This window comes from Heptranchias perlo, chromosome 9 (genome assembly GCF_035084215.1).
Source record: "Heptranchias perlo isolate sHepPer1 chromosome 9, sHepPer1.hap1, whole genome shotgun sequence".
Taxonomy (NCBI): domain Eukaryota; kingdom Metazoa; phylum Chordata; class Chondrichthyes; order Hexanchiformes; family Hexanchidae; genus Heptranchias; species Heptranchias perlo.
The window spans coordinates 7,061,648-7,133,736 of record NC_090333.1 but is presented as its reverse complement, the minus strand read 5'-3'; the positions used below and the strand labels follow the sequence as shown (position 1 = coordinate 7,133,736).

The window sequence follows — 72,089 nt, the reverse complement described above, 5'->3', positions numbered from 1 at the left end:
ACTTGAGGGCAGAGAGTTACCTGCCTCTGACACAGGTTTAGAAGAGGTACAGCCTGAGGATAGAAATCCCCAGCCATCAGCAGTGGAGATTCCACAGACAGCACAAGAGGGGACAGTGGCTCGGGTTGAAGACCCACCAGCCAGAAAACCCCCACCAGCCAGAGTCCCTAGAAGGTCCCCACGAACGCCATGGCCAAAGAAACCGTGGTCACCGGCTCCCCAGTTTAACAGGGCAGCCCCTCAAGTAAGGGATCGATCTGAGTACAGAGGTCCCCAGCCAGCAGCCGCAGGCTGCGAGGGTCCAAAGGTAAAGGACAGGGCGGCCACACCGAAGGGAGTAGTGTGCTGTAGCCCGAACACGGATTAGCCTGGCCGTCCGAGGACGGGCGGCGGATGTACATAGCTTCTGTCATTTAATTTTGAGATTGTTAAGTTTGGGTGTTTTAGTTACATTTTAAACAAGGTGGTTGGTAGTTTCAGTATTATTGTTGAAGAGTGTTTGTATTGAGTCGAGGTCGATAAAGTTTTGTGACCGTGTATTATTTTTCTATGTGTGTACCATATTTTCCAAGTGGTGCAGGGGTGTTGGACCCCCTCCGTGCTTGGTGGTGAATGTTAATTCTTACCTGTGCCTGCATCTGAACACAACACCTAAAGGGGAATGAATGTTTTGGGTCTTAGATAGGTAAACTACAGGGGAAGGTTGACTCTCGAGGATCGAGAATTTTGCTCACCCAGTATGATTCTCTAGCAAGTAAAGTATCACAGTGGGGAGTGTAAGATTCTCAAAATTCACAGATCCCCCAAAAACTCGGAGGAAAAAAGAAACCCTAAAGAAAAGGACTTTGGACTCTTTTCTAACCATTTCAGGGTGATGAAATATTGGGACGACTCACACACGCGCCACACCAGGAAGCATCAACAGGGAAAAGTACTTTTTGAGGAATCCACGTCCTTTAAGGGACTCGCTTCCTCGTAGGGGCGACTGTAAGATTTCTGGGAATTCACCTTTTCCCTGAGTATGGAAAACTTTGGCCATTGACTAAAATCCTAAGATGGAAGGATAGGTAAGACGTCACCAGAGGAATCAACAACACATACTGTGGAATGTGAGAGAATTACTACTTTAGACATGTCTCTGTTTTAATGCAAAACCTACAGCAGGTGGTCAACACTCAGCACTAATTCGAAAGGCAGTAGGCCATTGAAAGAGGCAACTGCTCCAGACATGATGGGGCCATGCCTTTGTTTTGAAGCAAAACCGATCAACACCTAGGACGTTGGATACAAATTGAAGCCTGTATACCAGGTGATCAGAAAATCGGAATTAAAACAATGACCCATCGGGAGAAGCAATTGCAACATGATGATGGACCATCAAAAGCCATCAAAGGTTGTTAAGGAATTTGTAAGAACTGTTTAAACAGACATGAAGTGCTTTCTTTTAAGTGACGAGGACCATTGTAAGAGAGGGATATAGAAGTTGAAACTCGAAACCTCTCTCGCTCTCTCTGGCTCTTGCTGGCTCTTGTGTTCTGCTTCTCTTGTTCTGCCTGTCTCTGGAAGGAGAGCAGCTTCCAGTGAAACCAACGAACCCTACGTGAGAGAAACGCTCAGCCAGACCTTCCAGTGCAAAGGATTGTTCAGTTCAGTTCAGCCAGGAGTTTGACAGCTCGGGAGGCGACAGTTCAACAAGGCGAGGGGCAACAGAGAGAAGGTCAGCAGCTCTAGAAGCAGGCCGATACACAAGAAGAAACCAGAGTAACAGCCCCAGTGACCATCAGACACCTCGCGGCAACAAGGGCCTTACGAAACAACCAACCGAATATTACCACCAATCAACCGGGTAATATTGAGCCACCGCGACCAAGACAACCAACTCGAGAGATAATCGAAGATCCGCAAAGTTTCCACTCTACGATCTATTCCTGACTTACATCTGGGTGAATTACTGCCAAGGATTCATTTGGTGAGCATTATCTCTGGTCCTTTAGAAGTCCAACTTAGCTAGTAATGTGGGATTGGGAGGGGTGAGGTATCATTCTACTGTAATTTCCCTCGTGTGTACCGAAGTGTTCCCCATTTTATTAGAGTGTTAAGATTGTTGTGTTGTATTTTCTCTCTTGAATAAAGGTCAAAGTTTCTTGCACCAAAACCAGTTGTCTGCTGCACTTTGTCACAACCCCCAACTAAGTCCAAGGTCTCGAACCCAGGGAGTGGGAGCGATTCGAACCGCTCAGAAGTCAGAGGTGAAGCTGACAAACACCATCTCCTCTTTCAGGTGTCACTTGCAAGGTCAGCATTTATTGCCCATCCCTAATTGCCCTTGAGAAGATGATGGTGAGCCGCCTTCTTGAACCGCTGCAGTCCGTGTGGTGAAGATTCTCCGACAGTGTTGTTAGGTGGGGAGTTCCAGGATTTTGACCCAGCGACGATGAAGGCACGGTGATATATTTCCAAGTCGAGATGGTGCGTGACTTGGAGGGGAACGTGCAGGTGGTGTTGTTCCCATCTGCCTGCAGTCCTTGTCCTTCTAGGTGGTAGAGGTCGCGGGTTGAGGAGCTGCTGTCGAAGAAGCCTTGGCGAGTTGCTGCAGTGCATCCTGTAGATGGTACACACTGCAGCCAAGGTGCACCGGTGATGAAGGGAATGAATGTTTAGGGTGGTGGATGGGGTGCCAATCAAACGGGCTGATTTGTCCTGGATGGTGTCGAGTTTCTTGAGTGTTATTGGAGCTGCACTCATCCAGGCAAGTGGAGAGTATTCCATCACACTCCTGATTCTTGCCTTGTAGATGGTGGAAAGGCTTTGGGGAATCAGGAGGTGAGTCACTCGCCGGAGTGTCTTAATGGAGGAGAGAGAGGGAAAGAGGCAAAAAGGCTGAGGGAGGGAATTCCAGAGCTTAAGGCCGAGGCAGCTGAAGGCACGGCCTCCAGTGGTGGAGCGATTAAAACCGGGGATGCGCAAGAGTCCAGTATTGGAGGAACTCAGAGTTGTCGGAGGGTTGTACAGCTGGAGGAAGTTGCAGAGATAGGGAGGGGCGAGGCCATGGAGGGATTTGAAACAAGGATGATTGTAAAGGTAGGAAACACGGCAGCCAATTTGCGCTCAGAAAGCTCCCGCAACCAGCAATAAAATAAATGACCAGATAATCTGATTTACATTTAGTTGTTGGTTCAGGGATATATTTTAAATTTGAGGTGTTGGTGGACTGGGAGCCAATGTAGGTCAACGAGCACAGGTGTGATTGGTGAATGGGACTTGGTGTGAGTTAGGATACGGGCAGCAGAGTTCTGGATGAGCTCAAGGTTTTGGAGGGTGGAAGATGAGAGGCCGGTGGGGCAGCATTGGAATAGTCAATTCTTGAGGTATCAAAGGCATGGATGAGGATTTCAGCAGCAGATGAGCTGAGGCAGGGTCAGAGAAGGCAACGTTATGGAGGTGGATGTAGGCAGTCTTGGTGATGGAGAGGATTTGTGGTCAGAAGCTCATATCAGGGTCAAATAGGACTCCAAGTTTGCAAACGGTCTGGTTCATCCTCAAACAGTGGTCATGGAGAGGGATGAAGCACTTTGAGACATTCTGAGGTCATGAAAGGCGCTATACAAAAGCAAGTTCTTTCTTTTTCCTTTATTAGTTTCTCTGTTTGCTGTTGGCCAAGATTTGGAGGAAGGGGGAGAAGAGAACGTCCCTTTAAATGTTGCATTTCAGAGTATGAAGATTGTTTCAACATTTCACTATTGCCACATCCACCAACACAGAGAGAGAGAGAGAGAGAGACTCAGGAGGTGTCATCATCAGTCACATCCGGGTGGATGTAAATAAATGATCTTGCTGCATCTGGTGGATCTTCATATCGGGCAGAGCTCAGGCGGAGAGGATGCGCTGGAGTTTGGAATTGGCGCAGGCCCTGGTCGTGCTCGTGCTGTGGGTCTGCTGCGGCTCCGGGACCGGCTGCCCGTGTTCGGATCGGGCTCTGTGCGAACCCGTGACCGTGGAGCATGAGTTCGAGGTGGGTGTTCGGGGGCCGGGGGTGGGTGTTCGGGGGCCGGGGGTGGGTGTTCGGGGGCCGGGGGTGGGTGTTCGGGGGCCGGGGGTGGGTGTTCGGGGGCTGGGGGATGGTGTTTGGGGGCCGAGGGTGGGTGTTCGTGGGTCGTGGGTGGATGTTCTGAACAGTCTGAGGGGTGTGGGTCGGGGTGAGGGACAGGTGGAGCTATTGGGATGGGGGTAGTGGGGGGGGGGGGAAATGTCCGATTATTGTTGAAATGCAAAGTGTATCATATTATAATCCGTATGTTAAAGTGTTAATATTGGTATAGTTACAGTTTGTATAAAATAGGACAAACAGTAGTATTGAGCAGTGCAAAGATATTTTAACAAGTGCAGCTTCCATAAAATGTGTTTTTAAATATATTTCTGCAATGTGCAGAGTCTTAAATGATGTGTGATCTAACTCCTGCAGTGTGTCTGTCTAATACCATGGTTAAGGTCACCGGTTTGTGGTTTTCACAGAATATTGAAAATCCTGGAATCTCATGCAATAAAAATGACATTTTTCACTCATTGTAAAACTGGGACCTTGGCCACGATTAAATTGAATACAACGTAACAGATCTTTAAAAAATAAATTGGTTGCAAAATGACTCTGTAACTGCTGACTGTATTGATGAGGTCAGTATTTACTTCAGAGCAATGTTACTAAGTGGGCAGTGTGGCAGCAACAAGAGCACCACCAATATAACCTGCAGGCTCGATGTGTTCATTCTGCTTTTATCCCACTTCCCCCACCTTCCCACAAACAAAACATTCTTCTGACAGATGGGTGGGATAAAAGTTTCCTCTGCCTGTTGGTTCCAAGAATGAATAAACTTGAATTTATGGAGCACCTCATGTCCTCAGGATGTCCCAAAGAACTTCACATGAAATGAATTACTTTTTGAAGTGTTGTCGGCAAACTCAACAGCAATTTTTAAAAATTAGTTCATGGGATGTGGGCGTCGCTGGCAAGGCCAGCATTTATTGCCCATCCCTAATTGCCCTTGAGAAGGTGGTGGTGAGCCGCCTTTTTGAACCGCTGCAGTCCGTGTGGTGAAGGTTCTCCCACAGTGCTGTTAGGTAAGGAGTTCCATGATTTTGACAAGCGACGATGAAGGAACGTTGATATATTTCCAAGTTGAGATGGTGTGTGACTTGGAGGGGAACGTGCATATGGTGTTGTTCCGATGTGCCTGCTGCCCTTGTCCTTCGAGTTGGTAGAGTTTGCGGGTTTGTGTGGCGCTGTCGAAGAAGCCTTGGTGAGTTGCGACAATGCATCCCATGGATGGGACACACTGCAGCCACTGTGCTCCGGTGGTGAAGGGATTGAATGTTTCAGGTGGTGGATGGGGTAGCAATCAAGCGGGCTGCTTTGTCCTGGATGGTGTGGATTTCTTGAGTCTTGTTGGAGCTGCACTCATCCAGGCAAGTGGAGAGTATTCCATCACACTCTCCTGACTCGTGCCTTGTAGATGGTGGAAAGGCTTTGGGGAGTCAGGAGGTGAGTCAGTCGCCACAGAATACCCAGCCTCTGACTTGCTCTTGTAGCCACAGAATTTATATGGCTGGTCCAGTTAAGTTTCTGGTCAATGGTGACCTCCAGGATGTTGATGATAATGTCGTTGAATATCAAGGGGAGGTGGTTAGACTCTCTCACATTGGAAATGGACATTGCCTGGCACTTGGCGTGAATGTTACTTGCCACTTATCAGCCCAAACCTGGATGTTGTCCAGGTCATGTTACATACGGGCACGGACTGCTTCATTATTTGAGGGGTTGCGAATGGAACTGAATACTGTGCAATATTCAGTGAAAATCCCCATTTCTGACCTTATGATGGAGGGAAGGTCATTGATGAAGCAGCTGAAGATGGTTGGGCCTTGGACACTGCCCTGAGGAACTCCTGCAGCAATGTCTTGGGGCTGAGATGATTGGCCTCCAACAAGCACTACCATCTTCCTTTGTGCTAGGTATGACTCCAGCCACTGGAGAGTTTTTCCCCTGATTCCCATTGACTTCAATTTTACTCGGGCTCCTTGGTGCAACACTCGGTCAAATACTGCCTTGATTTCAAGGGCTGTCACTCTCACCTCACCTCTGGAATTCAGCTCTTTTGTCCATGTTTGGACCTAGGCTGTAATGAGGTCTGGAGGCGGGAACCAAACTGAGCATCGGTGAGCAGGTTATTGGTGAGTAAGTGTCGTTTGATAGCATTGTCGATGTCACCTTCCATCACTTTGCTAATGATTGAGAGTAGACTGCTGGGGCAGTAATTGGCCGGATTGGATTTGTCCTGCTTTTTGTAGACAGGACATACCTGAGCAATTTTCCACATTGTTGGATAGATGCCAGTGTTGTTGCTGCACTGGAACAGTTTGGCTGGAGGCATTGCTAGTCCTGGAGCACGAATCAGCACTACAGTCGGGATGTTGTCGGGGCCCATAACTTGGCACTTCTTGCTGAAGATGGTTGCAAACACATCAGCCTTGTTTAGCACTTACGTGCTGGACTCTGCCATCATTGAGGATGAGCATCTATACAGAGCCTCCTCCACACCGTTAGTTGTTTCATTGTCCACCACCATTCACGACTGGGTGTGGCAAGACTGCAGAGCTTTGATCTGATCCGTTGGTTGTGGAATCATTTTGCTCTGTGTATAGCATGTTGCTTCCGCTGTTTAGCATGCATGTCGTCCTGTGTTGTAGCTTCACCTGGTTGGCACCTCATTTTTTGGTACGCCTGGTGCTGCTCCTGGCATGCTCTTCTGCACTCCTCAATCAACCAGGGTTGATCCCCTGGCATGTTGGTAATGGTAGAGAGAGGAATATGCCGGGCTATGAGGTTACAGATTGTGCTGGAAAACAATTCTGCTGATATGTGCAGAGCAAGGTCCCACAAACAGCAAGTTGCATGAATGAACAGTTAATGTGTTTCTGCTGATGTTGGTTGAGAGAAAAGTGTTGGCCAGGACACCAAGAGAACTCCCTGCTCTTCAATATTGCCAGCGGTCTATTAGATCCCCTTTAACATCTCATCCAAAAGACAACCCCTCCAACAATGCAGCACTCTCTCATTACTGCACAAAACTGCCAGCTTGGATGATGCATGTTTGACAGTCTCAGTCCAAATCAAAGGGCCCAAATCACAAAACTGTGATGAACTAAACTGCAGCACTAAACAGGCAGTCTCATTTGAGAACACAGGATGGTTGGTGTGAGAAACGGAAAAATGTCACACTGGTGCAGTATGGGCTGTTTCTCTTTCGAGGGAACTATATTCTGATCTCGTCTTGCTGGTCTCATGGTAGAAATGCTTGATTTGACACCAGGTACCTTAAATGGAAAAGTTTTAAAACTGTAACTCTAAAGTTGCTTGTAATATGAGTTTATTTAGTTTAAGTTGTCCTTTTGAAGTGTATTGAGCACCAACACTTGGAATGGAGTATTGGGATGTGAGCTCCTTTTCCTCATGTTGTTCAGTTCCTCTCACCTGCACTATTGTGGAGATGGAAGTTCTGAGAGGTTGTTTCTCTTTAGCATATTCTTTTCTCTGGTGGCTGCATTTAGATCGACAATGGTGGTAACCTGAGAATCAGTTCACCAGCCGTTCCTTACCCCGTAACCTGGGGAAATGATAATGGGCCAAATTTTACTCTAACAGGGCATCTCACGGTGCTTGCCGTTACTTGGACCTGCCCTTGCACGTTTTTGAGTGGCAAGTTGCTGAAAGTGCGAACTGATAACGGGGCAGCGAGTGAAACAGGGCATTTGGGAGCTGAGTGAACAGGGCAAGAAACAGGGTATCTCCTTAACCAATGAGATTGAAGGATTGTGAAATTAACAGCGCAAGGATTGAGAAGGAAGTGTAAATTAGAGTGGGCGAATTCAATGTCAAATCAGGTACAGAAAGAGAAATAAAGAGAGGAAAAGAAAGATTGGATTAAAAGAGAGAGAAAAAAGTGAGTGAAAGGGGAAGTAAAAAAAAGTTTGAATTTTAAATTTCCATTTTTAAATCTCCAACAGCAATTAAATCCTGAAGGAATGAGACTCCACTCTTGTAATAGTTAATTGTCAGTGCCAGAGATTTTGATTGCCGATAATGAACACATTCACCGTCGTTAAAAAGGTACTTAGACTGGAATGGAAAAGACGTAACTTTCCATGGCGAGTTCAGTTTGAATCTCCTGCGCAAATACATGAACTTTACGTCGTTCAATGAATTTTAACGGTGAGCAAGATAGCGAGATGCTGTTTTCATGAAGCTAACAGCGGAGCAGCCCAACTCGGTCAGCAACTTGTGGATGTTTGAGTTTAACTGCGTATCTGCCCCTCGCCTGAAGTTGCTGTACCATTTACACATAAATAAAACGAGCGCCATTAGCCTCACCGTTATTTTGTCAACAAAATCTGGGCCATTGATTGTGAAAATATATATTTTTAAATGGCAGTTTTCTGCCCTTCATTACTGCAATTGACTGCTTTATTTTGTACTAGGTCTTTGTCTTTGATGTTGGAGGAAAAGATTGGAAGTATTATGACTGGTCTAAGGTTACGACTATTGCAGCCTTTGGACCTTACGATCCTGACCTTTTGTGTTATGCTCATGCGAATCAAGTTCGAGTTGTCCTGAGAGGTAAATAATTTTATCACAGAAAAAACAAATGTCCTTCTGTCTTCCAATGCAAGCTGTATTATTGAAAACCACATAAAAGGACATTCAGTGCACAGCCTTGAATTGCGACCTTACAGTGCTGAAATTCCTCTACAGCTCCTGCACAACTCGAGCTAATAATTCCACATTCCATCTATAATATATTAAAATCTTACATCCACACACACACCTCCTGTCTACAAAACCTTACTTTCTATTGTCAAGTTTTTCACACTTTTGTGGCAACTTTTTCCATTTATAAATTCCTCTGTCCACATTTATAATGATGTGGAGATGCCGGTGATGGACTGGGGTTGACAATTGTAAACAATTTTACAACACCAAGTTATAGTCCAGCAATTTTATTTGAAATTACACATTTATAATGGGAACTGTCTCCGTAAACTTGATGCGCTGTAATTACATCCTCCCCACCAGTGGTGGCACTGTAGCACCTCTGTTTTGCATCTTTCAGCTCAAAATGCTATTTGAATAAAAATTATAATTGATCAAAGTATTATATTAAAAATTAGGACAAAATTCATGATTTCACAATGGGGACTGAGTTACATCTGAACACCCTGGTGGAATTATCCCCCACACTCCAATCCTGCTTCGTCTGAATACTACACAAGTCTGGACTCTCTTTGTCCATTGCCATGGGAGATTGACTGGTGATGTATTTTTATTCTACTTTTCACCTCCCAAACTTGCTGGATTCGTGAGCACTGAGCGGGAGTCTTCTGATCTAGGAGTAGGGGAGGGGAAGAATTCTGAGGAGGGAGATTGTGGGATCCAGCAAGGACTCAGGAGATGGTCAGGGATTGCTGGGATCTGGCAGTATTGGGGAGATGAGGGAATGGAGGGTCTAACATGTCTTGTTGGGGAGGAGTGGGTTCTAATGGAATGGGACCCAAACTGCTATTGACATCTTTGGAAGCATCAGTCCCTCACCCCTCACATGTTCCTGCAAGTTAGGTGCCCGAACCACCGCTTCCCTCATCGTCGCCCTATTCCGATCTTCTGTACTTGCCTTGAGCATTTAAGCAGAAATGCTTGGTTAAGAAAGCCTTAAAAAGCGCAAGCAAATCACTGGGGTTCATTTCTAGAGGAAAATAATTCACAGCAGAGAAGTTATGTTAATCTTGTATAGGTCCTTGGTTAGAAAACACTGAGAGGACTGTGCACAGTTCTGGACTCCATATTACAAAAAGATACAGAAGTACTGGAGAAAGTGCAAAAAGGATTTACAAGGATGATATCAGAACTGAGAGAGTATAACTATCAGGAAAGACTGAACAGGCTGGGGCTCTTTTCTCTGGAAAAGAGAAGGCTGGGACGTGATCTGATAGAGGTATTTAAAATTATGAATGGGTTCGATCGGGCATATGGAGAGAAGAATTGGCAAGATGTAACGAGTGCCACAGGAATCAGTGTCCTAGTACATGAATCACAAAAAGTTAGTATGCAGGTACAGCAAGTGATTAGGAAGGCAAATGGAATATTGTCATTTATTGCAAGGGGAATGGAATCTTAAAGTAGAGATGTTTTGCTCCAGTTGTGCAGGGCATTGGTGAGACCACATCTGGAATACTGTGTGCAGTTTTGGTCTTCTTATTTAAGAAAGGACATAATTGCTTTGGAGGTAGTTCAGAGAAGGTTCACTCAACTGATTCCTCAGAAGAGGGGGTATCTTGAGAGAAAAGGTTGAACAAGTTGGGCCTGTATGCACTGGAGTTTAGAAGAACGAGAGGTTATCATATTGAAACATACAAGGTCCTGAGGGGACGAGAAGGGGTAGATGATGAGAGGATGTTTCCCTTTGTGGGAGAAACTAGAACTAGTGGCCACCAGTTAAAAAATTATGGGTCTCCCATTTAAGACGGAAATGAGGAGGAATTCTTTCTCTCACAGGGTCGTGAGTCTGTGGAACTCCCTTGCCAGAGAACGGTGGAGGCAGGGTCATTGAATATTTCTAAGGCTGAGTGCGATAGATTCCTGATTAACAAGGGAGTCAAAGGTTGTAGTAGGTAGACAGGTAAGTAGGGTTGAGGTCACAATCAGATCAATCATCACCTTACCAAATAGCAGAGCAGGCTCGAGGGGCTGAATGGCCGACTCCAGCTCTCGTATGTTCATATGTTCGTATTTTTCCATTTGTGGGCGAGTCCAAAACTAGAGGTAATCCAAATCAATAAGATAGTCACAAATAAATCCAAAAGGGAATTCAGGAAAAACTTCTTTCGTAAGTGAGTGGAAAGAATGTGGAACTTGCTACCACATGGAGTGGCTGATGCAAATGACATAGATGCATTTAAGGGGAAGCTGCAGAAGTATATGAGGGAGAAGGATATGTCCAGGCTTTGGAGACAGGCTGAGGCCTTCAAATAAAAACTTCACTTGTCTTTAAAGTCTTTGCTTCAAGCAAAGACACGAAAAGACACAAAAGAAAATTAGTTGGATAAATTTAAACATGTTATTGTGAAATGTCATTTTTTGAATTTGTATTTTATTTTAGAAACTCTTATTTTATAAATTAAATATTGCAGTTACTGAGGAAAAACATGGTCCATGAAAAACAGTTTCAGCTGCAGGCAGAGAAATCTGTTCCACACCATCACTTGGTAGCCGTAGTGTGGAACTGCATAACCACAGGCCACATTATGGGCAAAATCCTATTATAAAGGAGACAGGACGGGCGTCACTGGATGGGAACACAATTAAAATAGAAAAACAAAAGACACTGTTGACACAGAACTTTTGAATAGAAAGATGACAGGACATACTGTTTTTAACAACCTATAAATAGATAGGTGGAACTTTTATTCCCTGGCACAGCAGCAGTCTGCCACTGATGCCAGGATTTAGAATGAAGAATGCAGTTTAATGAAAGCCCGACCCAATTGTGTCCAGAGCCCAGCACACACGCTCCATTCTTCCGACTCTGGGCTAATGAGATTTCTCCTCTTCCACCATCAATGGCAGAACCTTCAGCTGTTACTGTCTTGAACTCCAGATTCTTCTTCTTCAACCTCTTTGTCTTGCTATTTCTCTTCCTATCTTCGAAAGCCTCATCAAAACCTACCTGTTTGATTGTGCCTTTGGTCACTTCCCTCAAGTGTCAGCTTAGCTCAGTGGTAGCACTGTGTCTCTCCTCCTGGGTCAGAAGGTTTTGGGTTTACTCCAGGACTTGACACATAAGTGCAGTACTGAGGGAATGCTGCATTGCCAGAGGTGCTGTGTTTCAGATGAGACCTTAAACAAAGGCTCCACCTGCCTGTTCAAGTGGATGTAAAAGACCCCATTGGCACAATTCAAAGAACAGGGAGTTCTCCTGGTGTCCTGGACAACATTCATCCCTCAACCGACATCACCAAAACAGATTAACTGGCCATTTATCTAATTTCCTGTTTGTGGGGCCTTTCTGGGCACAAATTAACTATCACATCTGCTTGCAAAGCAACAGTGATTACGCTTCAAAAATAATTAATTGGCTATGAAGCATTTAAGGAGATCCTGAGGATGTGTCAGGCACTATGTCAATGCAAATTCGAGCTAAATCTCCCTCTACTACTTCCGACTTGATGTTGGCAGTTCTGTCCTGCAAAGTTTCTTGGGACACAATGTTGTACGAAACATGCTCTATAATTGGAAGTTGTTTCTTCACCCTTCACCAGGAGTTTTTATACTATGGAACATTGTATTCAGACAACGCCGAGCAAATTGGATCGATGAGCAATTGCAGTTGGCAAAAAGGCAATTTATGGATGGAATCAATTTGGATGTGAACATTGCTGCTGGAAATCCATCTGTCGGCTATTTCTTCATGCCTCAACTGGTTTCTGAAACCATGGGTGTGTTCCACCGTGAAATACCTGGGTCTCAGGTGAAGGAGCCATTTTTTTCATTAAATGGGGATAAGCAATTTACTTTCTACTTAATTATGAAGGAAGATTGATATTTTTCTGGATAAGTGAATTGAAATCATGATTTTTCGCTGCTGTTTATCAGTGCATCATCTTGTTACAAAGCTGCTTTGACAATTGCTGAGGTTAGAAATTTGAGATTGAATCAGTTTAAGCTGGATATGCAGCAAACTTGATGCTGCATCACTTGTAGCCCAGAATGATACAAGTGACTTGAGTTCCAGCTTCCATGCATGGGATGGTTCGAACTGTAATTTTCACATAGGTTCTCAGAAGGTTACAGCACAGTAGGAGGCCATTTGGCCCAGCGTGCCTGTTCTGGCTCTTTGAAAGAGCTAACTAATTAATCCCACTCCCCTGTTCTTTCCCAACGGCCCTGGAATTTTTTGCCCTTCAATTATTTATCCAATTCCATTTTGAAAGTTACTATTGAATCTGCTTCCACCACCCTTTCTGGTTTTGCATTCCAGATCATAACAACTCTCTGTGTAAAAAAAATTCTCCTCATCTCCCCTCTCATTCTTTTGCCAATCTCCTTAAACCTGTGTCCTCTGGCTATCAACCCTCCTGCCACTGGGAACATTTTCTCCTTATTTACTCCATCAAAACCCTTCTTCAAAGGAAGAAAAACTTGTCCCACAGTTCATATCCAATGAGTTACTTTGAAATAAAGGGACTATTAAGGAGGCAAAAAAAGAAATCACTCGCTGCATTTTTATTGGGTAAAGTTTGAAGCAGACTTTTACTGCTGAGAAGTTTGCACATAACGGACTTTGATAACTCAGATTACAGTGATATAATTCTTGACCTGAGGCTCCCGAATGCCTTCTTGTTCAGGCAGTGACTACATGAGCCATGCAAATCCTGGTTCGTGCTGAGTTATCTGATTTCAGCTGGGATGTTGGAGGGCACAATTTACGCCGAGTGCCACTGGGTCGGGGAAGGTCAAATGAACCATCTGATCATTATCTGGAAACCTCCCACTGGAAGTGTGACCGTGCAGATGGCCACCAATTGGGTTAGTCCCCCCACCCATGTTAAAATTGCCTGCCAGCACTCAATGTCTGGCCTCACATAAAAGAACTTTGGCCAATTTGACTCGGTATTGGAGTGTGGCTGGCCCTTTTGGGACTACAATTTGGTCACAACTTAATGCCTTTTGGAGAGGAGGAGAGAAAATTGATGGAAAATTGGAGGAAGAAGGTGAGTGAGCAGTGGGGAATTGAACCTGATTAATATTTGATAACCGAGGATCCTATTAATTCTAACTCACTATTTGCCCCAACTTTATCCTGTTCCTTTTTATACAGTCATGAACACTGTCGAACTCCTAACCTGTTAAATTCACAGTTCCCATGGACCATGTGCGAGTGCATATAAAAACCATATAACTACTAGTGATATCCAACATAAGGTATGAGATGAAACTAACTTCTTCTTGTTACTCTTTGGCCCTTAGGTCACATTTAACGTGCCTTGGTCTCCAGACTGCATTGATGGCCGATGCTATGACTTTTTGAGAATTGCAAATTCCTGTGACTTTTTATTTGTGATGTCCTATGATATGCAGAGTCAAATGTGGGACAATTGCTTTGCAAAGGCAAATGCTCCCTATTACCAGACTTTATCAGGTATGTACAATAAGACCATCTGGTTCAGGGTCTACCTGCCCGATATCAATGTGAATCTAAGACCCTCATTATTATTTTCCCCATTTAGGTTACTCCGCTTATATCAATCTGGGAATTGATTCCAGAAAGCTCGTGCTGGGAGTTCCATGGTATGGTTATGACTATCCTTGCACACAGTTTTTTGAGGTAAGGTTTTGTCATTATCTGGCTTTCAGTAATCCGAATTATTTAGAATAGACTATTGTAAACCATTCCAAAAGAGCCAGAGGTGATCTGGGGAAACATTTTTTTTACGCAGCGAGTTGTTATGATCTGGAATGCACTGCCTGAAAGGGTGGTGGAAGCAGATTTAATATTCACTTTCAAAAGGGAATTGGATAAATACTTGAGGGGAAAAATTTACAGGGCGATGGGGAAAGAGCAGAGGAATGGGACTGATTGGATAGTTCTTGTGACGAGCCAGCACAGGCATCATGGGCCGAATGACCTCCTCCCTTGCTGTACTTACTATGATACTATGATGTTATGATTGTCTTGTTGCTGTGCAATATATCCCATTGATTCACTGTTCTGGAGAAATTATTTGTTTGCAGTGCTTGCTCTCTGGGCTTACCTTATCTGTGCTATTTAACATTTTATTCCACTGAGGCCTCCCCTTAACTGCATTCTTCTAGGTTGTAAATCTTAAGCTTCTCGAATCTTTTCTCAAAGCTCATCCTTTTAACACAAGGAATCATAAGAACATAGGAACAGGAGGAGGCCATTCAGCCTCTCAAGCTGTTCCGCCATTCAATTAGATCATGTCTGATCTGTATCTTCATTCCATCTACACACCTTGGTTCCATAACCCTTAATACCCTTCCCGAACAAAAATCTATCAATTTCAGTTTTGAAGTTTTCAATTGACCGAGCCTCAACAGCTTTTTGGGGGAGAGAATTCCAGATTTCCACGGCCCTTTTCGTGAAGAAGTGCTTCCTGACATCACCCCTGAACAGCCTTGCTCTAATTTTCAGGTTATGTCCCCTTGTTCTGGACTCTCCCACCAGAGGAAATACTTTCTCTCTATCTACCCTATCAACTGCTTTGATCATCTTAAACACGTCAATTACATCACTCCGTAATTTTCTATATTCAGTCTTGTTGCTGTCTATTTGAAATTACAACCTTGTCCTTGTCTATAAATGTACTATTTAATTTTATATATTTCAGTGAGAGACCCTCCTGTCCAAATTGTAAAACTTATTTTTCTCTAATTGTTCCTCTTTACACTTAGAGATCAGTCATGTTGTTACTGCATTTTTGAAGTTACCAAAGTAACTATATTTTCATCCTTTTGTATTTTCAGACTGGTAGGTGTGTATTGGAAAAGATTCCTTTCCGAGGTGCCCCTTGCAGTAATGCAGCTGGACGTCAGGTCCCATACAAAGAGATCGCAGAGCATGTGCACAAATCAATTACTGGCAGATATTGGGATGATGAGCAGAAAGTCCCGTCTTATATCTACATGGTAAGACTGTCAATCAAAACACAATGGAGAGTTGTGCATTGTCCATTCTTTGCAGAATGCAAACCTTGCAGTATTTCATGATTCAATATTCCAAGAAAATGGGAGTTGACAGACAAAGCACCAAACCCAGTTCCGTTTGTTAAGACATTGTGTATGACCAGTTGCAAAAAATGAGATGAGCTGTGGTCTTTTCAAATCGATCACTTTACACAACCCATATTGACCCTCCTGTGAAAATTAGCGATTGTTTGGTTTGTGAAATGTGTGCCCCTGTCTCCCATTTGATGATCAATTTAGCACAAAAGATTGACGGGAGCGTACCCTGTACATAAGAAAACTGCACAGTAGCAAATACCACACACTCTTGATCTACTGCATTCTAATGTCCTTCAGGGAAGGAAACCTGCCGTCCTTACCCGGTCTGGCCTATATGTGACTCCAGACCCACAGCAATGTGGTTGATTCTTAATTGCCCTCTGAAATGGCCTAGCAAACCACTCAGTTGTAAAATCCAGATACGAAAAGTCATAATAAGAATAAAACCGGATGGACCACCCGGCATCGGACCACTAGGCACCGGACACGACAACGGCAAACCAAGCCCAGTCGACCCTGCAAAGTCCTCCTCACTCACATCTGGGGACTTGTGCCAAAATTGGGAGCGCTGTCCCTCAGACTAGTCAAGCAACAGCCTGACACAGCCATACTCACAGATCTTTCAACCAACTTCCCAGACTCTTCCATCACCATCCCTGGGTATGTCCTGTCTTCATCAATGACCTTCCCTCCATCATAAGGTCAGAAATGGGGATGTTCGCTGATGATTGCACAGTGTTCAGTTCCATTCGCAACCCCTCAAATAATGAAGCAGTCTGATCCCGCACGCAGCAAGACCTGGACAACATCCAGGCTTGGGCTCATAAGTGGCAAGTAACATTCGCGCCAGATAAGTGACAGGCAATGCCCATCTCCAACAAGAGAGGGTCCAACCACCTCCCCTTGACATTCAACGGCATTACCATCACCAAATCCCCCACCATCAACATCCTGGGGGTCACCATTGACCAGAAACTTAACTGGACCAGCCATATAAATACTGTGGCTACGAGAGCAGGTCAGAGGCTGGGTATTCTGTGGCGAGTGACTCACCTCCTGACTCTCCAAAGCCTTTCCACCATCTACAAGGCACAAGTCAGGAGTGTGATGGAATACTCTCCACTTGCTTGGATGAGTGCAGCTCCAACAACGCTCAGGAAGCTCGACACCATCCAAGATAAAGCAGCCGCTTGATTGGTTCCACCACCCTAAACATTCACTCCCTTCACCACCGGCGCACAGTGGCTGCAGTGCGTATTATCCACAGGATGCACTGCAGCAACTCGCCAAGGCTTCTTCGACAGCACCTCCCAAACCCGCGACCTCTACCATCTCGAAGGACAAGAGCAGCAGGCACATGGAAACAACACCACCTGTATGTTCCCTTCCAAGTCACATACCATCCCAACTTGGAAATATATCGCCGTTCCTTCATCGTCGCTGGGTCAAAATCCTGGAACTCCCTTCCTAACAACACTGTGGGAGAACCGTCACCACACGGACTGCAGCAGTTCAAGAAGGCGGCTCACCACCACCTTCTCAAGGGCAATGAGGGATGGGCAATAAATGCCGGCCTCGCCAGCGACGCCCACATCCCATGAACGAATAAAAAAAAATACCTAGTCACATGTCTAATTGACATTGGCCAAGTCTTGCTGAGATACTTGATGCACTGCAGTCAAACGCTGTGATGCTTGAGCTTTCAGCAGTAACATTGAAATCATGTTTTCCACCTTTCGATTGCAATATTTTGTTACTTTGAGCAATTTGAAAAGATTATTTTGAAATGATAGAATGTTCCACATTGAGTTAAATCAGACCTTGGATAATTCGATTTATTTTTTTAAATCATTTTCTCTGGAGGCCCATGCTAACTCTGACTTGCAAGTCATCTATCTCTTTCTATTTCCCCCAAATCATTTTTTTCCCAATCAAACACCATAATCTTTTGACTTGTTGCATCCGAATTGACATCTGGGCTGTTCATGTGGATTTTTCTAAGTTGCTGTACTGAGGGAGTGCTGCACTGTCGGAGGTGCCGTCCTTCAGATGACACGTTAAACTGAGGTCCCGTCTGTGCTTTCAATGTGTGCCTTATGTTCATATGTTGCACAGCATCCAGATGAGTTAATTGGTTTGGGTGTTAAAAAAGATAGACTTGGAGCTGCTCCTGCTCCGTTCCCGTTACTTGTGTGGACGTGCAGCGGAAAACCGCGTTTGTGCACGGAAATGGAGTTTCTGCCGACGGTCAGGGGACGGAGTGGGAGAAGCCCTGAGGAAATTGCCGGCCGTTGCCGTAAGTCCCTAATTTTTGAGTTTGTTTTGCTCATTTGTCATTGTGCATTTTCTCATCGTACATTTCAGTCCATTCTGTCTTCTGCTGATGAAGATTTTCAGCATAGTGTCTCGAACTGAGCATTGACCCAAACCCCTCGCTCCTATCTGTGTAACTCTTCATTTTTTTATGGCAGGTTAATAATACATTTCATGAGGTCTGGTATGACGATCCACAGAGCATTTCAATTAAGTCAGCGATCATGAAGAAATTGAGACTCCGTGGCATAGGCATGTGGAATGGAAATATGCTGAACTACAGTGATGATCATTTCATAGTAAAGCAAACTGAAGACATGTGGAATGCTCTTTGCCCTTTGTGAGGAAAACGGCGACGTTGAACCATCTCATCTTAACAGAATGTAATCATTTAATTTTGCAAGTAAACTCAGCAAAAAGTGAGCTAGCTTCCAACATGAGAAATTAAAGATAACGCAGATCTAGGGAACAGATTTAACATTTTGTCGAGCTAACGAATTTCTATTCAATGAAAAGAAAATGTACGAATACAATTTGTACTACAAGATCTGGTCACTTCAGGCATCTCAAGTTGTTTACAAAATGCATCAAATCTGTATTGACTTTCATAATGCTTAATGATAGTGCAGGTTAAAACATCTTGCCGCTAATTATTTACAATTCAGAAAACAAGTCAGCTTTCCCGTTGGGTAATAATCCAATTCTGATATGCACACGCGTGTTGTCTGTTTTATGCACATCTTAATTCTTGACAATGATTTTGATGATTTTATTTTGATTGGTTATCATTTTGAACCGAGATAACTTTAATTTTCAACTTTCCTCCATTAAGGGGGGGTGAACGGACCAGATAATAGTATCCTGTGTACTGCTAGTATTTTTATTTAATTGTAATATTACAAGACAATGTAACTATTTGAATTTTATTCCACCTGAGTGCTTTACAATTGTCTATTCTTGAAAAGCAATTTAAATTTTTACGGGAACACGTATTTCACAAAATAAAATGTGATATTTCCAAAGTAAGTGTTTCAGTTGTGTTGCTCCAGGAAAGTGGGGATTGTGTAAATATAAAACAGTTGTGGTACCGGTTAAAAAAATTCCCCTCAAGTCTAATCTTGGCACATATATTTAGTAGTCCTTAGTTAATCACTTGCCCTCCCCGTTGCCAACATGTGAAACTCAGTGTTGGGGGGAGGGAGGTCTGTGTCCCATTTTATCTTTATTTACTTTGTAATATTACCCAGCAAGAATTGTCCTGCTCTTTATTCCTGACACAGTTTTCTTCTTTCACAATATTGTTTGACGAACTCTGTGCGTGAGATTATGGTCTAACCATCTCATAGATGAAAATGATGAGACAAAGAAGGCAATAAAATTGGTGCTGCATTGAATAATACGTAAGTAAGACCATACTTGATCTTCAATATCTTTAACTGATTTCTCGAGGTAAAGTGATCGTTTCGTCGAACAGGAAGCAAAGTTGTCAGAATGGGGGACGGCGAATCAGTCCACTGATCTAATCTTTCCATGTTAGCAGACTGGAGCCCGCTGGCAATTGTACCAATGGGCACAGGAACCAGTTTAGAGCAGGCACTGAATTGACAATGCAGAGAGCTGTCAGGGATATCACACTGCTCAATAGGACCCGTGAGCATCATTAAAGCTGAAAGAGCTGGAAACATTACTTCATCTTATCAAGTTAATCATGGGCTGGGTGAGAAAAGGACACTTTTTTTCTTTTCCCTTTTTTTCTTGAGAATGATAAGGCAAGTTCTTTCCTTTCTTTGCTTTCCTCTTTTTTCTTTTTCGATCTTTTCTCTTTTTCTTTTCTGTTCTCCTTTTTCTTTTCTTTCTTCTAGTTTCCGTTATCCTGTGCTCTCGAGCATTTCCAGCTCTTTCAATAGGATTTGTACGTTTGCTATCAAACAAAAGCATTGAAGCAATTCCGACCCAAAATGGAATAAGACTCTTAGTTAATGGTGTAGAAAGACCTCTGAACCAGCAAGTTCCAAGTCCAAGTGATGAGTGGCCTTTCCACTCCTAAAGGGATATTGGTGACAGATTTACATTTCAGTAACCTCTTCACATTCCTGCAAACCTGTTAACTTGCCTATTCTGCATTACTTATCAGGTAACAAGCAATAAAGACTTCAGATCCTGAATTTCTTCTTTTACTTACTTTAGGATAAATGTTCGTATCATTTTAGAGTGGTGAATTGCACAAATAGAGTCATTTCTTTTCTACAAATGTATTTATTTGAGAAAATAGCGCAATATATATATGTGAGAATACTGAGAAAATCCGACTTCTGAGAAAGAGGAAAGGATATCACACCACGGTTTCCCGAATTTCCCTCTGTCGACGAGGGTTGGGCAGGTTGCTGAGGCCTAAGCAAGGTACATTCTTGGGGTCTGGGCAGAGGGAGAGTTGCCCACTACCGGGGCCCTGACCCTCCAAAAGAGGCTTCATCAGGTCTTCAGCTGCTGCCCAGGGATAACCACCACCCCTCTCCTGGTGACCTCTGTGGTCAGCAGTGCTAGGTGGGTTGCATTACCAGTGGCAGTGCGGCCAAGGATCTGCTGGAGGCCTTCCCTGATGTGATGGGAGGTGGAGAGGGTGGGAATATCCAGGTCGCTGGGAATGCTGCAGTCGGCATCATCGCAAGATATTCCTTGATTCATTATTGTGCAACTCACTGCAGGCAGACTTTGAAAGTTGCTGCAACAAAATATAGTTCAGAATTTGTTAATATGTGACAGTGGAATACCCTAATATAGAATCATAGAAATTTACGGTACAGAAGGAGGCCATTCGGCCCATCATGTCTGTGCCGACCAATAAAGAGCCATCTCGCCTGATCCCACTTTCCAGTTCCTGGTCCATAGCCCTGTAGGTTGTGGCATTTCAAGTGCATATCCAAGTACCCTTTAAATGCAATGAGGGTTTCTGCCTCTACCACCCTTTCAGGCAGTGAGTTCCAGACCCTCACCACCCTCTGGATGAAAACATTTTTCTTCAACTCCCCTCTACCAATTACTTTCAATCTATGCCACCTGGTCATTGATCCCTCTGCTGAGGGAACGAGGTCCTTCCTATCCACTCTCGCTCGGCCCCTCATGATTTTATACACCTCATTTAAATCTTCCCTCAGCCTCCTCTGTTCCAAAGAAAACAACCCCAGCCGAACTAATTTTTCCTCTTAGCTAAAATTCTCCTGTCCTGGCAACATCCTCATAAATCTCCTCTGTACCCTCTCTAGTGCAATTACATCTTTCCTGTAATGTGATGACCAGAAATGTATGCAATACTCCAGCTGTGGCCTAACTAGTGTTTTATACAGTTCAAGCATAACCACCTTGCTCTTAAATTCTATGCCTCGGCCAATAAAGGAAAGTATCCCATTTGCCTTCTTAGCGAGAACCAGGCTGAATATAGAAAGTTCAGAGGGAAAGTGAGAAAGGAAATAAGAGGGGCAAAGAGAGAATATGAGAATAGATGGGCGGCCAACATAAATGGGAATGCAAAAGTCTTCTATAGGCATGTGAACAGTAAAGGGGTAGTAAGAGGAGGGGTGGGGCCATTAAGGACCATGAAGGAGAACCACTCATGGAGGTAGAGGGCATGGCTGAGGTACTAAATGAATACTGTGCATCTGCCTTTACCGAGGAAGAAGATGCTGCCAGGGTCTCAGTAATGGAAGACATAGTTGAGATACCAGATGGATTAAAAATTGTTGAAGAAGAGGTACCAGAGAGGCTAGTTATACTTAAAGTAAATAAGTCACCCGGTCTGGATGGGATGCACCCTACGTTGCTGAGGGAAGTAAGGGTGGAAATTGCGGAGGTACTGGCCATAATCTTCCAAACATCGTTAGATACGGTGGCGGTGCCAGAGGACTGGAGAATTGTAAATGTTCACCCTTGTTCAAAAAAGGGTGGAAGGATAAACCCAGCAACTTTCGGCCAGTCAGTTTAACCTCGGTGGGGGGAAACTTTTAGAAATGATAATCTGGGACAGAATTAGCAGTCACTTGGACAAATGTGGATTGATGAGGGGAAGCCAGCACAGATTTGTTCAAGGCAAATCGTGTTTAACTAACTTGATCGAGTTTTTTGATGAGGTAATAGAGAGGATAGATGAGGGCAATGCAGTTGATGTGGTGTATATGGACTTTCAAAAGGCGTTTGATAAAGTGCCACATAATAGGCTCGTCATCAAAATTGAAGCCCATGGAATAAAAGGGGCAGTAGCAGCATGGATACAGAATTGGCTAAGTGACAGGAAACAGAGGATAGTGGTGAACGTTTATTTTTTCGGATGGGAGGGAGGTATACAGTGGTGTTCCCCAGGGGTTGGTATGAGGACCACTGCTTTTCTTGATTATATTAATGACTTGGACTTGGGTATAGAGGGCACAGTTAAAAAATTTGCAGATGACACAAAACTTGGAAATGTAGTGAACAGTGAGGAGGATAGTTATAGACATCAAGAGGATATAGACAGGCTGGTGGAATGGGCGGACACGTGGCAGATGAAATTTAATGCAGAAAAATGCAAGGTGATACATTTTGGTAAGAAGAACGAGGAGCGGCAATATAAACTAAAGGACACAATTGTAAAAGGGGTGCATGAACAGAGAGATCTGGGGGTGTTTCCACACAAATCTTTGAAGGTGGCAGGGCAGGTTGAGAAAGTGGTTAAAAACCATATGGAATCCTGGGCTTTATAAATAGAGGCATGGAGTACAAAAGCAAGGAAGTCATGATGAACCTTTATAAAACCCTGGTTCGGCCACAGCTGGAGTATTGTGTCCAGTTCTGGGCACCGCACTTTTGGAAAGATGTGAAAGCCTTCGAGAGGGAGCAGAAGAGATTTACTGGAATGATTCCAGGGATGAGGGACTTTAGTTACGTGGATAGACTGGAGAAGCTGGGGTTGTTCTCTTTGGAACAAAGAAGGTTGAGAGGAAATTTGATAGAGGTATTCAAAATCATGAAGGGTCTCGACAGAGTAGATAGGGTTGGCAGAAGGGTCAAGAACCAGAGGACATATATTTAAGGTGATTGGAAAAGAACCAAAGGTGACATGAGGAAAAGCTTTTTCACACAGCGAGTGGTTAGGATCGGGAATGAACTGCCCGAGGGGGTGGTGGAGGCAGATTCAATTATGGTCTTCGAAAGGGAATTGGAAAAGTACTTGAAAGGAAAATGTTTGCAGGGCTACGGGGATAAGGCGTGGGAGAGGGACGAACTGGATTGTTCTGATGCAGAGCCGGCACGGACTCAATGGGCTGAATGGCATCTTCCATGCTATAATCTTTCTATGATGCTGTGATTCTCTGATTCTAACCACCTTATCTACCTGACCTACCTTCAGGGATCTGTAGACATACACTCCAAGGCCCCTCTGTTCCTCTACACTTCTCAGTATCCTCCCATTTATTGTGTACTCCCTTGCCTTGTTTGCCCTCCACAAATGCATTACCTCACACTTCTCCGGATTGAATGCCATTTGACACTTTTTTGTCCACCTGACTGGTCCATTGATATCTTCCTGCAGTCTACAGCTTTCTTCCTCACCATCAACCACACGGCCAACGTTTGTGTCATCTGCAAACTTCTCAATCATACCCCCTACATTTCAGTCAAAATCATTGATATATACCAGAAAAAGCAATGGTCCTAGTGCTGAGTCCTACGGAACCCCACTGGAAACAGTCTTCCAGTCATAAAAACACCCGTCGACCATTACCCTTTGCTTCGATGCACTGCAGCAACTCACCAAGGCTTCTTCGACAGCACCTCCCAAACCCGCGATCTCTACTACCGAGAAGGACAAGGGCAGCAGGCACATGGGAACAACACCACCTGCACGTTCCCTTCCAAGTCACACACCATCTCGGCTTGGAAATATATCGCCGTTCCATCATCGTCGCTGGGTCAAAATCCTGGAACTCCCGACCTAACACCACTGTGGGAGAAACTTCACCCCTCGGACTGCAGCGGTTAAAGAAGGTGGCTCACCACCACCTTCTCAAGGGCAATTAGGGATGGGCAATAAATGCTGGCTTTGCCAGCGATGCCCACATCCCATGAACGAATAAAAAAAAAGCCAATTCTGGATCCAACTTGCCACTGTCCCTTGGATCCCATGGGCTTTTACTTTTCTGACCAGTTTGCCATGTGAGATCTTGTCAAAAGCCTTGATAAAATCCATGTAGACGATATCAAACATGCTACCCTCATAGACCCTCCTTGTTACCTCCTCAAAAAATTCGATCAAGTTGGTCTGACACGACCTTCCCTGAACAAATCCATGCTGACTGTCCTCGATTAATCCGTGCCTTTCTAAATGAGGTTAGGCTGACTGGCCTGTAATTACTCGGTCTATCCCTTTCTCCCGTTTTAAACAATGTTACAACGTTAGCAGTCCTCCAATCCTCCAGCACCAGGCCTGGAACCAGACAGGATTGGAAAATGATGGTCAGAGTCTCCGCTATTTCCTCCCTTGCTTCACGTAACAGCCTGGGATACATTTCATGCTGGCCTTGTGATTTATCTACTTTCAAGGATGCTAAACCCCTTAATATTTCCTCTCTCACTATGCTTATCCCGTCCAATATTTCACACTCCTCCTCAACTACAATGTCTGCATCGTCCCCCTCTTTTGTGAAGACAGACGCAAAGCATTCAGGAAGAGCCATGGCAGATGTCTTTGAGCCTCTCTCCTTGCATTTCTTTCAAGTCAATGCCAAAGTAAACAACTGTCCACTTTGACTGTGGAAAGTTTTCTGAACAAACATTTTTTTAAAAGCACAGCATAATAGACAGTCATCACCTGCTGACACATCACTGCAATCTGTGAGTCTGAGTTTTTTCCTCCATACATCACTCAATGTACAGATCTGTCCAGATACTTTTGAGGTTACAATCATAACAATGGTATTGAAATGCAGAGGGGAAAATCATCACTTTTAAAAATATCTCCATTTTCTATCGTGGTTCTGTCATTAATCCCATATTTTTCTATTTACAGATTTCACCGTGCCTGACGTTACGATCTTCAATAAGAATTCTGTGGACCTCAGTCGCTCAGTAGATTCCCAGAGTGATTGTTTGTGCAGGTGTACTGAAGCAGAAAGACACACGGCTACCTTGTCTTGAAGGAGGATGCAGAGTGTACACATTAACTTGATATTCATTTGTGAATTTAGAATAATGTGAAAATTCTGAACTACAGTGTTCATAACAAGATGGACTAACTGTCCAGGAAATTCAACATTCTGAAATGTTCTTTCAAATCGGCCAACAAGTTTTTATTTCTTAGCAACAAATTGTTTGTGAATCATTTATGTCGATAGGAATAAACAATTACTGAAAGTATTCTGTCAGCAACTGAATATGACCCCGGATCTTTTTCTAGTTTCTCCCTTGTCTTCCCTCAAGCCCTTTCTGAGCCCATCTTGTCAACGAGACCTACCTCCTGCTCCATTTACCCCTAAACTGCTGACCACCCAATTTTCCTTCATGGCCCCCATGCTAGCTGACATTGGAAATGGTTCCCTCTCCTCAGGTTACTGCCCCCACCCCGCTCCCTATCAAAACCAACATCATCACTCCTCCTTCTCAAAAACTCACCCTCGACCCCTCCGTCCTTGCAAACTACCACCCCATCTCCAACCCCTGTTTGATCTCCAAACTCCTTGAGCGTGTTGTTGCCTCTCAAATCTCAATTCACCTTTCACGCAACTCCATGGTTTAATCCCTTCAATCAGGTTTCCACTCCTGCCACAGCACAGAATCTGCTCTAATCAAAGTCACAAATAACACATAAATGCCGTGGCTACAAGAGCAGGTCAGATGGTGGGTAATTCAATTGAGGGATCTGTGTATTCTACTTTTTAAACTCTAGAAATGACCAGATGGTCCAAAATAGGCTTTTTCTCTCCTGTACATTCCTGTGTTTCTACAAGTAGAATCCCACAAAGGTTGAATCCCTGTGTCCTGCCTCTGTACCATAATTGGTGAGCTTCATACAGTCTGTTGTGTCAGTGTGAGTAGAGCACTGTTCTTTATTGGTGGTTGTCATGGAACTTTCTGGGAGTCCTGCAGGGAAAGGAGAGGGTGGATCCGATCGGGTAGTCCCTGACCAGATGGTCGATACCATTTGGCAGAACCCCTTGTCACCAGAACTGACCAACATGCACCAAGATGTAGCCTGGATGGTGGTGAGAAGGGGCCTCCGAGTGCGGTCCTTCCAACACGCACGAAATCTCCGTGCCACCGCGAGCTGCCCTCGAGGATGCAGCGGGGACAAGACCGTCGTCAACCTCCTGATGGACTGCCCCTTCGCGCAGAAGGTATGGAGAGAGATGCGTTGGTATCTGTCTCGATTCATCCCCAACAGCTGGGTAATACAGGACGCTGTGCTCTATGGCCTGTTCCCAGGGACACACACCGAGACAGATATCAACTGCTGCTGGAAAACGAGCAACTCGGTGAAGGAGGCCCTTTGGTTGGCCCGAAATCTGTTGGTCTTCCAGCTGAAGGAGCTGTCCACGACCGAGTGTTTCTGACAGGCACATTCCAAGGTCCAGGAGTAGATGCTGCGGGATGCACTGAAGCAAGTGCAGCCCAAGCAAAGGCTCTATGGGGAAAGGCCACCGAGTAAGGCCATCCCACTTTGTATTGTACAAAATGTATTCGATGATATGTACTGTGTTTTGAATTGTAATAATGAGATCATAGTGTGTACGATCTGCATTGTATTGGTTCGAACTACATTGATTGAAATTGTGTCTTTTTACGTTGAACTGTGTGTATCTTTAAATATGATGAAATAAAGTGTATTTTGAAATAGAAAAAAAATTATCGAGTTTCTTAAAGTCTGTTGTGTCAGTGTGAGTGGAGCACTGTTCTTTATTGGTTTGATGGTTGATGAGGTCACTAAGGGAGTGAAGCTCTTCTCTGCTGCCGTCATTGGAGTTTTTCACAAACATTTCATTCATTATGCTCGATACAAAATTTCCCCGTAAACTGTGGATTCAGTATCTGTTGCCATTTTGTAACAATGTGAACCACTTTCAGTTGCATATCAACAAGGTTTTACATAGAATTACACACATAGAATGGACAGCACCAAAACAGGCCATTCGGCCCAAATGATCGATGCCTCCTCCCACCCCTCTTCATCTAACCCTATCAGTACATCCTTCTAGCGCTTTCCCCCATGCGTTTATCCAGCTTCCCATTAAATGCATCTATGCTATTTGAACATAAGAACATAAGAAATAGGAGCAGGACGAGGCCATACAGCCCCTCGATCCTGCTCCACCATTCAATAAGATCATGGCTGATCTTCGACCTCAACTGCACTTTCCGGCCCGATCCCCATATCCCTTGATTCCCCTCGATTCAAAAATCTATCCATCTCAGCCTTGAATGTACTCAACGACTGAGCATCCACAGTCCTCTGGGGTAGAGAATTCCAAAGATTCACAACCCTCGGAGCGAAGAAATTGCTCCTCATCTCGGTCCTTAATGGCTGACCCCTTATCCCGATATTGTGCCCTCAAGCTCTTGACTCGTCAGCCAGGGGAAGCAGCCTCTTAGCATCTACCTTGTCAAGCCCTCTCTGCATCTTATATGTTTCAATGAGATCATCTCTCATTCCTCTAAACTCCAGAGAGTATAGGCCCATTGTACTCAATCTCTCATAAGAACATAAGAACATAAGAAATTGGAGCAGGAGTAGGCCAATCGGCCCCTCGAGCCTGCTCCGCCATTCAATAAGATCATGGCTGATCTGATCCCAACCACAAATCTAAAGAACACAAGAAGTCGGAGCAGGACCCGGCCACATAGCCCCTGGGCCCTCTCCGCCACCCACAGGGTATTGACCAACCCTCATCATTGGACAACCCTCTCATCCCAGGGATCAATCTAGTGAACCTTCGCTGCACCGTCCCCAGGGGTCAAGTATATCCTTCCTCAGGTAAGGAGGCCAAAACTGCACACAGTATTCCAGGTGTGGTCTCCATAAGCCCCTGTACAATTTGTAGGGGGTGGTGGTGTGTGTCAGCTTCGCCTCTGACTTCTGAGTGGTTTGAATCGCTCCCACTCCCTGGGTTCTCAACCTTGGACTTAGTTGTGACAAAGTGCAGCAGACAACTGGTTTTGGTGCAAGAAACTTTGACCTTTATTCAAGAGAGAAAATACAACACAACAATCTTAACACTCTAATAAAATGGGGAACACTTCGGTACACACGAGGGAAATTACAGTGGAATGATACCTCACCCCTCCAAATCCCACTATATTAGCTAAGTTGGACTCTAAAGGGCCAGAGTTAATGGTTGGTGGCAATATTCGGTTGGTTGTTTCGTAAGGCCCTTGTTGCCGCAAGGTGTCTGATGGTCACTGGGGCTGTTGCTCTGGTTTCTTCCTGTGTGTCAGCCTGCTTCTGGAGCTACTGACCTTCCCTGTTGAACTGCTTTCCTGTTGCCCCCTCGCCTTGTTGTTCGCTGAAGCTGCTCTTCCTTCCAGAGACAGCCAGAACAAGACAAGCAGCACACAAGCGCCAGCAAGAACCAGAGAGAGAGCGAGAGAGGTTTTGAGTTTCCACTTCTATATCCCTCTCTTACAACGGTCTTCGTCACTTTAAAAAAAACACTTCATGCCTGTTTAAACAGTTCTTACAACGTCCTTAAGAATCTTTGATGGCTTTTTGATGGTCCCTCATCATGTTGCAATTGCTTCTCCCGATGGGTCATTGTTAATTCCAATTTTTCGAGCTTGTCACTCAAGGCTTCCTTTTGTATCCAACGTCCAAGGTGTTGATCGGTTTTGCTTTCAAACAAAGATGTGGTCCCATCATGTCTGGAGCAGTTGTCTCTTTCAATGGCAGTGAGTGTTGACCACCTGCTGTAGGGTTTGCATTAAAACAGAGACATGTCTGAAGCAGTAATTCTCCCACATTCCACAGTGTGTATTGTGGATTCGTCTGGTGACCTCTCACCTATCCTTCCATCTTAGGATTTCAGTCATTGGTCAAAGTTTTCCATACTCAGGGAAAAGGTAAATTCCAAAGTCCTTTTCTTTAGGGTTTTTCTCCGAGTTTTGGGAGATCTGTGAATTTTGAGAATCTTACAATTGTAGCAAGACTTCCTTACTCTTGGACTCCAACCCCCTTGCAACAAAGGCCAACAGACCATTTGCCTTCCTAATTGCTTTCTGTACCTGCATGTTGACTTCCTGTGTTTTGTGTACCAGGACACCCAATTATCTCTGAAAACCAACATTTTATAGTTTCTCTCCATTTCAAAAATATTCTGTTTTTCTATTCTTCTGATCAAAGTGAATAACCTCACATTTCTCCACATTATAATCCATCTGCCACCTTCTTGCCCACTCACTTAACCTCTCTCTATCCCTTTTTGTGCCCTCCTCACAGCTTACTTTGCCCCAACTATTCCTTGTAGGAGCAAATTCCACAGAAGTAACAGATGTCAGGGCAGCAATCTGACTCCCAACGGTACTAAAATCAAGCAAAGCAATGACCCTCCGTTCCCCTCTCCCTCTGTCCAGGAGTCTGTCCTGCACCAGCTTAAGTTCGTACCAGTAAAGTGAGACCCTCTCCGTTCCCCTGTCCCTCAGTCCAGGAATCTGTTCCGCACCAGCTTGAGTTTGTACCGGCTGCTATCATTTCCACCTGATGCAAAACAGCATTTTAAAACATCCGAGATCTTTTTAAACTTTCTGTGGAATCTTTTTAATTTTAGGAGGAAGCAAACACTCCCATTCATTCCCTCCCTATCATTAAAAATTAACTGGGAGAAAGTGGAGCTCTGCACCAGCATCCATCCAGACATGCACAGTACTCCTTTACAGCTGATATCAGTATAACTTTGGTCTGGCGACTCTGTACCGCACTCGGCAGAGACTGGTAGCTGCAGCATATCTGCAGTCTTAGTGATGAAAGGTAAAGTAAAAGGCAAATTTGCCACTGATATCAGGGAGTTCAAAGAGTGATCAACAGATGGAATAAATTCCCAGATCCGGAAGATGGGACGAAAATCCGAGGAATCATTTAAATAGCAACTGAATGCAACAATGGGGTGGAGATTTGGGAGTTTTCTGGATGGGCCGAGTGGCCTCCCTCATCTGTAATTATTTTGTGTGTACATTAAATTTGATAACATTGTACGACTGCGTCACATTTGTCTTGAATTCCTCTGAGCATCAGTCAACTGTGATATTAACCCACTTATTTTGTGCCTGAGTTAAAATAGAGCGAAATACCTTCAAGAAAGAACTTGCATTTATATAGCACCTTTCATGCCCTCAGGACATCTCAAGTCAATTTGCAGCCAATGAATAACTTTTTGAAGTGGAGTCACTGTCTTTTTGTCGGCAAAATGCAGCCACCTATTTTGTTCACCGCCGAGGTCCAACAAACAGCAAATGAGATAAATAACCAGTTATAAATGAGTCCTGGTCAAATTCTATCCCTCAACCAACACCGAAACAAAAACCAGATTATCTGGTCATTTATTTTATTGCTGTTTGCGTGAGCTGACCGTGTGCAAATTGGCTGTCGCTTTTCCAACCTTCACATCAGTGATTAAGCTTCATGAGCACTTCATTGGCTGTGAACAACAATAACAACTTGCATTGAAATAGCGCCTTTAATGTAGTAAAACGACCCAGGATGCTTCACAAGAGCGATTATCAAACAAAATTTGACATTGAGCCACATAAGGAGATATTAGGACAGGTAACTAAAAGCTCGGTCAAAGACGTCGTTTTTTTTTATTCGTTCATTCGATGTGGGCATCGCTGGCAAGGTCAGCATTTATTGCCCATCCCTAATTGCCCTTGAGAAGGTGGTGGTGAGCCGCCTTCTTGAACCTCTGCAGTCCGTGTGGTGACGGTTCTCCCACAGTGCTGTTAGGTGGGGAGTTCCATGATTTTGACCCAGCGACGATGAAGTCATGGTGATATATTTCCAAGTCGGGATGGTGTGTGACTTGAAGGGGAACGTGCAGGTGGTGTTGTTCCCATGTGCCTGATGCCCTTTTCCTTCCAGATGGTAGAGTTCGGGGGTTTGGGAGGTGCTGTCGAAGAAGCCTTGGTGAGTTGCTGCAGTGCATCCAGCAGATGGTGCACACTGCAGCCACAGTGATGAAGGGAGTGAATGTTTAGGGTGGTGGATGGGGTGGCAATCAAACGGGTTGCTTTGTCCAGGATGGTGTCGAGCTTCTTGAGTGTTGTTGGAGCTACACTCATCCAGGCAAGTGGAGATTATTCCATCACACTCCTGACTCGTGTCTTGTAGATGGTGGAAAGGCTTTGGGGAGTCAGAAGGTGAGTCACTCGCTGGAGTGTCTTCAAGGAGGAGAGAGAGGTAGAGAGGCAAAAAGGCTGAGGGAAGGAATTCCACAGCTTCAGGCCGAGGCAGCTGAAGGCATGGCCGCCAGTGGTGGAGCGATTAAAATCGGGGATGCGCAAGAGTCCAGAATTGGAGGAACTCAGAGTTATCGGAGGGTTGTACAGCTGGAGGCAGTTACAGAGATAGGGAGGGGAGAGGCCATGGTGGGATTTGAAACAAGGATGATTGTAAAGGTAGGAAACGCGGCAGCCAATTTGCGCACAGTAAGCTCCCGCAAACAGCAATAAAATAAATGACCAAATAATCTGTTTACATTTCGTTGTTGGTTGAGAGATAGATTTTAAATTCGAGGTGTTGGTGGACTGGGAGCCAATGTAGGTCAGCGAGCACAGGTGTGATTGGTGAATGGAACTTGGTGTGAGTTAGGATACGGGCAGCAGAGTTCTGGATGAGCTCAAGGTTTTGGAGGGTGGAAGATGAGAGGCCGGTGGGGGAGCATTGGAATAGTCAAGTCTTGAGGTATCAAAGGCATGGATGAGGATTTCAGCAGCAGATGAGCTGAGGCAGGGTCGGAGAAGGCAATGTTATGGAGGTAGATGTAGGCAGTCTTGGTGATGGAGAGGATTTGTGGTCAGAAGCTCATATCAGTGTCAAATAGGACTCCAAGTTTGCAAACGGTCTGGTTCAGCCTCAAACTGTGGTCATGGAGAGGGATGAAGCACTTTGAGACATTCTGAGGTCATGAAAGGCGGTATACAAATGCAAGTTCTTTCTTTTTCCTTTATCAGTTTCTCTGTTTGCTGTTGGCCAAGATTTGGAGGAAGGGGGAGAAGAGAACGTCCCTTTAAAAGTTGCATTTCAGAGTATGACGATTGTTTCAAAATGTCACTGTTGCCACATCCACCAACACACAGAGAGAGAGAGAGAGACTCAGGAGGTGTCATCATCAGTCACATCCGGGTGGATATAAATGAATGATCTTGCTGGGTCTGGTGGATCTTCATATTGGTCGGAGCTCAGGCGGAGAGGATGCGCTGGAGTTTGGAATTGGCGCAGGCCCTGGTCGTGCTCGTGCTGTGGGTCTGCTGCGGCTCCGGGACTGGCTGTCCATGTTCGGATCGGGCTCTGTGCGAACCCGTGACCGTGGAGCATGAGTTCCAGGTGGGTGTTCGGGGGCCGGGGGTGGGTGTTTGGGGGCCGGGGGTGGGGGCCCCCTGCTCATGGGCTTGTTTACCACGGTGGGTGGGTGTTTGTTGAAATATTGGAGCCAAAGGCGCCTGGGGAGTGAGGTGAATTTAAAGGTCACGGATTGGGCTGAGTTGGGTTGGGGGACACGGGCTGGGCTGAGTTGGGTTGAGGGGCACAGCCTTTGTTGGAATTGGGGCACGGGCTGGGCTGGGGGCCGGCGGTGGAACAGAGAGCTCCAGCCTGGAGCATGGGTGAGAGATGGGCTGCAGAGGGGTCGTTGATATGGTCCAAATGTCAGGAACAGTCTGAGGGGTGTGGGTCAGGGTGAGGGACATGTGGAGCTATTGGGATGGGGGTAGTGGGGGGGGGAATGTCCGATTATTGTTGAAATGCAAAGTGTGTCATATTATAATCCGTATGTTAAAGTGTTAATATTGGTATAGTTACAGTTTGTATAAAATAGGACCAACCGTAGTATTGAGCAGTGCAAAGATATTGTAACAAGTGCAGCATCCATAAAATGTGTTTCTTAAAATATTTCTCCAATGTGCAGAGTCTGAAATGATGTGTGATCTAACTCCTGCAGTGTGTCTGTCTAATACCATGGTTGAGGTCACCAGTTTGTGGTTTTCACAGAATATTGATCCCCAAAACACCAGTTAAAAATCCTGGAATCTCATGTCATAAAAATGACATTTGACTTTTTCACTTATTGTTAAACTGGGACCTTGGCCACGATTAAATTGAATACAACGTAACAGATCTTTAAAAAATACATTGGTTGCAAAATGACTCTGTAACTGCTGACTGTATTGATGAGGTCAGTATTTACTTCAGAGCAATGTTACTAAGTGGGCAGTGTGGCAGCAACAAGAGCACCACCAATATAACCTGCAGGCTCGATGTGTTCATTCTGCTTTTAACCCACTTCCCCCACCTTCCCACTCACAAAACATTCTTCTGACAGATGGGTGGGATAAAAGTTTCCTCTGTCTGTTGGTTCCAAGAATGAATAAACATGAATTTATGTCGCACCTCATGTCCTCAGGATGTCCCAAAGAACTTCACATGAAATGAATTACTTTTTGAAGTGTTGTCGGCAAACTCAGCGGCAATTTTTAAAAATTTGTTCATGGGATGTGGGCATCGCTGGCAAGGCCAGCATTTATTGCCCATCCCGAATTGCCCTTGAGAAGGTGGTGGTGAGCTGCCTTCTTGAACCGCTGCCGTCCGTGTGGTGAAGGTTCTCCCACAGTGCTGTAAGGTAAGGAGTTCCATGATTTTGACCCAGCGACGATGAAGGAATGGCGATATATTTCCAAGTTGGGATGGTGTGTGACATGGAAGGGAACATGCATGTGGTGTTGTTCCCATGTGACTGCTGCCCTTGTCCTTCCAGGTGGTAGAGGTCGTGGGTTTGGGAAGTGCTGTCGAAGAAGCCTTGGAGAGTTGCGACAATGCATCCCGTGGATGGGACACACTGTGTGCCGGTGGGGAAGGGAGTGAATGTTTAGGGTGATGGATGGGGTACCAATGAAGCGGGCTGCTTTGTCCTGGATGGTGTGGAGTTCTTGAGTGTTGTTGGAGCTGCACTCATCCAGGCAAGTGGAGAGTATTCCATCAAACTCCTGACTCGTGCCTGGTAGATGGTGGAAAGGCTTTGGGGAGTCAGGAGGTGAGTCACTTGCCACAGAATACCCAGCCTCTGACTTGCTCTTGCAGCCACAGAAATTATGTCGCTGGTCCAGTTAAGTTTCTGGTCAATGGTGACCCCCAGGATGTTGATGGTGGTGGATTCGGCGATGGTAATGCAGTTGAATATCAAGGGGAGGTGGTTAGACACTCTCTTGTTGGAGATGGTCATTGCCTGGCACTTACCTGGCACAAATATTACTTGCCACTTATGATTCCAAACCCGGATGTTGTCCAGGTCTTGCTGCATGCGGGCACGGACTGCTTCATTATCTGAAGGGTTGCGAATGGAACTGAACACTGTGCAATCATCAGTGAACATCCCCATTTCTGACATTATGATGCAGGGAAGGTCATTGATGAAGCAGCTGAAGATGGCTGGGCCTTGGACACTGCCCTGAGGAACTCCTGCAGCAATGTCTTGGGGCTGAGATGATTGGCCTCCAACAACCACTGCAACCTTCCTTTGTGCTAGGTGTGACTCCAGCCACTGGATAGTTTTCCCCCTGATTCCCATTGACTTCAAATTTACTCGGGATCCTTGGTGCCACACTCGGTCAAATGCTGCCTTGATGTCAAGGGCAGTCACTCTCACCTCACCTCTGGAATTCAGCTCTTTTGTCCATGTTTGGACCAAGGCTGTAATGAGGTCTGGAGCTGAGTAGTCCTGGCGGGAACCAAACTGAGCATCGGTGAGCAAGTTTTGATGAGTAATGTCGTTTGAGAGCATTGTCGACGACACCTTCCATCACTTTGCGAATGATTGAGAGCAGACTGATGGGGCAGTAATTGGCCGGATTGGATTTGTCCTGCTTTTTATGGACAGGACATACCTGAGCAATTTTCCACATTGTTGGATAGTTGCCAGGGTTGCAGCTGTACTGGAACAGTTTGGCTGGATGTTGTCGGGGTCCATAACCTTTGATGCATCCAATGCACTCAGCTGTTTCTTGATATCACTTGGAGTGAATCGAATTAGCTGAAGACTGACTTCTGTGATGGTGGGGATGTCAGGAGGAGGCCGAGATGGATCATCTACTCGGCACTTCTGGCTGAAGATGGTTGCAAACGCTTCATGTCTTGTCTTTTGCACTCACGTGCTGGTCTCTGCCATTATTGAGGATGGGGATGTTTACAGAGCCTCCTCCTCCCGTTAGTTGTTTAATTGTCCACCACCATTCACGACTGGATGTGGCAAGACTGCAGAGCTTTGATCTGATCCGTTGGTTGTTGTGGAATCACTTAGCTCTGTGTATAGCATGTTGCTTCTGCTGTTTAGCATACATGTAGTCCTGTGTTGTAGCTTCACCCGGTTGGCACCTCATTATTAGGTACGCCTGGTGCTGCTCCTGACAAGCTCTTCTGCACTCCTCAATGAACCAGGGTTGATCCCCTGGCTTGTTGGTAATTGTAGAGAGTGGAATATGCCGGGCTATGAGGTTACAGATTGTGCTGGAATACAATTCTGTTGATATGTGCAGAGCCATGTCCCACAAACAGCAAGTTGCATGAATGAACAGTTAATGTGTTTCTGCTGATGTTGGTTGAGAGAAAAGTGTTGGCCAGGACACCAAGAGAACTCCCTGCTCTTCAATATTGCCAGCAGTCTATTAGATCCACTTTAACATCTCATCCAAAATACAACCCCTCCAACAATGCAGCACTCTCTCATTACTGCACAAAAGTGCCAGCTGAGATGATGCATGTTTGATCGTCTCAGTCCAAAGCAAAGGGCCCAAATCACAAAACTGTGATGAACTAAACTGCAGCACTAAATAGGCAGTCTCATTTGAGAACACAGGATGGTTGGTGTGGGAAATGGAAAAATGTCACACTGGTGCAGTGTGGGCTGTTTCTCTTTATAGGGAACTATATTCTGATCTAGTCTTGCTGGTCTCATGGTAGAAATGCTTGATTTGACACCAGGTACCTTGAATGGAAAATTTTTTAAACTGTAACTCCAAAGTCCCTTGTAAAATGAATTTATTGAGTTTAAGTTGTCCTTTTGAAGTGTATTGAGCACCAACACTTGGAATGGAGTATTGGGATGTGAGCTCCTTTTCCTCATGTTGTTCAGTTCCTCTCACCTGCACTATTGTCGAGATGGAAGTTCTGAGAGGTTGTTCCTCTTTAGCATATTCTTTTTTTCTGGTGGCTGCGTTTAGATCGACAATGGTGGCCACCTGAGAATCAGTTCACCAGCCATTCCATACCCTACAACCTGGGGAAATGATAATGGGCCAAATTTTGCTCTAACAGGGCATCTAACGGTGCTTGCCGTTACTTGGACCTGCCCTTGCACGTTTTTGAGTGGCAAGTTGCTGAAAGTGTGAACTGATAACGGGGCAGTGAGTGAAACAGGGCATTTGGGAGCTGAGTGAACAGGGCAAGAAACAGGGTATCTCCTTAACCAATGAGATTGAAGGTAGTGAAATTAACAGCGCAAGGATTGAGAAGGAAGTGTAAATTAGAGTGGGCGAATTCAATGTCAAATCAGGTACAGAAAGAGAAATAAAGAGAGGAAAAGAAAGATTGGATTAAAAGAGGGGAAAAAAAGCGAGTGAAAGGGGAAGAAAAAAAAGTTTTAATTTTAAAATTGCCATTTTTAAAAGCTCCAACAACAATTAAATCCTGAAGGAATGAGACTCCACTCTTGTAATAGTTAATTTTCAGTGCCAGAGATCTTGATTGCCGATAATGAACACATTCACCGTCGTTAAAAAGGTACTTAGACTGGAGTGGAAAAGACGTAACTTTCCATGGCGAGTTCAGTTTGAATCTCCTGCGCAAATACATGAACTTTACGTCGTTCAATGCATTTTAAGGTTGAGCAAGATAGCTGGATGCTGTTTTCGTGAAGCTAACAGCGGAGCAGCCCAACTCGGTCAGCAACTTGTGGATGTTTGAGTTTAACTGCGTATCTGCCCCTCGCCTGAAGTTGCTGTACCATTTACACATAAATAAAACGAGCCCCATTCGCCTCACCGTTATTTTGTCAACAAAATCTGGGCCATTGATTGTGAAAATATATATTTTTAAATGGCAGTTTTCTGCCCTTCATTACTGCAATTGACTGCTTTATTTTGTACTAGGTCTTTGTCTTTGATGTTGGAGGAAAGGATTGGAAGTATTATGACTGGTCTGAGGTTACGACTATTGCAGCCTTTGGACCTTACGATCCTGAGCTTTTGTGTTATGCTCATGCGAATCAAGTTCGAGTTGTCCTGAGAGGTAAGTAATTTTATCACAGAAAAAACAAATGTCCTTCTGTCTTCCAATGCAAGCTGTATTATTGAGAACCACATAAAAGGACATTCAGTGCACAGCCTTGAATTGCGACCTTACAGTGCTGAAATTCCTCTACAGCTCCTGCACAACTCGAGCTAATAATTCCACATTCCATCTATAATATATTAAAATCTTACATCCACACGCACACCTCCTGTCTACAAAACCTTACTTTCTGTAGTCAAGTTTTTCACACTTTTGTTGCAACTTTTTCCATTTATAAATTCCTCTGTCCACATTTATAATGGGAACTGTCTCCGTAAACTTGATGCACTGTAATTACATCCTCCCCACCAGTGGTGGCACTGTAGCACCTCTGTTTTGCATCTTTCAGCTCAAATTGCTATTAAAATAAAAATTACAATTGATCAAAGTATTATATTAAAAATTAGGACAAAATTTATGATTTCACAATGGGGACTGAGTTACATCTGAACACCCTGGTGGAATTATCCCCCACACTCCAATCCTGCTTCGTCTGAATACTACACAAGTCTGGACTCTCTTTGTCCATTGCCATGGGAGATTGACTGGTGATGTATTTTTATTCTACTTTTCACCTCCCAAACTTGCTGGGTTCGTGAGCACTGAGCGGGAGTCTTCTGATCTAGGAGTAGGGGAGGGGAAGAATTCTGAGGAGGGAGATTGTGGGATCCAGCAAGGACTCAGGAGATGGTCAGGGATTGCTGGGATCTGGCAGTATTGGGGAGATCGGGGAATGGAGGGTCTAACATGTCTTGTTGGGGAGGAGGGTGGTCTAATGGAATGCGACCCAAACTGTTATTGACATCTTTGGAAGCATCAGTCCCTCACCCCTCACATGTTCCTGCAAGTTAGGTGCCCGAACCACCGCTTCCCTCATCGTCGCCCTATTCCGATCTTCTGTACTTGCCTTGAGCATTTGAGCAGAAATGCTTGGTTAAGAAAGCCTTAAAAAGCGCAAACAAATCACTGGGGTTCATTTCTAGAGGAAAATAATTCACAGCAGAGAAGTTATGTTAATCTTGTACAGGTCCTTGGTTAGAAAACACTGAGAGGACTGTGCACAGTTCTGGACTCCATACTACAAAAAGATACAGAAGTATTGGAGAAAGTGCAAAAAGGATTTACAAGGATGATATCAGAACTGAGAGAGCATGATTATCAGGAAAGACTGAACAGGCTGGGGCTCTTTTCTCTAGAAAAGAGAAGGCTGAGAGGTGATCTGATAAAGGTATTTAAAATTATGAATGGTTTCGATCGGGCACGTGGAGTTCCTCAGGGCAGTGTCCTCGGCCCAACCATCTTCAGCTGCTTCATCAATGACCTTCCCTCCATCATAAGGTCAGAAATGGGGATGTTCACTGATGACTGCACAGTGTTTACTTCCATTCGCAACCCCTCAGATAATGAAGCAGTCCGAGCCTGCATGCAGCAAGACCTGGACAACATCCAGGCTTGGGCTCATAAGTGGCAAGTAACATTCGCGCCAGATAAGTGCCAGGCAATGACCATCTCCAACAAGAGAGAGTCTAACCACCTCCCCTTGACATTCAACGGCATTACCATCGCCGAATCCCCCACCATCAACATCCAGGGGGTCACCATTGACCAGAAACTTAACTGGACCAGCCATCTAAATACTGTGGCTACGAGAGCAGTTCAGAGGCTGGGTATTCTGCGACGAGTGACTCACCTCCTGATTCCCCAAAGCCTTTCCACCATCTACAAGGCACAAGTCAGGAGTGTGATGGAATACTCTCCACTTGCCTGGATGAGTGCAGCTCCAACAACACTCAAGAAGCTCGACACCATCCAAGATAAAGCAGCCCGCTTGATTGGCACCCCATCCACCACCCTAAACATTCACTCCCTTCACCACTGGCGCACTGTGGCTGCAGTGTGCACCATCCACAGGATGCACTGCAGCAACTCGCCAAGGCTTCTTCGACAGCACCTCCCAAACCCGCGACCTCTACCACCTAGAAGGACAAGGGCAGCAGGCGCATGGGAACAACACCACCTGCACGTTCCCCTCCAAGTCACACACCATCCCGACTTTCAAATATATCGCCGTTCCTTCATTGTCGCTGGGTCAAAATCCTGGAACTCCCTTCCTCACAGCACTGTGGGAGAACCGTCACCACACGGACTGCAGCGGTTCAAGAACGCGGCTCACCACCACCTTCTCGAGGGCAATTAGGGATGGGCAATAAATGCCGGCCTTGCCAGCGACGCCCACATCCCGTGAACGAATAAAAAAAAAAAAAATTGGCAAGATGTAACCAGTGCCACAGGAATCAGTGTCCTAGTACATGAATCACAAAGAGTTAGTATGCAGGTCCAGCAAGTGATAAGAAAGGCAAATGGAATATTGTCATTTATTGCAAGGGGAATGGAATATAAAAGTAGAGATGTTTTGCTACAGTTGTACAGGGCATTGGTGAGACCACATCTAGAATACTGTATGCAGTTGTGGTCTTCTTATTTAAGAAAGGACATAATTGCTTTGGAGGCAGTTCAGAGAAGGTTCACTCGACTGATTCCTCAGATGAGGGGGTTATCTTTTGAGGAAAGGTTGGATAAGTTGGGCCTGCATACACTGGAGTTTAGAAGAACGAGAGGTTATCTTATTGAAACATATGAGATCCTGAAGGGACGAGAAGGGGTAGATGATGAGAGGAGGTTTCCCTTTGTGGGAGATACTAGAACTCGGGGCCACCAGTTTAAAAATAACGGGTCTCCCATTTAAGACGGAGATGAGGAGGAATTTTTTCTCTCATAGGGTCATGAGTCTGTGGAACTCCCTTCCCAGAGAACGGTGGAGGCAGGGTCATTGAATATTTCTAAGGCTGAGTTAGACAGACTCCTGATTAACAAGGGAGTCAAAGGTTGTAGTCGGGAGACAGGTAAGTAGGGTTGAGGTCACAATCAGATCAATCATGACCTTACCAAATAGCAGAGCAGGCTCGAGGGGCTGAATGGCCTACTCCTACTCTCGTATGTTGATATGTTTGTAATTTTCCGCTTGTGGGCGAGTCGAAAACTAGAGGTAATCCAAAACTATAAGATAGTCACAAATAAATCCAATAGGGAATTCAGGAAAAACTTCTTTCGTCAGTGAGTGGTGAGAATGTGGAACTTGCTACCACATGGAGTGGCTGATGCAAATGGCATAGATGCATTTAAGGGGAGGCTGCAGAAGTGTATGAGGGAGAAGGATATGTCCAGGCTTTGGAGACAGGCTGAGGCCTTCAAATAAAAACTTCACTTGTCTTTAATGTCTTCACTTCAAGCAAAGACACTAAAAGACACAAATGAAAATTAGGTGAATAAATATAAACATGTTATTGTGAAATGTCATTTTTTGAATTTGTATTTTATTTTAGAAACTCTTATTTTATAAATTAAATATTGCAGTTACTGAGGAAAAACATGGTCCATGAAAAACAGTTTCAGCTGCAGGTTGAGAAATCTGTACCACACCATCACTTGGTGGCCGTAGTGTGGAACTGCATCACCACAGGCCACATTATGGGCAAAATCCTATTATAAAGGAGACAGGACGGGCGTCACTGGATGTGAACACAATTAAAATAGAAAAACAAAAGACACTGTTGACACAGAACTTTTGAATAAAAAGATGACAGGACACAATGTTTTTAATAACCTATAAATAGATAGGTGGAACTTTTATTCCCTGGCACAGCAGCAGTCTGCCACTGATGCCAGGATTTAGAATGAAGAATGCAGTTTAATGAAAGCTCGACCCAATTGTGTCCAGAGCCCAGCACACACGCTCCATTCTTCCGACTCTGGGCGACTGAGATTTCTCCTCTTCCACCATCAATGGCAGAACCTTCAGCTGTTACTGCCTTGAACTCCAGATTCTTCTTCTTCAACTTCTTTGTCTTGCTATTTCTCTTCCTATCTTCGAATGCCTCATCAAAACCTACCTGTTTGACTGTGCCTTTGGTCACTTCCCTCAAGTGTCAGCTTGGCTCAGTGGCAGCACTGTGTCTCTCCTCCTGGGTCAGAAGATTTTGGGTTTACTCCAGGACGTGACACATAAGTGCAGTCCTGAGGGAATGCTGCATTGCCAGAGGTGCTGTGTTTCAGATGAGACATTAAACAAAGGCTCCACCTGCCTGTTCAGGTGGATGTAAAAGACCCCATTGGCACAATTCAAAGAACAGGGAGTTCTCCTGGTGTCCTGGACAACATTCATCCCTCAACCTACATTACCAAAACAGATTAACTGGCCATTTATCTAATTTCCTATTTGTGGGACCTTGCTGGGCACAAATTAGCGACCACATCTGCTTACAAGACAACAGTGATTACGCTTCCAAAATAATTTATTGGCTATGAAGCATTTAAGGACATCCTGAGGATGTGAAAGGCACTATGTAAATGTAAATTCTAGCTAAATCTTCCTCTACTACTTCCTACTTGATGTTGGCAGTTCTGTCCTGTAAAGTGTCTTTGGACACAATGTTCTGTGAATGATGCTCTGTAAATGCTCTGTAAATCGACCTCCATCTGAACTTGCAGCACTCCGTTCTCTCAGTTCCAACTTTGACATTGTCATTAAACCTGCTGACAAGGGCGGCTCTATTGTAGTTTGGTGAACAGACCTCTACCTCGCAGAGGCTGAATGGCAACTCTCCAACACCTCCTCCTATCTCCCCCTGGACCATGACCCCACCGCTGAACATCAAGTCATACTTTCCCAGACTATGACTAACCTCATCTCCTCTGGGGATCTTCCCCCCATGGCCTCCAACCTCATAGTCCCCCAACTCTACACAACCCGCTTCTACCTACTCCCCAAGATCCACAAACTGGACTGCCCCGGTAGACCAATTGTTTCAGCCTGTTCTTGCCCCATGGAATTTATTTCTTCCTCTTCCAATGTCCTCCGTAACTTTAACAGTTTCCAGTTTCCCGGCCCTATCCATCTCCTTTTCACCCTGGACGTCCAGTCCCTCTGCACCTCCATCCCTCACCACGACGGCCTGCGGGCCCTCCGCTGCTTCCTTGAACGGAGACCCAATCAGTCCCCATCCACCACCACCCTCCTCAGCCTGGCTGAACTTGTTCTTATGTTGAACAACTTCTCCTTTGACTCCACTCACTTCCTCTAAATAAAAGGTGTTGCTATGGGAACCCATACGGGGGCGAGCTATGCCTGCCTTTTTGTCGGATATGTGGAATACTTTTGTTCCAGTCCCACTCAGGACCCCTCCCTCACCTCTTTTTCCGGTACATTGATGACTGTATCGGTGTTGTTTCCTGCTCCCGCCCTGAACTGGAATATTTGATCAACTTTGCTTCCAATTTCCAACCTCCTCCTGCCTTCACATGGTCCATCTCTTTCCCTTCCTCGACTTCTCTATCTCCATTTCTGGGGATAGGCTGTCAACCAACATCTATTTTAAGCCCACTGACTCCCACAGCTACCTTGATTACCTCTCACCACACTTCCTGTAAGAACTCTATTCATTCTCCTGGTTTCTCCGTCTCTGTTGCATCTGTTCTGACGATGCCACCTTCCACATCAGTGCTTCCGATAAGTCTTCCTTTTTCCTCAACCGAGGATTCCCCTCCACTGTAGTTAATGGCCCTCGACCATGTCCATCCCATTTCCCGTACTTCTGCCCTCACCCTTTCCCCTCCCTCCCAGAACCATGATAGGGTCCCCCTTGTCCTTACCTTGCACCCCTACTAGCCTCCACATTCAATGTATCATCCTCTGCCATTTCCACCACCTCCAGCGCGATCCCACCAACAAACGCATCTTCAACTCCCCCCTGTTTCAGCATTCTGAAGGGACCATTCCCTCTGCGACACCCTGGTCCCCTCTTCCATCATCCCCAAAACCCACTCCCCTTCGTTCAAAATCCTGAAGAGTTTAGATGAAGTAAATAAGCAGAAAATGTTGCCATTGGCAAAAGGGTCAAGAACCAGAGGACACAGATTTAAGATGATTGGCAAAAGAACCGAAGGCGACATGAGGAAAAGCTTTTTTACGCAGCGAGTAGTTATGATCTGGAATGCTCTGCCTGAAAGGATGGTGGAAGCAGATTCAATCATGGCTTTCAAAAAGGAATTGGATAAATACTTGAACGGAAACTTTTGCAGGGCTACGAGAAAAAAGCAGGGAAATAGGACGAACTGGATTGCTCTTTCAATGAGCCGGCAGAGGCTCGATGGGCTGAATGGCCTCCTTCTGTGCTGTAACCATTCTATGATTCCATGATTGTATAGTGTACTGTATTTGCTGCTCACAATGCAGTCTCCTCTACACTGGGGAGACCAAACGCATGTTGGGTGACCGCTTTGCTGAACACTTCCGCTCAGTCCGCAAACGTGACCCTGACCTTCCGGTCGCTTTCCTCTTTAATTCTCTGTCCCACTCCCACTCTGACCTCTCTGTCCTCGGCCTCTTACACTGTTCCAATGAAGTTGATAGAATGATAAGGGACAGGAGGAGGCCCTTCAGCCCATCGTGTCTTTACCTTTCCCATTCCCACCCTCCTTGACTTGCACCATCATCCCTTTTGTCATTTGATCTCTCTTGCCCTCCACCCATCACAGACCTTCCCTTTTGTTCTTTTGTCCCCTCCCCTTCCTTCCCCACCCCCCCTTTCTCTGCCTCTGCACTTGCTTAAAAACTGTTCAATCTCGAACTTCTTCCAGTTCTGAGGAAAGGTCATCGACCTGAAACATTAACTCTGTTTCTCTCTCCACAGATGTTGCCCGGATTGCTGAGTATTTTCAGCATTTTCTGTTTTTATTTCTGTATAAATGGACATTGTTTGTTCACCAGGAGTTCCAACATACAAAGACATTATGGACAGAAATCACCAAAGAAAATGGATCAATCACAGAGTCAACTCTGTAAAAAGACAATTTATGGATGGAATCAATTTGGACCTGAAGTTTTCTGCTGAAAATAATTCTGCCATCAAATTGTTGATAACTGACCTGGTTGCCGAAACCACGAAGAAATTCCACATTTTAATACCTGGGTCTCAGGTAAAGGAGCCGTTATTTATTAAATGGGGATAAGCAATTTAGTTTCTACTTAATTGTAAAGACCATTGATATTTTTCTGGATAAGTGAATTGAAATCCTGATTTTTAGCTGCTGTTTATCAGTGCATCATCTTGTTCCAAAGCTGCTTTAACCATTGCTGAGGTTAGAAATTTTAGATTGAATGGATATACAGATTGAATGGATATACAGCAAACTTGATGCTGCACCGCTTGTAGCCCAGAATGATACAAGTGACTTGAGGCCCGGCTTCCCGGACCAGCATTGTTCGAACTGTAATTTTCACATCGGTTCTTAGAATGTTACAGCACAGAAGGAGGCCATTCGGCCCATCATGCCTGTGCCAGCTCTTTGAAAGAGCGATCTAATTCGTCCCACTCCCCTGCTCTTTCTCCATTGACCTGCAATTTTTTCCCTTCAATTATTTATCCAATTCCCTTTTGAAAGTTACTATTGAATCTGCTTCCACCGCCCTTTCAGGCAGTGCATTCCAGATCATAACAATTCACTGTGTACGAGGACACCCAAGTCTCTCTGAACACCAACATTTAATAGTTTCTCACCATTTAAAAATATTCTGTTTTTCTATTCTTCCTACCAAAGTGAATAACCTTACATTTCCCCACACTGTACGCCACCTTGGATCACTATTATACTCTCTGGAGTTTAGAAGAGTGAGAGATGATCTCATTGAAACATATAAGATTATGAGGGGGCTTATGAGGTTGTTTCCCATGGCTGGAGAGTCTAGAACGAGGGGCATCGTCGCAGGATAAGGGGTCGGCCATTTCAGACTGAGATGAGTTGGAATTTTTTCATTCAGAGGGTTGTGAATCTTTGGAATTCTCTTCCCCAGAAGGCTGTGGATGCTGAGTTGTTGATTACATTCAAGGCTGAGATAAATAGATTTTTGGACTCTTGGCAGAATCAAGGGATATGGGGATTGGGCAGTAAAGTGGATTTGAGGTCAAAGATCAGCCACAATCTGTTTGAATGGCGGAGCAGGCTCAAGGTGCAATGTGGCCTACTCCTGCTTCTGTTTCTTATGTTCTTCTGTTCTTAGACCTTGTTAACTCAGATTGCAGTGATTTAATTCTTGACCTTAAGCCCTACACTCAAATAGCCTGCCAGCACTCAATGTCTGGCCTCGTGTAAACAAACTTTGGCCAATTTGACTAGGTATTGGAGTGTGGCTGGCCCTTTTGGGACTGCAGTTTGGTCACAACTTAATGCCTTTTGAAGAGGAGGAGAGAAAACTGACAGAAAATTGGAGGAAGAAGGTGAGTGAGCAGTGGGGAATCGAACCTGATTAATATTTGATAACCGAGGATCCTATTAATTCTAACTCACTATTTGCCCCAACTTTATCCTGTTCCTTTTTATACAGTCATGAACACTGTCGAACTCCTAACCTGTTAAATTCACAGCTCCCATGGAGCATGTGCGAGTGCATGTAAAAACCATATATCTACTAGTGATATCCAACATAAGGTATGAGATGAAACTAACTTCTTCTTGTTACTCTTTGGCCCTTAGGTCACATTTAACGTGCCTTGGTCTCCAGACTGCATTGATGGCCGATGCTATGACTTTTTGAGAATTGCAAATTCCTGTGACTTTTTATTTGTGATGTCCTATGATATGCAGAGTCAAATGTGGGACATTTGCTTTTCAAAGCCAAATGCTCCCTATTACCAGACTTTATCAGGTATGTACAATAAGACCATCTGGTTCAGGGTCTACCTGCCCGATATCAATGTGAATCTAGGACCCTCATTATTATTTTCCCCATTTAGGTTACTCCGCTTATATCAATCTGGGTATTGATTCCAGAAAGCTCGTGCTGGGAGTTCCATGGTATGGTTATGACTATACTTGCAGGCAGTTGTTTGAGGTCAGGTGTTGTCATTATCTGGCTTTCAGATATCCTAATTATTTAGAATTAACTTTAGTAAACCGTTGTCTTGTTGCTGTGCAAACTATCCCATTGATTCCCTTTTCTGAGGAAATTAATTGTTTGCATTGCACAAGAAATGAGAGTGAAGTCAGTTCACCTGAAACTCATCCCTCTGGTACATTATCTGTCCGAACAGGGCATCAAATTATATTTTGGAACAGTCCAGTATTTTTGCCTCTGTTCACTTGCTTGTAGACTATTTCAAAAACTTCTCTTTACATAAAGAAGATTTTTGATATCTGTTCTATGTTTACTTTTCACTAATTTCCACATGCATCCATTGGCTGGGCTTACCTTACCCGTGCTATTCAACATTTTATTCCACTGAGGCCTCCCCTTAATTGCATTCTTCTGAGCTACAAATCTTAAGCTTCTGCTAATCTTTTCTCAAAACTCATTCCTTTACAATTTTTTTTATTTGTTCATGGGATGTGGGCATCACTGGTAAGGCCAGCATTTTTTGCCCATCCTTCACTGCCCTTGAGAAGGTGGTGGTAAGCCACCTTCTTGAACCGCTGCAGTCCGTAGCAAAGATTGTACAACTGAGTGGCTTGCTTGGCCAATTCAGAGGGTGATTAAAAATCAACTATATTGCTGTGGGTCTGGAGTCACATATCGGCCAGAGTGGATGAATTCGTGAACAGATGAAATACAACAATCCCATAGTCTCATGGCCACCATTACTGAAAATAGTTTTTTTAAATTTCAGATTTTATTTAGTTGAAATTAAATTTCCCAGCTGCTGTAGCAGAATTTGAACTCATGATTCCAGATTATTCGTCCAGGTATCTGGTTCATTCGTCCAGTAACATAACCACAATGCTACCATACCCAGTGGGAGACATTGGAATATAGGAACAGGAGTAGTCCATTCTGCCCCTCGAGCCTGTTCCACCAATCGATCATGGCTAATCTGGATCTTAACTCCATTTACCCACCTTGGTTCTGTAACCCTTAATACCCTTACCGAACAAAAATCTATCAGTCTCAGCTTTGAAATTTTCAATTGACCGAGCCTCAACAGCTTTTTGAGGTCCAGAGTTCCAGATTTCCACCACCCTTTGTGTGAAGAAGTGCTTCCTGACAACACCCCTGAATGGCCAAGCTCTAATTTTAAGGTTATGTCCCCTTGTTCTGGACTCTCCCACCACAGGAAATACTTTCTCTCTATCTACCCTATCAACTGCTTTGATCAATTCAAACACATCAATTAGATCACCCCTTAATCTTCGACATTCAGTCTTGTTGCTGTCTATTTCAAGTTACAACCTTGTCCTTATCTATAAATGTACTATTTAATTTATATATTTCTGTGAGAGACCCTCCTCTCTATATTGTAAAGCTTATGTTTCTCTAATTGTCCCTCATAGCCTTTACACTTAGAGACCAGTCATGCTGTTACTGCATTTTTGAAATGACCAAAGTAACTCTATTCACAAGTGTTATTTTTTCATCCTTTCGTACTTTTCAGACTGGTAGGTGTGTATTGGAAAAGATTGCTTCCCGAGGTGCCCCTTGCAGTGGTGCAGCTGGACGTCAGGTCCCATACAAAGAGATCGTACAGCACGTGCACAAATCAATTACTGGCAGATATTGGGATGATGAGCAGAAAGCCCCATATTATATCTATATGGTAAGACTATCAATCAAAACACAATGGAGAGTTGTGCATTGTCCATTCTTTGTAGAATGCAAACATTGCAGTGTTTCATGATTCAATATTCTCTGTGTACAGGATTCAGCAAAGTTCAGAATGTACAGTTTCTACAGTACAAAATGTGTGTAGTTGGAGAATAGCCAAGAAAATGGGAGTTGACATACAAAGCACCAAACCAATTCCGAGCTGTGGACTTTTCAAATCGATCACTTTACACAACCCATATTGACCCTCCTGTGAAAATCATCATAGTTTAGTTCGTGAAATGTGTGCCCCTGTCTCCCATTTGATGATCAATTTAACACAAAAGATTGACGGTAGCGTGCCCTGTACATAAGAAAACTGCACAGTAGCAAATACCACACACTCTCGACCTACTGCAATCTACCTAGTCACATGTCTAATTGACATTGGCCAAATCTTGCTGAGATACTTGACGCACTGCAGTCAAAGGCTGTGATGCTTGAGCTTTCAGCAGTAACATTTAAATCATGTTTTCCACCTTTCGATTGCAATATTTTGTTACTTTGAGCAATTTGAAAAGATTATTTTGAGATGATAGAATGTTCCACATTGAGTTAAATCAGACCTTGGTTTATCCTATTGTTTTAAATTGTTTTCTCTGGAGGCCAATGCTAACTCTGACTTGCAAGTCATCTATCTCTTTCTATTTTCCCCCAAATCATTTTTTTCCCCAATCGAACACCATAATCTTTTGCCTTGTTGCATCTGAATTGACATCTGGGCTGTGCATTGGATTTTTCTAAGTTGCTGTACTGAGGGAGCGCTGAACTGTCGGAGGTGCCATCTTTCAGATGACACGCTAAACTGAGGTCCCATCTGCGCTTTAAATGTGTGTCTTATGTTCATATGTTGCACAGCATCCAGATGAGTTAATTGATTTGAGTGTTAAAAATGATAGATTGGGATTTCCTTGGAGCTGCAGGGGCACAATTTCAAAATTTGCAGATGGCCCAAAACTTGGAAGTGTAATGAACAGTGAGGAGGTTAGTGATAGACTTCAAGAGGACATAGACAGGCTGGTGGAATGGGCGGACACGTGGCAGCTGAAATTCAATGCAGAAAAGTGTGAAGTCACACATTTCAGTCGGAAGAAAGGTGAGGCAATGTAAACTATGGGATGCAGGAAAGGAGAGATCTGGGGGTTGATGAGCACAAATCGTTAAAGGTGGCAGGGCAGGTTGAGAAAGCATACAGGATGCTGGGCTTTATAAATAGAGGCATAGATTACAAAAGCATGGAGGTTATGATGAATACTTATAAAATGCTGGTTCGGCCACAACTGGAGCATTGTGCCAGTTCTGGGCACCGCACTTTTGGAAGGATGTGAAGGCCTTAGAGGGGGTGCAGAAGAGATTTATGTGAATGATTCGAGGGATGAGGGACTTCAGTTACGTGCATAGACTGGAGAAGCTGGGGTTGTTCTCCTTCGAGCAGAGAAGGTTGAGAGGAGATTTGATAGAGGTGTTCAAAATCATGAAGGGTCTGGAGAGAGCAGATAGAGAGAAACTGTTCCCATTGGTGGAGGAGTCAAGAATGAGGACATAGATTTCAGGTGATTGGCAAAAGAACCAAAGGTGATATGAGAAAAAACTTTTTTACAAAGCGAGTGGTCGTGGTCTGGAATGCACTGCCTGAAGATGTGGTGGAGCAGATTCAATAGTGGCTTTCAAAAGTGAATTCGATATAATATCGCCGTTCCTTCATCGTCGCTGGGTCAAAATCCTGGAACTCCCTAGCTACAGCACTGTGGGAGAACATTCACCACACGGACTGCAGCGGTTCAAGAAGGCGGCTCACCACCACCTTCTCAAGGGTAATTAGGGATGGACAATAAAGCTGGCCTTGCCAGCGATGCCTACATCCCATGAACGAATAAAAAAAAACTTTCAAAAGGGAATTCGATAAGTACTTGAAAGGAAAAGCTTTCCAGAGCTAAGGGGCGAGGGCGGGGGAATGGGACTAGCTGGATTGCTCTTGCAGGGAGCTGGCATGGATGTGACGGGCCGTATGGCCTCCTTCCGTGTTGTAACCATTCTATGATTCTATGATTCTGCATCTTCAGCAAAGCTAATCCACTGTAATCAGAAATGTGTGCTTGAGTGTGAAGCATTGTTTCCGACATAGACTGTTGGATTTCATATTAAAAATTAAGCTGACAGTTTGGGCAATTTGGCTTGAATCTAAGACGGAGATCCTCTTTTTGATGCTTTCCTGTCAGGACACCTGTATTTAAATGTCAAGCCCATGGAGGAACTTCGGCTCATTTTCAAAGCTTCGTTGTTTGAACAGAGAGTTAGTCCACAATGACAAAACGTTGGAATTTTAAAAACAAAATCTCTACACTACAGGTAGGAAATAAAAAGCCGGTATCAGTAAAAGTTAAAGAATGGCATTTATATTGTGCTTTATCGATTGTCTCTCTGAATCGTCCCAAAGTGCTTCTCACAATAAGTTACTTTGAAGTGCAGTAACATCGTTATATCACTGACTTGAAATTAAGCTGTGGGATGTTAACGGATGAACGCTTAATTCAATCAGTGAACAGTCTCGCGATATTTTAATGATGACATTAACCTATTAAATCATTTGTACTCTATCCCACGCTGTCATTTTTAGAACAACATTTTCATTGATTTTTCCAATTTTAGTAATTTAAAGAATTCAAAAAGTTGACATTTATTCAGATTCGATGTTCTGTTATCATAGTGAAGGCTCAGTGGTCAGATTCTTTCTAAAATTAGTTTCTATTTTGATTCCTAATCAGGTGTGATGTGTAAATGTACTCAGACACTTTACAGATTACTTACAGTTCATGTAATGTTACAGTGCTTTTCACAATCCGTTTCAACTAAGGTTTGGAACAATCCACCTCTTTACCTTTCTTCTCCTCAGCCCACCTGAGCTTGTCTTTTAATGCAAGCATTTTAAATCGAGCTGCTGAAGATTTTCAGCACTGTGTCTCGAACTGTGCATTGACCTAAACCGCTCGCTCCTATCTGTGTAACTCTCTTTTGTTTTCTTATGGCAGGTTAACAATACTTATCATCTGGTCTGGTATGACGATCCGCAGAGCATTTCAATTAAGTCTGCGATCATGAAGAAATTGAGACTTCGTGGCATAGGCATGTGGAATGGAAATATGCTGAACTACAGTGATGATCATTTCATAGTAAAGCAAACTGAAGACATGTGGAATGCTCTTTGCCCTTTGTGAGGAAAATGGCAACCTTGAACCATCTAACCTTAACATAATGTAATCATTTCATTTTGCAAATAAACTCAGCGAAAAGTGAGCTAGCTTCCAACATTAGAAATTAAAGATAACGCAGATCGAGGGAACAGATTTAAAATTTTATCTAGCTAACGATTTCCAATTCAATGAGAAACAAATGTACTAATGTGATTTGTACCACAAGATCTGGTCGCTTCAGGCATCTTAAGTTGCTAACAAAGTGCGCCAAACCTGTATTGACTATCATAATGCTTAATGATAGTGCAGGCTAAAACTTCTTGCCACTAAATACTTAATATTCAGGGAACAATTCAGCTTTCCCGTTGGGTAATTATGCAGTTCTGACATGCACATGTGTGCTGTCTGTTTTATGCACATTTTAATTCCTGAATGTTCATTTTTATGATTTTTTTGTCTTGGGTTCTCATTTTTAAGAAAGGAGAGAGAGGGAAACCAGGGAATTATAGACCAGTTAGCCTAACATCTGTTGTGGGGAAAATGCTGGAGTCTATAATTAAGGATAGGGTGACTGAACACCTCGAGAATTTTCAGTTAATCAGAGAGAGCCAGCATGGATTTGTGAAAGGTAGGTCGTGCCTGACAAACCTGATTGAATTTATTGAAGAGGTGACTAAAGTAGTGGACAGGGGAATGTCAATGGATGTTATTTATATGCGCTTACAGAAAGCATTTGATAAGGTCCCACATCAGAGACTGTTAGCGAAGATAGAAGACAATGGAATCGAGGGAAAAGTACGGACTTGGTTCAGAAGTTGGCTGAGCGAAAGGCGACAGAGAGTAGGGATAATGGTAAGGTACTCACATTGGCAGGATGTGACCAGTGGAGTCCCGCAGTGATCTGTCTTGGGGCCTCAATTATTCACAATATTTATCAACGACTTAGATGAAGGCATAGAAAGTCTCATATCTAAGTTTGCCGATGACACAAAGATTGGTGGCATTGTTAGCAGTGTAGATGAAAACATAAAATTACAAAGTGATATTGATAGATTCGGTGAATGGGCAAGACTGTGGCAAATGGAATTCAATGTAGACAAATGTGAGGTCATCCACTTTGGATCAAAAAAGTATAGAACAGGGTACTTTCTAAATGGTAAAAAGTTGAAAACAGTGGATGTCCAAAGGGACTTCGGGGTTCAGGTACATCGATCATTAAAGTGTCATGAACAGGTGCAGAAAATAATCAATAAGGCAAATGGAATGCTGGCCTTTTTATCGAGAGGACTGGAGTACAAGGGGGCAGAAATTATGCTGCAGCTATACAAAACTCTGGTTAGACCGCACCTGGAGTACTGTGAGCAGTTCTGGGCTCCGCACCTTTGGAAGGACATATTGGCCTTGGAGCGAGTGCAGCGTAGGTTTACTAGAATGACACGTGGACTTCAAGGGTTAAGTTACGAGGCTCTAAGCTCTGGAATTCCCTCCCTAGACCTGTCTGCCTCTCCAACTCTCTCACCTCCTTTAAGGTGCTCCTTAAAACCTACCTCTTTGACCAAGCTATTCGTCACCTGTCCTAATATCTCCTTATGTGGCTCAGTGTCAAATTTTGTTTGATAATCGCTCCTGTGAGTACTTTGGCACTTTTTACTACATTAAAGGCACTATATAAATGCAAGTTGTTGTTGTTATTCATAGACAATGAATCACTTTTGTAGTGCAGTCGCTGTTGTAAAGATGGGAAACGCAGAAGCCAATTTGTGCACAGCAAGCTCCCGCAAACAGCAATGAAATAAATGACCAGATAATCTGGATCATGTTTAGTTGTTGGTTGAGGGATCGACGTTGACCAGGACACATTGAGAACTGGTTATTTATCTCACTTGCTGTTTGTTGGACCTCGGCTGTGCGCAAAATTGGTGGCTGCATTTTGCCTGCATAACAACAGTGACTCCACTTCAAAAAGTTATTCATTGGCTGCAAAGTACGAAGGGCATGAAAGGTGCTATAGAAATGCAAGTTCTTTCTTGAAGGCATTTAGCTCTATTTTAACACAGGCACTAACCCCTTTTAAAATAAGTGGGTGAATATCACAGTTGACTGATGGTCAGAAGAATTCGCTACAAATATGAAGCATTCGTACAATGTTATCAAATTTAATGTACACAAAAGAAAATTGCAGATGAGAGAGGCCACTCGGGCCATCCAGAAAACCCTCAAATCCCGACCCCATTATTGCATCCAGTTGCTACTCAAATGAATCCAAGGATTTTGTCCCAGCTACTGGATCTGGGAATCCATTGCCTCTGTTGATCACTCTTTGAACTCCCTGATACCAGTGCTAATCCCTTTTACTTTGCATCTCATTACGAAGGCTGCAGATATGCTGCAGCTACCAGTCTCTGCCCAGTGCGGTACAGAGTCGGCACCCCAAAGTTATATTGAGTTCAGCCGTAAAGGAGTCCTGTGCATGTCTGGATGGATGCTGGTGCAGAGCTCCACTTTCTGCCAGCTAATGTGTAATGATAGGGAGGGAGTGAATGGGAGCTCCTGCTTCTTCCTAACATTAAAAAAATTCCACAGAAAGTTTGAAAAGTTTTCCGGAGTTTTAAAAAGCTGTTTTGCGTTAGGCTGAAATTGTAGAGCAGCCGGTACGAACTTAAGCTGGTGCAGGACGGACCCCTGGACTGAGGGAGAGGGGACCGGTGGGGGTCTCACTTTACTTGCTTTAAGTACCGTTGGGAGTCAGATTGCTGGCCTGACATCTGAGTTATGCGACTACTACTGTGGATCTTGCTATCACAAGGAGTAGTTGAGGTGAATACCACAGATGCATTTAAGGGGAAGCTGGATAAACACATGAGGGAGAAAGGAATAGAAGGAAATGCTGTTCGGGTTAGATGAGGAGGGGTGGGAGAAGGCACCTGTGGAGCATAAAAAGGGGCATGGACCAGATGGGCCGAATGGCCTGTTTCGGTGCTGTACATTCTATGTATGTAATTCTATGTAATACCTTGTTGATATTCATCTGAAAGTGGTTCACATTTTAGCAAAATGGCATCAGATACTGAATCCATAGTTTACGGGTATATTTTGTATCGAGAATAATGAATGAAATGTTTGTGAAAAACTTCAGCGACGGCAGCAGATAAGAGCTCGAATTATTGGCCGCTCAAGACCTTGAGCCACGTGAGTAAGTTCCTCTCGTCCCCCCTCCCCTTCACTCCCTCAGTGACCTCATCAACCATCAAACCAATAAGAACAGTGCTCAACTCACACTGACACAACAGACTGTCAGGAACTTGACAATTTTTTTTGATATTTGAAAATAGACATTATTTTATCAAATTTAAAGATACACACAGTTCAATGTAAAAAGACACAATTTCAAGCATTGCAGTTCGAACCAATACAGTGCAGATCGTACACACTATGATCCCATTATTAGAAAACACAGTTTTTTTTTTATTCGTTCATGGGATGCAGGCATCGCTGGCGATGCCGGCATTTATTGCCCATTCCTAATTGCCCTTGAGAAGGTGGTGGTGAGCCGCCTTCTTGAACCGCTGCAGTCCGTGTGGTGACGGTTCTCCCACAGTGCTGTTAAGAAGGGAGTTCCAGGATTTTGACCCAGCGACGATGAAGGAACGGCGATATATTTCCAAGTCGGGATGGTGTGTGACTTGGAGGGGAACGTGCAGGTGGTGTTGTTCCCATGTGCCTGCTGCTCTTGTCCTTCTAGGTGGTAGAGGTCGCGGGTTTGGGGGGTGCTGTCGAAGAAGCCTTGCCGAGTTGCTGCAGTGCATCCTGTGGATGGTACACACTGCAGCCACTGTGCGCCGGTGGTGAAGGGAGTGAATGTTTAGGGTGGTGGATGGTGTGCCAATCAAGCGGGCTGTTTTATCTTGGATGGTGTCGAGCTTCTTGAGTGTTGTTGGAGCTGCACTCATCCAAGCAAGTGGAGAGTATTCCATCACACTCCTGACTTATGCCTTGTAGATGGTGGAAAGGCTTTGGGGAGTCAGGAGGTGAGTCACTCACCGCAGAATACCCAGCCTCTGACCTGCTCTCGTAGCCACAGTATTTATATGGCTGGCCCAGTTAAGTTTCTGGTCAATGGTGACCCCCAGGATGTTGATGGTGGGGGATTCGGCGATGGTAATGCCGTTGAATGTCAAGGGGAGGTGGTTAGACTCTCTCTTGTTGGAGATGGTCATTGCCTGGCACTTATCTGGCACGAATGTTACTTGCCACTTATGAGCCCAAGCCTGGATGTTGTCCAGGTCTTGCTGCATGCAGGGTCGGACTGCTTCATTATTTGAGGGGTTGCGAATGGAAGTGAAGACTGTGCAATCATCAGCGAACATCCCCATTGCTGACCTTATGATGGAGGGAAGGTCATTGATGAAGCAGCTGAAGATGGTTGGGCCTAGGAAACTGCCCTGAGGAACTCCTGCAGCAATGTCCTGGGGCTGAGATGATTGGCCTGCAACAACCACTACCATCTTCCTTTGTGCTCGGTATGACTCCAGCAAATGGAGATTTTTCCCCCTGATTCCCATTGACTTCAATTTTCCTCGGGCTCCTTGGTGCCACACTCGGTCAAATGCTGCCTTGATGTCAAGGGCAGTCACTCTCACCTCACCTCTGGAATTCAGCTCTTTTGTCCATGTTTGGACCAAGGCTGTAATGAGGTCTGGAACAGAGTGGTCCTGGCGGAACCCAAACTGAGCATCGGTGAGCAGGTTATTGGTGAGTAAGTGCCGCTTGATAGCACTGTCGACGAAACCTTCCATCACTTTGCTGATGATTGAGAGTAGGCTGATGGGGCGGGAATTGGCCGGATTGGATTTGTCCTGCTTTTTGTGGACAGGACATACCTGGGCAATTTTCCACATTGTCGGGTAGATGCCAGTTTTGTAGCTGTACTGGAACAGCTTGGCTAGAGGCGCAGCTCGTTCTGGAGCACAAGTCTTCAGCACGACAGCTGGGATGTTGTCGGGGCCCATAGCCTTTGCTGGATCCAGTGCACTCAGCCGTTTCTTGATATCACGTGGAGTGAATCGAATTGGCCGAAGACTGGCTTCTGTGATGGTGGGGATATCGGGAGGAGGCCGAGATGGATCATCCACTCGGCACTTCTGGCTGAAGATGGTTGCAAACGCTTCAGCCTTGTCTTTTGCACTCATGTGCTGGACTCGACCATCATTGAGGAAGGGGATGTTTGCAGAGCCTCCTCCTCCCGTTAGTTGTTTAATTGTCCACCACCATTCACGACTGGATGTGGCAGGACTGCAGAGCTTTGATCTGATCCGTTGGTTGTGGAATCGCTTCGCTCTGTCTGCAGCATGTCGCTTCCGCTGTTCAGCATGCATGTGGTCTTGAGTGGTTGCTTCACCAGGTTGGCACCTCATTTTTTGGTCCGCCTGGTGCTGCTCCTGGCATGCTCTTCCACACTCCTCATTGAACCAGGGTTGATCCCCTGGCTTGTTGGTAATGGTAGAGTGAGGAATATGCCGGGCCATGAGGTTACAGATTGTGCTGGAATACAATTCTGCTGCCAGCAGATTTCATGAGGTCCAGAGTCAATGTTGAGGACTCCCAGGGCCACTCCCTCCTGACTGTGTGTCACTGTACCGCCACCTCTGGTGGGACAGGACATCCCCAGGGATGGTGATGGAAGAGTCTGGGACGTTGGCTGAAAGGTATGATTCTGTAAGTTTGGCTATGTCAGGTTGTTGCTTGACTGGTCTGTGGGACAGCTCTCCCAATTTTGGCACAAGTCCCCAGATGTTAGTCAGGAGGACCTTGCAGGGTCGACTGGGCTTGGTGTTTTTTTGCCGTTGTCGTGTCCGGTGCCGAGTGGTCCGTCTGGTTTTATTCTTGTCATGACTTTTCGTAGCGAGATTTTACAACTGAGTGGCTTGCTGGGCCATTTCAGAGGGCAATTAAGAATCAACCACATTGCTGTGGGTCTGGAGTCACATGTCGGCCAGACCGGGTAAGGACGGCAGGTTTCCTTCCCGAAAGGACATTAGTGAACCAGATGGGTTTTTAGGACAATCCGGTAGTTTCATGGCCATTATTACTGATACTCGTATTTTAATTCCAGATTTTTATTTAATTAATTAAATTTAATTAATTGAATTTAAATTCACCAGCTGCCGTGGCGGGATTTGAACTAATGATTCTGGATTTTAATCCAGGCCTCCGGATTACTAGTCCAGTAACATAACCACTATGCTACCGTACACATTGTGGTAAAATGTTCCACATTCTTACCACTCACTGACTAAAGAAGTTTTTCCTGAATTCCCGATTGGATTTATTTGTGACTGTCTTATAGTTTTGGATTACCTCCAGTTTGGCACTCGGCCACAAGCGGAAAATTACGAACATATGAAGATACGAGAGCTGGAGTAGGCCATTCAGCCCCTCGAGCCTGCTCTGCTATTTGGTAAGGTCATGATTGATCTGATTGTGACCTCAACCCCACTTACCTGTCTACCGACTATAACCTTTGACTCCCTTGTTAATCAGGAATCTATCTTCCTCAGCCTTAGAAATATTCAATGACCCTGCCTCCACCGCTCTCTGGCAAGGGAGTTCCACAGACTCACGACCCTCTGAGAGAAAAAATTCCTCCTCACCTCCGTCTTAAATGGGAGACCCATTATTTTTAAACTGGTGGCCCCTAGTTCCAGTATCTCCCACAAAGGGAAACCTCCTCTCATCATCTACCCCTTCTAGTCCCCTCAGGACCTTGTATGTTTCAATAAGATAACCTCTCGTTCTTCTAAACTCCAGTGTATACAGGCCCAACTTATCCAACCTTTCCTGAAAAGATAACTCCCTCATCTGAGGAATCAGTCGAGTGAACCTTCTCTGAACTACCTCCAAGCAATTATTTCCTTGCAGCATATGCTAAAGAGGAACAACCTCTCAGAACTTCCATCTCCACAATAGTGCAGGTGAGAGGAACTGAACAACATGAGGAAAAGGAGCTCACATCCCAATACTCCATTCCAAGTGTTGGTGCTCAATACACTTCAAAGGACAACTGAAACTAAATAAACTCTTATTACATGCAACTTTAGAGTTACAGTTTAAAAAAATTTCCATTCAAGGTACCTGGTGTCAAATCAAGCATTTCTACCATGAGACCAGCAAGACTAGATCAGAATATAGTTCCTGAGAAAGAGAAACAGCCCATACTGCACCAGTGTGACATTTTTCCGTTTCCCACACCAACCATCCTGTGTTCTCAAATGAGACTGCCTATTTAGTGCTGCAGTTTAGTTCATCACAGTTTTGTGATTTGGGCCCTTTGAGTTGGACTGAGACTATCAAACATGCATCATCCAAGCTGACACTTTTGTGCAGTAATGAGAGAGTGCTGCATTGTTGGAGGGGTTGACTTTTGGATGAGATGTTACAGTTGATCTAATAGACCGCTGGCAATATTGAAGATCAGGGAGTTCTCTTGGTGTCCTGGCCAACACTTTTCTCTCAACCAACATCAGCAGAAACACATTAACTGTTCATTCATGCAACTTGCTGTTTGTGGGACCTTGCTCTGCACATATCAGCAGAATTGTATTCCAGCACAATCTGTAACCTCAGAGCCCGGCATATTCCACTCTCTACCATTACCAACAAGCCAGGGGATCAACCCTGGTTCATTGAGGAGTGCAGAAGAGCTTGTCAGGAGCAGCACCAGGCGTACCTAATAATGAGGTGCCAACCGGGTGAAGCTACAACACAGGACTACATGTATGCTAAACAGCAGAAGCAACATGCTATACATAGAGCTAAGTGATTCCACAACAACCAACGGATCAGATCAAAGCTCTGCAGTCTTGCCACATCCAGTCGTGAATGGTGGTGGACAATTAAACAACTAACGGGAGGAGGAGGCTCTGTAAACATCCCCATCCTCAATAATGGCAGAGACCAGCACGTGAGTGCAAAAGACAAGGCATGAAGCGTTTGCAACCATCTTCAGCCAGAAGTGCCGAGTAGATGATCCATCTCGGCCTCCTCCTGATATCCCCACCATCACAGAAGCCAGTCTTCAGCTATTTCGATTCACTCAACGTGATATCAAGAAACAGCTGAGTGCATTGGATACATCAAAGTTTATGGACCCCGACAACATTCTGACTGTAGTGCTGAAGACTCGTGCTCCAGGACTAACGACGCCTCCAGCCAAACTGTTCCAGTACAGCTACAACACTGGCAACTAACCAACAATGTGGAAAATTGCTCAGGTATGTCCTGTCCATAAAAAGCAGGACAAATCCAATCCGGCCAATTACTGCCCCATCAGTCTGCTCTCAATCATTAGCAAAGTGATTGAAGGTGTCGTCGACAATGCTCTCAAACGACATTACTCACCAAAACTTGCTCACCGATGCTCAGTTTGGTTCCCGCCAGGACTACTCAGCTCCAGACCTCATCACAGCCTTGGTCCAAACATGGACAAAAGAGCTGAATTCCAGAGGTGAGGTGAGAGTGACAGCCCTTGACATCAAGGCAGCATTTGACCGAGTGTGGCACCAAGGATCCCGAGTAAAATTGAAGTCAATGGGAATCAGGGGGAAAACTATCCAGTGGCTGGAGTCATACCTTGCACAAAGGAAGGTGATAGTGGTTGTTGGAGGCCAATCATCTCAGCCCCAAGACATTGCTGCAGGAGTTCCTCAGGGCAGTGTCCATGGCCCAGCCATCTTCAGCTGCTTCATCAATGACCTACCCTCCATCATAAGGTCAGAAATGGGGATGTTCACTGTTGATTGCACAGTGTTCAGTTCCATTCGCAACCCTTCAGATAATGAAGCAGTCCTGGACAACATCCAGGTTTGGGATCATAAGTGGCAAGTAATATTTGTGCCAGATAAGTGCCAGGCAATGACCATCTCCAACAAGAGAGAGTCTAACCACCTCCCCTTGGCATTCAACTGCATTACCATCGCGAAATCCACCACCATCAGCATCCTGGGGGTCAGCATTGACCAGAAAATTAACTGGACCAGCAACATAATTTCTGTGGCTTCAAGAGCAAGTCAGAGGCTGGGTATTCTGTGGCAAGTGACTCACCTCCTGACTCCCCAAAGCCTTTCCACCATCGACCAGGCACGAGTCAGGAGTCTGATGGAATACTCTCCACTTGCCTGGATGAGTGCAGCGCCAACAACACTCAAGAACTCCACACCATCCAGGACAAAATGTTGGTGTTCAGAGGGAATTAGGTGTCCTGGTACACAAAACACAGGAAGTTAACATGCACGTACAGAAAGCAATTGGGAAGTCAAATGGTATGTTGGCCTTTCTTGCAAGGGGGTTGGAGTCCAAGAGTAAGGAAGTCTTGCTACAATTGTAAGATTCTCAAAATTCACAGATCTCCCAAAACTCAGAGAAAAACCCTAAAGAAAAGGACTTTGGAATTTACCTTTTCCCTGAGTATGGAAAACTTTGACCATTGACTAAAATCCTAAGATGGAAGGATAGGTGAGAGGTCACCAGACGAATCCACAACACACACTGTGGAATGTGGGAGAATGACTGCTTCAGACATGTCTCTGTTTTAATGCAAAACCTACAGCAGGTGGTCAACACTCACTGCCATTGAAAGAGGCTACTGCTCCAGACATGGTGGGGCCACATCTTTGTTTTAAAGCAAAACCGATCAACACCTAGGACGTTGGATACAAAAGGAAGCCTTGAGTGACAAGCTCGAAAAATAGGAATTAACAATGACCAATTGGGAGAAGCAATTGCAACATGATGAGGGAGCATCAAAAAGCCATCAAAGATTCTTAAGGACTTTGTCAGAACTGTTTAAACAGGCATGAAGTGTTTTTTTCAAAGTGACGAAGGCCGTTGTAAGAGAGGGATATAGAAGTGGAAAATCGAAACCTCTCTCTCTCTCTCTGGTTCTTGCTGGCGCTTGTGTGCTGCTTGTCTTGTTCTGGCTGTCTCTGGAAGGAAGAGCAGCTTCAGCGAACAACAAGGCGAGGGGGCAACAGGAAAGCAGTTCGACAGTGAAGGTCAGTAGCTCCAGAAGCAGGCTGACACACAAGAAGAAACCAGAGCAACAGCCCCAGTGACCATCAGACACCTCGCGGCAACAAGGGCCTTACGAAACAACCAACCGAATATTGCCACTAACCATTAACTCTGGCCCTTTAGAGTCCAACTTAGCTAGTATAGTGGGATTTGGAGGGGTGAGGTATCATTCTACTGTAATTTCCCTCGTGTGTACCGAAGTGTTCCCCATTTTATTAAAGTGTTAAGATTGTTGTGTTGTATTTTCTCTCTTGAATAAAGGTCAATGTTTCTTGCACCAAAACCAGTTGTCTGCTGCACTTTGTCACAACTAAGTCCAAGGTTGAGAACGCAGGGAGTGGGAGCGATTCGAACTGCTCAGAAGTCAGAGGCGAAGCTGACACATACCACCACCCCCTACAAATTGTACAGGGGCTTATGGAGACCACACCTGGAATACTGTGTGCAGTTTTGGACTCCTTACCTAAGGAAGGATATACTTGACCCCTGGGGACGGTGCAGCGAAAGTTCACTCCATTGATTCCTGGGATGAGAGGGTTGTCCTATGATGAGAGATTGAGTACAATGGGCCTATACTCTCTGGAGTTTAGAGGAATGAGAGATGATCTCATTGAAACATATAAGATGCTGAGAGGGCTTGACAAGGTAGATGCTAAGAGGCTGCTTCCCCTGGCTGAAGAGTCAAGAGCTCGAGGGCACAATATCGGGATAAGGGGTCAGCCATTAAGGACTGAGATGAGGAGCAATTTCTTCGCTCCGAGGGTTGTGAATCTTTGGAATTCTCTACCCCAGAGGACTGTGGATGCTCAGTCGTTGAGTACATTCAAGGCTGAGATGGATAGATTTTTGAATCGAGGGGAATCAAGGGATATGGGGATCGGGCCGGAAAGTGGAGTTGAGGTCGAAGATCAGCCATGATCTTATTGAATGGCGGAGCAGGATCGAGGGGCTGCATGGCCTAGTCCTGCTCCTATTTCTTATGTTCTTATGTTCAAATAGCATAGATGCATTTAATGGGAAGCTGGATAAACGCATGGGGGAAAGCGCTAGAAGGATATACTGATAGGGTTAGATGAAGAGGGGTGGGAGGAGGCATCGATCATTTGGGCCGAATGGCCTGTTTTGGTGCTGTCCATTCTGTGTGTGTAATTCTATGTAAAACCTTGTTGATATGCAACTGAAAGTGGTTCACATTGTAACAAAATGGCAACAGATACTGAATCCATCGTTTATGGGGAAATTTTGTATCGAGCATAATGAATGAAATGTTTGTGAAAAACTCCAATGACGGCAGCAGAGAAGAGCTTCACTCCCTTAGTGACCTCATCAACCATCAAACCAATAAAGAACAGTGCTCCACTCACACTGACACAACAGACTTTAAGAAACTTGATAATTTTTTTTCTATTTCAAAATACACTTTATTTCATCATATTTAAAGATACACACAGTTCAACGTAAAAAGACACAATTTCAATCAATATAGTTCGAACCAATACAATGCAGATCGTACACACTATGATCTCATTATTACAATTCAAAACACAGTACATATCATCGAATACATTTTGTACAATACAAAGTGGGATGGCCTTACTCGGTGGCCTTTCCCCATAGAGCCTTTGCTTGGGCTGCACTTGCTTCAGTGCATCCCGCAGCATCTACTCCTGGACCTTGGAATGTGCCTGTCAGAAACACTCGGTCGTGGACAGCTCCTTCAGCTGGAAGACCAACAGATTTCGGGCCAACCAAAGGGCCTCCTTCACCGAGTTGATAGTTTTCCAGCAGCAGTTGATATCTGTCTCGGTGTGTGTCCCTCGGAACAGGCCATAGAGCACAGCGTCCTGTATTACCCAGCTGTTGGGGATGAATCGGGACAGATACCAACGCATCTCTCTCCATACCTTCTGCGCGAAGGGGCAGTCCATCAGGAGGTTGACGACGGTCTTGTCCCCGCTGCATCCTCGAGGGCAGCTCGCGGTGGCACTGAGATTTCGTGCGTGTTGGAAGGACCGCACTCGGAGGCCCCTTCTCACCACCATCCAGGCTACATCTTGGTGCATGTTGGTCAGTTCTGGTGACAAGGGGTTCTACCAAATGGTATCGACCATCTGGTCAGGGACTACCCGATCGGATCCACCCTCTCCTTTCCCTGCAGGACTCCCAGAAAGTTCCATGACAACCACCAATAAAGAACAGTGCTCTACTCACACTGACACAACAGACTGTAAGAAGCTCACCAATTATGGTACAGAGGCAGGACACAGGGATTCAACCTTTGTGGGATTCTACTCGTAGGAACACAGGAATGTACAGGAGAGAAAAAGCCTATTTTGGACCATCTGGTCATTTCTAGAGTTTAAAAAGTAGAATACACAGATCCCTCAATTGAATTACCCACCATCTGACCTGCTCTTGTAGCCACGGCATTTATGTGTTATTTGTGACTTTGATTAGAGCAGATTCTGTGCTGTGGCAGGAGTGGAAACCTGATTGAAGGGATTAAACCATGGAGTTGCGTGAAAGGTGAATTGAGATTTGAGAGGCAACAACACGCTCAAGGAGTTTGGAGATCAAACAGGGGTTGGAGATGGGGTGGTAGTTTGCAAGGACGGAGGGGTCGAGGGTGAGTTTTTGAGAAGGAGGAGTGATGATGTTGGTTTTGATAGGGAGCGGGGTGGGGGCAGTAACCTGAGGAGAGGGAACCATTTCCAATGTCAGCTAGCATGGGGGCCATGAAGGAAAATTGGGTGGTCAGCAGTTTAGGGGTAAATGGAGCAGGAGGTAGGTCTCGTTGACAAGATGGGCTCAGAAAGGGCTTGAGGGAAGACAAGGGAGAAACTAGAAAAAGATCCGGGGTCATATTCAGTTGCTGACAGAATACTTTCAGTAATTGTTTATTCCTATCGACATAAATGATTCACAAACAATTTGTTGCTAAGAAATAAAAACTTGTTGGCCGATTTGAAAGAACATTTCAGAATGTTGAATTTCCTGGACAGTTAGTCCATCTTGTTATGAACACTGTAGTTCAGAATTTTCACATTATTCTAAATTCACAAATGAATATCAAGTTAATGTGTACACTCTGCATCCTCCTTAAAGACAAGGTAGCCGTGTGTCTTTCTGCTTCAGTACACCTGCACAAACAATCACTCTGGGAATCTACTGAGCGACTGAGGTCCACAGAATTCTTATTGAAGATCGTAACGTCAGGCACGGTGAAATCTGTAAATCGAAAAATATGGGATTAATGACAGAACCACGATAGAAAATGGAGATATTTTTTAAAGTGATGATTTTCCCCTCTGCATTTCAATACCATTGTTATGATTGTAACCTCAAAAGTATCTGGACAGATCTGTACATTGAGTGATGTATGGAGGAAAAAACTCAGACTCACAGATTGCAGTGATGTGTCAGCAGGTGATGACTGTCTATTATGCTGTGCTTTTAAAAAAATGTTTGTTAAGAAAACTTTCCACAGTCAAAGTGGACAGTTGTTTACTTTGGCATTGACTTGAAAGAAATGCAAGGAGAGAGGCTCAAAGACATCTGCCATGGCTCTTCCTGAATGCTTTGCGTCTGTCTTCACAAAAGAGGGGGACGATGCAGACATTGTAGTTAAGGAGGAGTGTGAAATATTGGACGGGATAAGCATAGTGAGAGAGGAAATATTAAGGGGTTTAGCATCCTTGAAAGTAGATAAATCACAAGGCCAGCATGAAATGTATCCCAGGCTGTTACGTGAAGCAAGGGAGGAAATAGCGGAGACTCTGACCATCATTTTCCAATCCTGTCTGGTTACAGGCCTGGTGCTGGAGGATTGGAGGACTGCTAACGTTGTAACATTGTTTAAAACGGGAGAAAGGGATAGACCGAGTAATTACAGGCCAGTCAGCCTAACCTCATTTAGAAAGGCACGGATTAATCGAGGACAGTCAGCATGGATTTGTTCAGGGAAGGTCGTATCTGAAGAACTTGATTGAATTTTTTGAGGAGGTAACAAGGAGCGTCTATGAGGGTAGCATGTTTGATATCGTCTACATGGATTTTATCAAGGCTTTTGACAAGATCTCACATGGCAAACTGGTCAGAAAAGTAAAAGCCCATGGGATCCAAGGGACAGTGGCAAGTTGGATCCAGAATTGGCTTTTTTTTTATTCGTTCATGGGATGTGGGCATCGCTGGCAAAGCCAGCATTTATTGCCCATCCCTAATTGCCCTTGAGAAGGTGGTGGTGAGCCACCTTCTTTAACCGCTGCAGTCCGAGGGGTGAAGTTTCTCCCACAGTGGTGTTAGGTCGGGAGTTCCAGGATTTTGACCCAGCGACGATGATGGAACGGCGATATATTTCCAAGCCGAGATGGTGTGTGACTTGGAAGGGAATGTGCAGGTGGTGTTGTTCCCATGTACCTGCTGCCCTTGTCCTTCTAGGTAGTAGAGATCGCGGGTTTGGGAGGTGCTGTCGAAGAAGCCTTGGTGAGTTGCTGCAGTGCATCGAAGCAAAGGGGAATGGTCGACGGGTGTTTTTATGACTGGAAGGCTGTTTCCAGTGGGGTTCCGTAGGACTCAGCACTAGGACCATTGCTTTTTCTGGTATATATCAATGATTTTGACTGAAATGTAGGGGGTATGATTGAGAAGTTTGCAGATGACACAAACGTTGGCCGTGTGGTTGATGGTGAGGAAGAAAGCTGTAGACTGCAGGAAGATATCAATGGACCAGTCAGGCGGACAAAAAAGTGTCAAATGGCATTCAATCCGGAGAAGTGTGAGGTAATGCATTTGTGGAGGGCAAACAAGGCAAGGGAATACACAATAAATGGGAGGATACTGAGAAGTGTAGAGGAACAGAGGGGCCTTGGAGTGTATGTCTACAGATCCCTGAAGGTAGGTCAGGTAGATAAGGTGGTTAGAATCAGAGAATCACAGCATCATAGAAAGGTTATAGCATGGAAGATGCCATTCAGCCCATTGAGTCCGTGCCGGCTCTGCATCAGAACAATCCAGTTCGTCCCTCTCCCACGCCTTATCCCCGTAGCCCTGCAAACATTTTCCTTTCAAGTACTTTTCCAATTCCCTTTCGAAGACCATAATTGAATCTGCCTCCACCACCCCCTCGGGCAGTGCATTCCCGATCCTAACCACTCGCTGTGTGAAAAAGCTTTTCCTCATGTCACCTTTGGTTCTTTTCCAATCACCTTAAATATATGTCCTCTGGTTCTTGACCCTTCTGCCAACCCTATCTACTCTGTCGAGACCCTTCATGATTTTGAATACCTCCATCAAATCTCCTCTCAACCTTCTTTGTTCCAAAGAGAACAACCCCAGCTTCTCCAGTCTATCCACGTAACTAAAGTCCCTCATCCCTGGAATCATTCCAGTAAATCTCTTCTGCTCCCTCTCGAAGGCTTTCACATCTTTCCAAAAGTGCGGTGCCCGGAACTGGACACAATACTCCAGCTGTGGCCGAACCAGGGTTTTATAAAGGTTCATCATGACTTCCTTGCTTTTGTACTCCATGCCTCTATTTATAAAGCCCAGGACTCCATATGGTTTTTAACCACTTTCTCAACCTGCCCTGCCACCTTCAAAGATTTGTGTGTATACACCCCCAGATCTCTCTGTTCATGCACCCCTTTTACAATTGTGTCCTTTAGTTTATATTGCCGCTCCTCGTTCTTCTTACCAAAATGTATCACCTTGCATTTTTCTGCATTAAATTTCATCTGCCACGTGTCCGCCCATTCCACCAGCCTGTCTATATCCTCTTGATGTCTATAACTATCCTCCTCACTGTTCACTACATTTCCAAGTTTTGTGTCATCTGCAAATTTTTTAACTGTGCCCTCTATACCCAAGTCCAAGTCATTAATATAATCAAGAAAAGCAGTGGTCCTCATACCAACCCCTGGGGAACACCACTGTATACCTCCCTCCCATCCGAAAAAATAAACGTTCACCACTATCCTCTGTTTCCTGTCACTTAGCCAATTCTGTATCCATGCTGCTACTGCCCCTTTTATTCCATGGGCTTCAATTTTGATGACGAGCCTATTATGTGGCACTTTATCAAACGCCTTTTGAAAGTCCATATACACCACATCAACTGCATTGCCCTCATCTATCCTCTCTATTACCTCATCAAAAAACTCGATCAAGTTAGTTAAACACGATTTGCCTTGAACAAATCTGTGCTGGCTTCCCCTCATCAATCCACACTTGTCCAAGTGACTGCTAATTCTGTCCCAGATTATCGTTTCTAAAAGTTTCCCCCCACCGAGGTTAAACTGACTGGCCAAAAGTTGCTGGGTTTATCCTTCCACCCTTTTTTGAACAAGGGTGAACATTTACAATTCTCCAGTCCTCTGGCACCACCACCGTATCTAACGATGTTTGGAAGATTATGGCCAGTACCTCCGCAATTTCCACCCTTACTTCCCTCAGCAACGTAGGGTGCATCCCATCCAGACCGGGTGACTTATTTACTTTAAGTATAACTAGCCTCTCTGGTACCTCTTCTTCAACAATTTTTAATCCATCTGGTATCTCAACTATGTCTTCCATTACTGAGACCCTGGCAGCATCTTCTTGCTCGGTAAAGGCAGATGCACAGTATTCATTTAGTACCTCAGCCATGCCCTCTACCTCCATGAGTGGTTCTCCTTCATGGTCCTTAATGGCCCCACCCCTCCTCTTACTCCCCCTTTACTGTTCACATGCCTATAGAAGACTTTTGCATTCCCATTTATGTTGGCCGCCCATCTATTCTCATATTCTCTCTTTGCCCCTCTTATTTCCTTTCTCACTTTCCCTCTGAACTTTCTATATTCAGCCTGGTTCTCGCCAAGAAGGCAAATGGGATACTTTCCTTTATTGGCCGAGGCATAGAATTTAAGAGCAAGGTGGTTATGCTTGAACTGTATAAAACACTAGTTAGGCCACAGCTGGAGTATTGCATACATTTCTGGTCATCACATTACAGGAAAGATGTAATTGCACTAGAGAGGGTACAGAGGAGATTTATGAGGATGTTGCCAGGACAGGAGAATTTTAGCTAAGAGGAAAAATTAGTTCGGCTGGGGTTGTTTTCTTTGGAACAGAGGAGGCTGAGGGAAGATTTAAATGAGGTGTATAAAATCATGAGGGGCCGAGCGAGAGTGGATAGGAAGGACCTCGTTCCCTCAGCAGAGGGATCAATGACCAGGTGGCATAGATTGAAAGTAATTGGTAGAGGGGAGTTGAAGAAAAATGTTTTCATCCAGAGGGTGGTGAGGGTCTGGAACTCACTGCCTGAAAGGGTGGTAGAGGCAGAAACCCTCATTGCATTTAAAGGGTACTTGGATATGCACTTGAAATGCCACAACCTACAGGGCTATGGACCAGGAACTGGAAAGTGGGATCAGGCGAGATGGCTCTTTATTGGTCGGCACAGACATGATGGGCCGAATGGCCTCCTTCTGTACCGTAAATTTCTATGATTCTATATTAGGGTATTCCACTGTCACATATTAACAAATTCTGAACTATATTTTGTTGCAGCAACTTTCAAAGTCTGCCTGCAGTGAGTTGCACAATAATGAATCAAGGAATATCTTGCGATGATGCCGACTGCAGCATTCCCAGCGACCTGGATATTCCCACCCTCCCAACCTCCCATCACATCAGGGAAGGCCTCCAGCAGATCCTTGGCCGCACTGCCACTGGTAATGCAACCCACCTAGCACTGCTGACCACAGAGGTCACCAGGAGAGGGGTGGTGGTTATCCCTGGGCAGCAGCTGAAGACCTGATGAAGCCTCTTTTGGAGGGTCAGGGCCCCGGTAGTGGGCAACTCTCCCTCTGCCCAGACCCCAAGAATGTACCTTGCTTAGGCCTCAGCAACCTGCCCAACCCTCGTCGACAGAGGGAAATTCGGGAAACCGTGGTGTGATATCCTTTCCTCTTTCTCAGAAGTCGGATTTTCTCAGTATTCTCACATATATATATTGCGCTATTTTCTCAAATAAATACATTTGTAGAAAAGAAATGACTCTATTTGTGCAATTCACCACTCTAAAATGATACGAACATTTATCCTAAAGTAAGTAAAAGAAGAAATTCAGGATCTGAAGTCTTTATTGCTTGTTACCTGATAAGTAATGCAGAATAGGCAAGTTAACGGGTTTGCAGGAATGTGAAGAGGTTACTGAAATGTAAATCTGTCACCAATATCCCTTTAGGAGTGGAAAGGCCACTCATCACTTGGAATTGGAACTTGCTGGTTCAGAGGTCTTTCGACACCATTAACTAAGAGTCTTATTCCATTTTGGGTAGGAATTGCTTCAATGCTTTTGTTTTATAGCAAACGTACAAATCCTATTGAAACAGCTGGAAATGCTCAAGAGCACAGGATAACGGAAACTCGAAGAAAGAAAAGAAAAAAGAGAACAGAAAAGAAAAAGAGAAAAGATCGAAAAAGAAAAAAGAGGAAAGGAAAGAAAGGAAAGAACTTGCCTTATCATTCTCAAGAAAAAATTACAAAGTAAATAAAGATAAAATGGGACACAGACCTCCCTCCCCCCAACACTGAGTTTCACATGTTGGCAACGAGGAGGGCAAGTGATTAACTAAGGACTACTAAATATATGTGCCAAGATTAGACTTGAGGGGAATTTTTTTAACCGGTACCACAATTGTTTTATATTTACACAATCCCCACTTTCCTGGAGCAACACAACTAAAACACTTACTTTGGAAACATCACATTTTATTTTGTGAAATACGTGTTCCCGTAAAAATTTAAATTGCCTTTCAAGAATAGACAATTGTAAAGCACTCAGGTGGAATAAAATTCAAATAGTTACATTGTCTTGTAATATTACAATTAAATAAAAATACTAGCAGTACACAGGATACTATTATCTGGTCCGTTCACCCTTAATGGAGGAAAGTTGAAAATTAAAGTTATCTTGGTTCAAAATGATAACCAATCAAAATAAAATCATCAAAATCATTGTCAAGAATTAAGATGTGCATAAAACAGACAACACGCGTGTGCATATCAGAATTGGATTATTACCCAACGGGAAAGCTGACTTGTTTTCTGAATTGTAAATATTTAGCGGCAAGATGTTTTAACCTGCACGATCATTAAGCATTATGAAAGTCAATACAGATTTGATGCATTTTGTAAACAACTTGAGATGCCTGAAGTGACCAGATCTTGGAGTACAAATTGTATTCGTACATTTTCTTTTCATTGAATAGAAATTCGTTTGCTCGACAAAATGTTAAATCTGTTCCCTCGATCTGCGTTATCTTTTATTTCTAATGTTGGAAGCTTGCTCACTTTTTGCTGAGTTTACTTGCAAAATTAAATGATTACATTCTGTTAAGATGAGATGGTTCAACGTCACCGTTTTCCTCACAAAGGGCAAAGAGCATTCCACATGTCTTCAGTTTGCTTTACTATGAAATGATCATCACTGTAGTTCAGCATATTTCCATTCCACATGCCTATGCCACGGAGTCTCAATTTCTTCATGATCGCTGACTTAATTGAAATGCTCTGTGGATCGTCATACCAGACCTCATGAAATGTATTATTAACCTGCCATAAAAAAATAAAGAGTTACACAGATAGGAGCGAGGGGTTTGGGTCAATGCTCAGTTCGAGACACTATGCTGAAAATCTTCATCAGCAGAAGACAGAATGGACTGAAATGTACGATGAGAAAATGCACAATGACAAATGAGCAAAACAAACTCAAAAATTAGGGACTTACGGCTACGGCCGGCAATTCCCTCAGGGCTTCTCCCACTCCGTCCCCTGACCAACGGCAGAAACTCCATTTCCGTGCACAAACGCGATTTTCCGCTGCACGTCCACACAAGTAACGGGAACGGAGCAGGAGCAGCTCCAAGTCTATCTTTTTTAACACCCAAACCAATCAACTCATCTGGATGCTGTGCAACATATGAACATAAGGCACACATTGAAAGCACAGACGGGACCTCAGTTTAACGTGTCATCTGAAGGACGGCACCTCCGACAGTGCAGCACTCCCTCAGTACAGCAACTTAGAAAAATCCACATGAACAGCCCAGATGTCAATTCGGATGCAACAAGTCAAAAGATTATGGTGTTTGATTGGGAAAAAAATGATTTGGGGGAAATAGAAAGAGATAGATGACTTGCAAGTCAGAGTTAGCATGGGCCTCCAGAGAAAATGATTTTAAAAAATAAATCGAATTATCCAAGGTCTGATTTAACTCAATGTGGAACATTCTATCATTTCAAAATAATCTTTTCAAATTGCTCAAAGTAACAAAATATTGCAATCGAAAGGTGGAAAACATGATTTCAATGTTACTGCTGAAAGCTCAAGCATCACAGCCTTTGACTGCAGTGCATCAAGTATCTCAGCAAACTTGGCCAACGTCAATTAGA

General features: G+C 44.5%; 3 protein-coding genes across 3 annotated transcripts in view; 2 read left to right on the top strand and 1 right to left on the bottom strand.

The window, feature by feature from the left end:
• The first annotated feature begins 3,880 nt into the window (after positions 1-3,880).
• LOC137325631 (di-N-acetylchitobiase-like) lies at positions 3,881-20,101 on the top strand. Its single transcript, XM_067990896.1, has 8 exons — positions 3,881-4,012; positions 8,530-8,668; positions 12,364-12,572; positions 14,072-14,243; positions 14,332-14,429; positions 15,590-15,751; positions 18,319-18,500; positions 20,023-20,101. The coding sequence occupies exons 1-8, from the start codon at positions 3,881-3,883 to the stop codon at positions 20,099-20,101; spliced, it is 1,173 nt and encodes a 390-aa protein (XP_067846997.1).
• A 6,215-nt stretch (positions 20,102-26,316) lies between these two features.
• LOC137325630 (di-N-acetylchitobiase-like) lies at positions 26,317-69,450 on the top strand. The gene is made up of 10 exons (XM_067990895.1): positions 26,317-26,523; positions 32,574-32,714; positions 37,526-37,668; positions 43,300-43,313; positions 44,551-44,741; positions 46,296-46,467; positions 46,556-46,653; positions 48,188-48,349; positions 51,426-51,607; positions 69,201-69,450. Exons 1-10 carry the CDS (start codon positions 26,317-26,319, stop codon positions 69,448-69,450), a joined length of 1,560 nt encoding a protein of 519 aa, XP_067846996.1.
• Positions 69,451-71,063: 1,613 nt separating this feature from the next.
• LOC137325629 (di-N-acetylchitobiase-like) overlaps positions 71,064-72,089 on the bottom strand; it is a 14,250-nt gene continuing 13,224 nt past the window's right edge. The window contains exon 7 of the mRNA XM_067990894.1: positions 71,064-71,249. Coding sequence (XP_067846995.1) covers positions 71,064-71,249 — 186 coding nt within the window. The remainder of the gene's footprint in view (positions 71,250-72,089) is intronic.

Coding starts and splice junctions, on each gene's coding strand:
- LOC137325630 (XM_067990895.1), top strand. CDS start 26,317: ATGGTCGATACCATTTGGCAGAACCCCTTGTCACCAGAACTGACCAAC. Junction 44,742..46,295: donor TTTTAATACCTGGGTCTCAG/GTAAAGGAGCCG, acceptor TTTGGCCCTTAG/GTCACATTTAACGTGCCTTG. Junction 46,654..48,187: donor CTTGCAGGCAGTTGTTTGAG/GTCAGGTGTTGT, acceptor CGTACTTTTCAG/ACTGGTAGGTGTGTATTGGA.
- LOC137325631 (XM_067990896.1), top strand. CDS start 3,881: ATGCGCTGGAGTTTGGAATTGGCGCAGGCCCTGGTCGTGCTCGTGCTG. Junction 14,244..14,331: donor CTATTACCAGACTTTATCAG/GTATGTACAATA, acceptor TTCCCCATTTAG/GTTACTCCGCTTATATCAAT. Junction 18,501..20,022: donor TGGAATGCTCTTTGCCCTTT/GTGAGGAAAACG, acceptor TCTTTCTTCTAG/TTTCCGTTATCCTGTGCTCT.